Source organism: Corylus avellana, chromosome 11 (genome assembly GCF_965113065.1).
Source record: "Corylus avellana chromosome 11, dhCorAvel1.hap1.2, whole genome shotgun sequence".
In the NCBI taxonomy this organism is placed as follows: domain Eukaryota; kingdom Viridiplantae; phylum Streptophyta; class Magnoliopsida; order Fagales; family Betulaceae; genus Corylus; species Corylus avellana.
This window is the reverse complement of record NC_142500.1, coordinates 5,677,626-5,740,732: the sequence shown is the minus strand read 5'-3', so window position 1 is coordinate 5,740,732 and position 63,107 is coordinate 5,677,626. Positions and strand designations below refer to the sequence as shown.

The 63,107-nt window shown below is 35.5% G+C and overlaps 3 protein-coding genes and 1 pseudogene across 4 annotated transcripts; 2 read left to right on the top strand and 2 right to left on the bottom strand.

Moving 5' to 3' along the window:
• The first annotated feature begins 7,391 nt into the window (after positions 1-7,391).
• On the top strand, positions 7,392-15,979 carry LOC132165140 (uncharacterized; annotated as a pseudogene).
• A 5,147-nt stretch (positions 15,980-21,126) lies between these two features.
• On the bottom strand, positions 21,127-28,934 carry LOC132165994 (uncharacterized). 2 transcript variants are annotated; one of them, XM_059576730.2, is made up of 10 exons: positions 28,704-28,934; positions 28,418-28,485; positions 28,172-28,233; positions 27,916-28,065; positions 27,167-27,343; positions 25,791-26,003; positions 23,507-25,227; positions 22,995-23,060; positions 22,834-22,903; positions 21,127-22,022 (listed from the first exon to the last, which is right to left on the bottom strand). In XM_059576730.2, exons 1-10 carry the CDS (start codon positions 28,907-28,909, stop codon positions 21,327-21,329), a joined length of 3,429 nt encoding a protein of 1,142 aa, XP_059432713.2. In that variant the 5' UTR covers positions 28,910-28,934; the 3' UTR covers positions 21,127-21,326. The 2 variants fall into 2 exon arrangements, with proteins under 2 accessions (XP_059432713.2, XP_059432712.2); XM_059576729.2 differs by having other exon boundaries at positions 21,128-22,022; positions 22,834-22,909.
• Positions 28,935-42,958: 14,024 nt separating this feature from the next.
• DIN10 (Raffinose synthase family protein) lies at positions 42,959-46,377 on the top strand. Its single transcript, XM_059576675.2, has 6 exons — positions 42,959-43,127; positions 43,218-43,271; positions 43,376-44,763; positions 44,863-45,072; positions 45,172-45,306; positions 45,503-46,377. Exons 1-6 carry the CDS (start codon positions 42,990-42,992, stop codon positions 46,191-46,193), a joined length of 2,616 nt encoding a protein of 871 aa, XP_059432658.2. The 5' UTR covers positions 42,959-42,989; the 3' UTR covers positions 46,194-46,377.
• A 1,452-nt stretch (positions 46,378-47,829) lies between these two features.
• On the bottom strand, positions 47,830-53,997 carry DAYSLEEPER (BED zinc finger and hAT dimerization domain-containing protein DAYSLEEPER). The gene is made up of 2 exons (XM_059576120.2): positions 53,715-53,997; positions 47,830-50,711 (listed from the first exon to the last, which is right to left on the bottom strand). The coding sequence occupies exon 2, from the start codon at positions 50,694-50,696 to the stop codon at positions 48,141-48,143; it is 2,556 nt and encodes an 851-aa protein (XP_059432103.2). The 5' UTR covers positions 50,697-50,711; positions 53,715-53,997; the 3' UTR covers positions 47,830-48,140.
• Positions 53,998-63,107: the final 9,110 nt, after the last annotated feature.

The following is a 63,107-nucleotide window of genomic DNA, read 5'->3' as shown; positions in this document are numbered from 1 at the left end:
AAACCAGCTTCAACACCGTGTGCCTCAAGTGGAAAACTCTCACGGTTCACTGAGGATCCCCTGTCTGATCCAACTGAATTTCATCATATAGTGGGTGTTTTGCAGTATTGTACACTCACACGGCCTGATATCTCTTACAGTGTCAACCAATTATGCCAATTCCTCCATTCTCCAACAAGTGTTCACCTTATAGCAGCTAAGCGTGTTCTACGTTACCTTAAAGGTACTCTTGATTTTGGATTACACTATACTCAAGGGTCCTTGCAAATCAATGGTTATTGTGATTCAGATTGGGCTTGGTAGTCCTGATGATAGACGATCTACTATAGGCTATGGAATTTATCTTGGACCGTATCTCATCTCTTGGGCAGCTAAGAAACAGCCTGTAGTGGCCAAATCTAGCACCGAGGCTGAATATAGGTCAATGGCTCTCACTGTTTCATAAATGTATTGGCTTCGTATGTTATTCAAGGAATTACAAATTCCACTTCCACTTTCACCAAGTTTATGGGTTGATAATCTGGAAGCTCTTTCTTTATCCTCTAACCCCATATATTATGCACGTATGAAACACATAGAGGTGGACTACCATTTTATTCGAGAAAAGGTTTTTAACAAAGATATCTTGGCGCGCTACATTTCCGTACATCAACAGCCTTCAGACATCTTCACAAAAAGCTTGACCAGGGCCCGGTTTCTTTTACTTTGTAACAAGTTAATGGTTTTCTCTCTCCCCATCAACTTGAGGGGACATGTTAACAGTATAGCCACATCATCAAATAAGAATCCTTGCAGTGTTAGAATTGTTGAAGACAAAGAAGTCTGATCACATTATCTTGTAAATATTATCTCTTAGATTAGTTATTCTTTGTAATTCAAATATAGCTTATCTCATTCAAATGTATAGTTTGTTAGGATATAATCTAATTCAAATGTATAGCTTATCTCCTGTAAAGTCTATTTATATTCATCTCAATGAAACAACACTGGTATCATTTAAACCAGTATTCAAATCAATATTCAAACTTCTTCCACTTCACTTTTACATGTTTTCTATTTGAAACAAAAAAGGTAAATCAAACCCTTTGTTACTCTCCAACTACTTTTCCAGAAGAATTTGAGAGAGAAAATAGAACTAGAATTGGAATGAACTTCTTTGTAGAGTATTATTTAGACTTGAGCAATTAAAACAAAGATCAATTAGAGTTTGATCACACTCCTTTCTACAGAACACACTAAGCTAAGATTACAGCTAGTTCTAGGCTTACAATTGAGAACAAAAGTCTGAATACATCTTATTGCAGGCCTTGGGCCTTTTATACTAAACAAAGCTACTAAAATGAGCACACCTGTAGAGTATCCCTTATGGACAGTTATAACAAGCTTAACTGAAAAAGGCCCACGTGCATTGACGCAATTAACAACAACCCAACCGGCCCATTTAACGGAATCCAACCTGTTACACTAATGGACGCTAGCTGTATAACTGTTTCATAACAGTCTTTGCCCACGTGTTCTCTAGCTTCCCCTTGTCTTGCGCATGTATCCTCTACTACTTACAAGTACAAAGCACTTATTCCATCTTCTCAAACCCTCCCACTTTCCCTTCCTTTCTAATTCTAGAATACTTCATAAAAGAACAGTAACAAATACCTCCTCTCTTCAAAACACCTTGCCCATAAGGTGTGGGTAAGATGATTTCAACTTATGAAAAACTACTCAAGTAGCTTCTTCAGGGTTCTGGCTTTGCCAACGAACCATCAGCTCAACCATAGGTCGGTTATGAACCTTCCTTGACCGACGATCAAAAATCTTCTTAGGCTCAGGTTGAATGATACCTTGAGTATTCATTAGAGGTAATTGGGTGACTGGAACCGCAACTCTTCCCAACTAGAGCTTCAACTGGGAAACATGAAAGACAGAATGAATTAAAGATCCAATTGGCAACTCCAATTTATAAGCTACTTAACCCACCTTTGACAAAACCTAAAAAGGCCCATAGAAACGAGGAGAGAGTTTCAAATTCCTACGCCAAGTTACAGAAACCTGTTGATAAGTTTGTAATCGTAAGTATACCCAATCTCCTTCCTTAAATTCTCTTTCAGTGTGCTTCAAATCAGAATGTATTTTCATCATGTTCCGACTCTTTTATATATTCTCCTTCAAAAGCTGCAACACTTGATCTCGGTGCTGGAGCTGATTATCGACAGATGCCACCATAGTAGTCCCTGGCATGTAGGTAAGCAGCTAGGGTGGTAAGTATCCAAACATGGCCTCAAATGGTGTCACTCTTGCAGTGATGAACAGAAGTATTGTAGCAATATTGAGCCAATGGCAGCCAACTCACCCACTCATTTGGTTTATCACAAACCATGTGTGATATCTTATATATTTTATGGATTAAAATAAAATTAAAAAGCATTTTGTTTATATATATATATATATATTTGAGGACTCTTTTAGTTAGGAGAATATTAGAGGGGTTGTTAGCCTATTAATTAGTTGGGAGCTTTAAGATTTATTGCTTAATAATAATAATTGAAAAAAAAAAAAAAAAAAAAAAAAAACATGTCAACACTTGAATTCTTTTTGGACACCTATTAACCAAGGTGTCTCACCCTTCTTGAAGAAGCCATGGGTTTCATGCATGACCCCACGTAAAGATGCATGTGTCCAATGGCATGCCTCCTTCCCTAGGTGTATTACACTTGTCAATGAGCTAACTCTCCTTTCTCCATTATATATATGCCCAAAACTCTTTCTTTCTCTCACGACCACCAGTAGCAAGTTAAAGCCTATTTCAGCTTTCTTTCTTCCTTTTCTTGCAAACCCCCACAGTAAGTCCCCTTCTCATTATTTTGCTATTTTATTTTCTTGAAAGAAATTAGGAAAAAATTAGTATTTGCTTTTATGAATATTTTAGGATTCTTGCTAATATTGAAATGTTAGTTGTAGATTATATATATATTTTTGTTTAGACAGATTTTTGTGATTAAATATTATACATCCATGATAATGATAATAGCAATAATAAAATTTTATTTTATCTCATGAATAAATGTTTAGCACCACACACATGTATATATATACATATATAGTCATGATGTTTTATATAGGGAAAAATATAAAAAAGCCCCCCAAACTACCAGCCGTTTTCGATTTAGCCCCCTAATGTTCCAAAAGTGATAAAGTAGCCCCCTAAACTACCAAACTATTGCATTTTGGCCACTCCGTTAGTCAAAACCGTCAGTTTGGACGGAAACTGCAAAACGACGTCGTTTGTTACAGGTAAGTTACTACAATGCCCTTTTGGGAAAAATATAAAAAAGCCCCCCAAACTACCAGCCGTTTTCATTTTAGCCCCCTAATATTCAGAAAGTGATAAAGTAGCCCCCAAACTACCAAACAATTGCAATTTGGCCACTCCGTTATTCATTACCGTCAAATATGATGAAAAATTTAAAACTACATCGTTTTGGCAATGGTAAGTTACCAAAATGCCATTTTTGGAAAAAAAATATCATATTAAAACAAGCAAGCAAAACGGCGCCATTTTGCTTGAAATTAGGGTTTCCTTACACTTACCAAAATGATGCCACTTTGGTAAGTGTTAGGAATTAAAAGAAAAAACCCTAGACCCCACGCAGGTGACCCACGAAAAAATCCCCAACCCCAGTTTATCTTTCTCCCCAAAACCGCCGGCCACCACGTCGTCTATCTCCGACAGCCTGTAAATCTTACCCATAACTCAATCTTTTTATTGTATTTCATGGTATAGCTGTCGGATCGGTGTTGTTTATCTACGAACGTGATTTTTTTGTTTGATTTCTACAATGGGTAAGAATTTTTCGGTGGCGCTTCGTAGCTAGTGGATGGTGTGGCCGGCGGTGATGGATGGTGGTGGCAGGGGCAGTCGTTTTGAGAGAAAGAGAGAGAGGGGCGTTGCGTTTTTTTCACTTGAGGGAGAAGGTTGCCGGAGATAGAACGATGTGGTGGTCGGCGGTTTGGGGGAGAGAGATAAACTGGGGTTGGGGGTTTTTTCTGCGTGGTGTCTAAGGTTTTTTCTTTTTATTCCTAACACTTATCAAAACGGCGCCGTTTTGGTAAGTGTAAGGAAACCCTAATTTCAAGCAAAACGGCGCCATTTAGCGTGCTTGTTTTAATATGATTTTTTTTTTCTAAAAGGGTATTTTAGTAACTTACCATTGTCAAAACGACGTAGTTTTGAATTTTCCATCATATTTGACAGTAATGACTAACGGAGTAGCCAAATTGCAACTGTTTGGTAGTTAGGGGGCTACTTTATCACTTTCTGAACATTAGGAGGCTAAAATGAAAACGACTGGTAGTTTGGGGGGCTTTTTTATATTTTTCTCAAAAGGGCATTGTAGTAACTTACCCGTAACAAACGACGTCGTTTTGCAGTTTCCGTCCAAACTGACGGTTTTGACTAACGGAGTGGCCAAAATGCAATAATTTGGTAGTTTGGGGGACTACTTTATCACTTTTGGAACATTAGGGGGCTAAATCGAAAACGGCTGTTAGTTTGTGGGGCTTTTTTATATTTTTCCCTTTTATATATATATATGTACACGTATGCAGCATATTGGGAGGAAATATTGGATATCATATATATATATATAGACGTGCACAGCAGATTGGGAGAGAAATTGATATATCATGGGAATTATGTGTATATATATATACATGTGCATTTATACATGGGGAACCGTGCACCCCCCCCCCCCCCCCCCAACCCACCCCACCCCTATATATATGTGTGTGTGTGTGTGGGAGGGGGGGGGGTGTGCACGGTGTATATATATATATATATATATATATATATATATTTATTGAAAACTTTGACTAAAAATTTAAAAACACTTCTAAATTCATCTTTACAATTTATTTAGGTGAAAGGACGACTCGATCCAATCCGGCGTCAAATCCAAGTAAGGGGACACAATACCAAAAACCTCAACAAATTTTATTATAACTCTTTGAAATAAATGTTGGGGATTTTATAAAGGATTCACTTACATGATTTTCAATTACACTTCCTTTCATTTTTAATGACAAGTTTTATTTATTCATATGTCATCGTTTAGAAATTTTACATAATACAGTTACCATATTCCATGATTATGCATGACTGTAATTATGAATGAAAATAGCTCTCGAAGTTCATGACATAGCATACAGTTACAGATGAGCTTATAGATCATATGAAATGTTGTATGTGCATTCATGGTTTTAAAATGTTTAACCCGAGACACGATTATAGTGACGATCGGTACCGCATAGGGTAGCATGGCAAGCACACCGAAGGACGGTTTCGAGAAAGTGTGTGCTACCAGCCAGGTGGCCTTCACCTAGGGAAGTTCCCAACCTGGTAGCTCTCCCCTGTGACAACAGGCTGAGCATATAGGTCCTTCGGGACAAGCCAACGTGCGCTACTCATGGTAAAAATTGTGGCGTCAGGTCAAAAGGGTAAAACAGCAATTTTGAAAGAAAGAAAAAGGAAGTGCTTGTACATCTCATAAGTCACTTAATATTCTTGTATTAATTGTCATTTAATTTATTTATTGTGCATAACATCTGCATTGCATGTTTTGTAGCATTTTGGTGTTGTGGCTACTTACTGAGTTGTCGAACTCACCTCTTTTTCCCTTTAAAATTTTCAGATGCCGCTGTACATTATAATTCTGAGGATGGGTATTCCCGTAGGCGTCCTTGCTATTGAGGACCCTATTGTATGGCCCTATGCTTGGGATACCTGGACCTACTGCTTTGCGGAGCCGTAGGGGTGTTAGAGCTGGAGAGTCCAATGGGTTGCCAGATCAAGCCATTGTTGTGCAGACTTTTGTTTTTGTAGACTGCACAATTTTCTTTTGTTATGTTTATATATAGGAGAACACTTGACACATGGGGAGGCTATAACCCCTCTAGTAGTCACTTTTGATTATACCTCCTGGCATGGCTTGAAATGTTTGTTTTAGGATTCCCAGCTCATGTAAACGATATTTTGTAATGTTCATAGTAAAACACTAATTCTACATAACTTTTGACTGCCTATCTTTACTTGCTACTTAGTATTAATGCAATGATCTCTGATAATTATTCCTTATTTGTTGTGATTTTCTTTTAAGTTCGCGTTTTCCCTATTCACCTTAATCGGGGGCGTGACACCATGCATCTCAAATGATTCTCCAGATATTTATTCACTACTTCAGTCTGTCCACCAGACTGAGGATGGTAAGCCGTACTAAATGCTAGGAACACTCCCTGCATCTTGATAATTTCAGTCCAAAATTTGCTAGTGAAAGTGGAATCCCTGTCAGAAACAATAGATTGAGGGATGCCATGGAACTTAAACAGCTGACTCATAAAGAGATGAGCTAGTTTTTCTGCTGTGTAGGGATGTTTCAGAGACAAGAAATGGGCATACTTTGTTAACTTGTCCACCACCACCCCAATCATAGTGTGCCCTTGTGATAAAGGCAATCCCTCTATAAAATCCATAGAGATACTAAGCCAAGGTCTTTCAAGGATAGGTAAAGGCTGCAACAAGCCTACAGGAGAAAGATTTTCTACCTTCACCCTTTGACAAATGTCACATTCCCTTATGTACTTCTTAACATCAGTTTTCATCCTTGGACAAAAAAAATCCTTCCTAGCTCTATGCATAGTTTTATCATAGTCTGCATGACTTGCAACATGACTATCATGAACAAAGTGTAAAACTTTGTCTTTAAGAGTCTCCCCAATATACAACATCTTCTTATAAAGTAGAATTCCCTGCTTAAGAGAGAATTTTGTGTTGTTTAGCAACCCTTCTTGAACCAACTGAACTAGGGCTTGCATAATAGGATCAGTTAGATAACTCCCTCTCACTTCTGATAACCATTCTAGAGTTGGATAAGAAATGACTGATAAGGTCACAATTGGCTCATCTTCCTCATTCCATCTAGAAAAAGCATCAATAACTTTATTGTCTTGACCTTTTTTGTACTCCACTATAAAGTCATAACCTAGCAACTTAAAAACCCACCTCTGTTGCATAGAAGTCCCAATTTTCTGTTCCAACATAAACTTCAAATTTTGGTGATCAGTTTTGATTGTTAAGGGATGACCTAAAACATATGGTCGCCACTTCTTCATTGCTGCCACCAATTCTTTCTTATAAGTAGACATCAATAAAAATCTGCCTTTGAGAACTTGGCTGACACATAAGTATTAGTGAGGAAAGAAAATCCACTCAATTGTATTTAGACATTAAGGAAATTTCCTTCACTAACAACTTCTTCCCCATTAGCTACCTTCACTCTAATCCTTTGTTCTTTCTGAATTAACAAGTGGGTCTTTTTGCAGATTGAAGAATCTACAAAGTTATGCGTACTACCACTATCAATGAGGATCACAATCCTTTGAACCCCTATCCACCCCACTATGCCAATAGTCTTAGGATGATGGCTAGTAGTGATAGCATGCAGGGAAATTTCAGGTAAGTTCTCATCATAACAAAATTCCATGAAATCATCCCCATACTCTTCCACCTAAGTATTCTCTTCCACCAACTCAACAGAATCAATCAGAAGCAGTTTTGGGTTTTGACACTTATGGCCATATTGCCATTTAGAGTCACAGTTATAACATAACCCCTTCTTTCTTATTTTCCTCCATCTGTGAGTGGGATAATTTTTGAATAGGAATGGAAGGATGTTGAACTCCTGCAGGTCGTTGTTGAGTGCTAGAGCCACCCCCCCACCCAAAAAAAAAAAAAAAAAAAAATTATGTGAACTTGAATTAGAAAAATTGAAGTTTGAACTCCTAAACCTTCTAGCAGTCAGTACATCCTCTTCTTGCATTTTAGCCAGACCATAAGCTACTAGCAATGACTGTGGGTTAAACATTCTTACAAGTAGTCGAATATTGTCCTTCAACACACTCAAAAAACAGCTAAGCTTATTATGGTCATCAATCCCTCTAACTCTATTAGAGAGTGCTTCAAACTTCTCCTTATACTCTTCTACACTAGTATGTTGCTTCAACCTAGTTAGAGATTCCATAGGTCATCATAAGATGAAGGACCAAACCTTTCCATCAAGGACCAAACATTCCAATTAGGCAAAAAACCAGACATATCCATCTCTTGGTACCATAATAATGCTTTCCCTTCCATGTGAATAGATGTAAGCACTAATCATTGATTATATGGTGTTCTATGATAATATAAAAACTTATTTGCCTTATATATCCACCCTAAGGGATCGCAACCATCAAATTTAGGGAAATCAATTTTCACTGGCCTTGTTATGATGGCCAGTTGATCTTCTGCTTGTGCTCACCTCTAGCAAATCTAACATCTTGATAATACCTCCTTCCTTGATGGTGTGCAGGCTGCTGATACCTCTGCAGATTGGACTCTGGTGGATGCCTCTGATCATGCCTCTCTTCTGGCATGAAGGAATCATAGTTTCCATTTGTCTACGGCATTCTCTACTCACTGGTGTTAAACTGAGGAAACTTAGGAACTTGTTGAGGGAAAGGTGGTCTCACCTGCCCACCTTCAGGTGCACTGCTACTAGGAATGTCTACTTCTTCAATGTGCACTCCCTTGTTCTTACCAACATTAGTTTGTAGCTCCAGACTTTCGAATTCTCTGTGCTGTTCCTTGTCTCCAAGATTGAAGGTTCACCTTGCTTGTTCTCTAGAGAATCCTTTATGTTGTCCACCATTTGAGTAAGGTATGTGTTGTGTCAAATACCCACCTAAATTAATAGGCAACTACTTGGTACGTTTTACTCGCAAGTGCACAAAATCAAACGATAATATAGTGCGGCAAATACGAGATCATTTCCACGAGGATTAGTAAATTATGCTTAGAATGTAATTTCCTATTTAATTAACGGAATTAAAACAATCGTCACAAATTGAATTAATAAAATAAAAGATTATCTAAAAATACTAAGACTAAAAAGGATTAGGGTTTTGATATCTACCGCTAACCATGTTCAAATAAGATTAACAATATGCCAATATTCATATTATCTCTAAATATCCAATGTTTGTCAACCTAAGGGTATGGTATCTACTTCTTAAGGTATTGATTTCCTTAAACAACGAACTAGGCATGGTATTTACTATAGTTCTTTTATTTCGTAAAGGATTTAGCATGGTATCTACTAAGTCGTTCTTCAAGAAAGCATAGATCTATGGAAATCGACAACCACACAGAGCCTAGGGCATGGTATCAACTCAAGGTTCCCCATGTTGATTAACTCAAGAACCTGTGATGGGGTTCTTTTGTCACTTTATTAAGCCCAAGACTCGATCATCCAAATTGACTTAAATAACATAAATTCAAACACATGCATATGATAATCAGGCACAGACATATGAATAATTCAAGTAAACAAGAAGTAATCAAATTAAACATCCAAAAGATAATTGTAGCAAAGGCGCCAATACGGTAACCCTAAAGAGACATGATTAGGGCTTCAATCTAGCCCTAATTAAAATACTAAACTACATAACAAAATAAAAGGTAGAAGAGAAGAAAAACCCAAACTCCTCTTGATCTAGCCTTCAATTCTTTTTTAGACCTTGTGTCTTTTTCTCCACACCTTTTCCTAGAGGCTAAGATGTCTATTTATAGGCTTAGGAAAGACATAGAAGCCCTAGAAACCCTTGTAAACTCGTAGGTTTAAGTCCTAGTACAAGTGGGACTTTTAAAACCTATTTTGGGTTGAAAAATGAGTCTTGGCCGTATATTCTGATACTCCAGCACATGAGTGCGCTCGATCGCAGGTCTATTGTGCTCGAGCGCAAGCCTACACTCAATCCTTGCCCGTGTGCGCTCGAGCTTAGTTTGCATGTGCTCAATCTCAACCTCCAAATTTTCCAAAAAATGCTCTTTAAGTCCGACATTTTCCATAAAGCTTCCTTTTCTTTGAAAACCTATAAAAAGACATAAAACACAAAAAGGAAGTAAAACATAACAAAATAACAAGACTAAGAGATTAACATACGTAAATTAAGGTGCTAAAATATGTATATTTTAGCACTCATCACACCCCGAAACTTACATATTGCTAATCCCTTAACAATACGAAACTAAAAATAAAAAAATAAAAAACAAAAAACAAAAACTACTCCATCTCCACTGTCATAGGAAACACGATTGCATCTAGCATATGCAACAAGCCTTTTAAACTACTCGGCATCCAGAGTAGGACGAGTAAAGTCTCGTGAGGGTTTAACAGAAATGCTACCCACAAACATTATACACAGTTCATGTCATCCTCGAAATTTAAAGTCTCACTCAAAATCATGATTTTCATTCATTAGCAATCTTAAAAAGATAAACTTCATCTTCACAATGAATTGGAATTTCAAAAGTGTAACTACTTACAAAAGGCAGGTAAGGCATCACAAGCTCAAAACAGTGTAAAGTGAACTAGCACATAAATATGAAGCTTCCAATTATTTCCAATGTGCAATGTCTCAATATCTCAAAGTTTATTGTGATTCTCATCGGAATGAATAGCTAAGGAATAATTTTATTCTCTTTCTTTTTTGGTCAGGCTTTGCAATGCTTAGTTCCTTTAAGCTTTCTAATTGACCCATGTAACGAGTGTTAAGCAAATGAATCCCAAACCATATGGTTTTAGGGCATTAGGTGTAAAGACACTCCTAAAGACTTACTAACTCGAGTCAAAAAGGTTACGAAACCAAACTAGCCAAACTTTAACCAATTCAAAATTTTCTCCTTTTAACATGAACACTCATTGCTTAATGAGGTAAAAGGTCCAGTTACTCAGTGAAAAGCTTAAAATGATCAAAATTTATTTATTTTTTTTTTTTAATATGCCAAAGTATCCATCCAACAATTCACCCAGCTTCACCCAAAACATAGAAACATACACATCAAGCTCATATTTCATACCTCACAATTGATGAGCTAATGTGCTTGTGTGAAATCAAATCAAATAGGTAGAGTCCTCAATTGCCCAAAGTAAGTAACCAGATTTAGAATTCTATCATCAGATCATGTATTCAAAATTTTAAATTCACCAATAAAAATCAAGTCACAATTCTCATATCAACAAAAAAAAATTTAAGACAAACATGAACATGCGCTTCTTCTTCAAAAACAAAAACAAGTGGCCGAACTACCCCATGAGCCTTTGAGGTGGCGAGCCAATCCCAATCCGGCCAGATGAGGGTGGCCAGCCACCCTCAAACAGCCAAAGGAGCCACCCCCAAATATATATATATATATATAAATTATTTTTTTATTTTTAATTTTGTATATGGACACGTGTCAATTTCTTAATGGTGTTGACGTGGCTTTCCGTCAAATTTTGAACGAAAGTTTGACTGAGGTATCATCTCCGTCTTTATGTAAACCAGAATTACCTCCTGTGATACAAATTAAACCCTAGGGAGGTCAAAAAATAAAGTTGTTAAACCACAAGGGCAAAAAGGTATTTAACCAAAAAAAAAAAGGAATAATAGATACCCAAATGGGTAGAGTACTAGATTCCAAGCATGTGAGAAATGCCACCACTATGCGTTCTTTACATAGGCTTTGCCCTAATGGCCTAATCAAAGTTAACTTTGCATTAACATCTGTTCATGTCTTGTAATGACAACAATTTTATTTGATAACATTTTTTTCTCCCTTTTGTTTTCTCATTTCAAAACAAGATAATTAACGAATAACTCAAAATACTCTAAATTACTTTTACCAATATATAACATTAAAACACATCTAAAAAAGAAAAAAAGCATCATCTAAAAAGCATTAACTTATTTCAAGTATCAACTAAAAAAATATCTTCTTACAATGTATATATATATTATTTTTGTACTAAATAAAAAATTATTTGAAGTATCTAAGTTGCTTACACTAGATTGTTTTCATTTAAGCAAGAATTCCATCCCATAAGAGTTCGCTAAATTAGACATGATTTTTAAAATTACCAATAGTTCAAAATTTAATAATAATAAATTTTAAATTCTAATGTGATTTTAAAAGTCACATCAACTTTAAAATAATAAAAAGAGAATAAAATAATGGTCCAAATCATTACTCCTAGTTGAAATGAGTTATTGTAGCGAAAGCAACAATAATAAAAGTGTCAAAAATACATCATGTCATTTAACTGATAAACAATTAAGTTATTTTAAACAAACTTGTGCCTACATTAAACAAAGTACATGACACACTAATGTACATGCTGTCATTTCGATTACTACAAAAAAATCAAGCAACTCAATGCTTGGGAGATCTGAAAGCCCTAGACCTCTTTCTTTGGTTTCTCCGACTTATTCCTCCCCATGATTTAAATTTCCACACAATAATTTGCGGAAGAAATAACACTTTTGTGTTTGTCGCTAGGGATGTTTACCATGCCTAGATTTTAGTTTTTTTTTTTTTCTTACTATCGTCTTATCCAGGGTAGTGATTTGAAACTCCCTTTTACTCAATTCTTCCTTCAATCTTCTCATCTCTTTCAAATGATCACAACAGTGATTTGAATCTGCCATCTCCCTTTCGCTTAGTTCTTGCTTTAGTCTTCCAATCTCTTCCAAGTTGTCACAACACTGATTTCAGGTATCCTCTACAATTTTCTCATTGGTCTTTAAATTTTTGGATGCACCTGAGCTTGGAGAGCTCTCTTCTTGGATGATATTTGGCTAAGGGAATCATCATGTGCCATTTTACGAAAAAATAGACTAGCAATTAAGCATGTGGTGAGCATTAAATTTGACAAGTTTTTGTGGCCTTTCCATCGAGTCCTAACATAGTAGAGAATAACAAGATTTTAGTTGTATTTGTAAGAAATTTCATTTAAGGTATGTCCCTTATGTCACATATATTTATTGTGATTATAAAATATATATAATTACAGTATTTAGTGAATTATTCCAATTTGATATTATTCTGTGAAATCAAATATTATGAATTAAATTGTTGATTTAATAAATGTGAAAACAAATATTTGATTTCATTATTTATTTTATTTTGTGGAATCAAATAATCTGTATTGATTATTTATTTGATTTTTATCCCTTGATGGGAGAAATAATTAAGGTAACAGCTCTAATTGAGTGTCACTGACCTACCTATAAATAAGACATGTGTATTCCATCAATTTGCACTCACTGATAGGCATAAGTTAGAAGAACCACTCAATATTTTTAGTTTTCTAAATTTTGTTGTTGTAAAGTTGTTGCTGGGAAGTTGTTCTTAAGTTTGCTTGAGTAAAGCAATAGCCAAAGGTAATTTTATTATTCCACAACTAATTTATATTAATTAGCATGTAGTTTTATAAAGAATTCTTACATGTGGTATCAGAGCCTTCTCTAGGTCATATTTGTTCAACATTAAGTTATTTATTATTATTTTTTTTTAATAGTTATTGTGAACGTTATATATATTAGGGTAAAGTCTACGTAACCCCCTCAAACTACCACTCCAATGACAATCTACCCCCCAAACTATCAATTGTAATAATTTGCCTCCCAAATTACCAAAACAATGATAATGTACTCCCAATTTTAACAAAAAGACGGCAAAAGCATCCCCAGCGTTGGCTTGGACGACGCCACGGCTTTCTGCTAGACAACGTCATCTGGGGCCTATGTGCGGCGGTCTTGCATGACTGCAGCATGAAGGTGGTGGCCCATCATAGCCGCCTACGTGAGGGACAGCAGTGGCAGCCCGTGTGAGCTGGACGGGATGGCGTCCCTCGCTCATCACCAAGCGGTTGGTTGGCTGTCTGGGCAGCGACTCTACGTGGCCGGCGCATGAGGAAGAGGAGCGGCCTCAGCGTAAGGGGAAGGGGCGGCAGCTAGGGTTTGGTAGTTTCGGGTTGGGGAGTTAAGGATCTAGGTAGGGTTTTTAAACCCATAAGGAACCGGGTCAGTATTTGGGCTACTGGGTATGATTTTTATTTTTAAACCCAAGCCTAATCCAGTATATAAAAAAAATAATAATAATAATAATAAAAAAAATTATTATTAACGAATTTGGGCTGACCCGATCCAGTAACCCAATTTTGGGGCCCGTATCTGTAGTGAAGAAGCTAGCCCATTCCAGTAGCCCAACTTGGTTTAAGTAGCCCATCTGGATTCAAAAAAAAAAAAAAAAAAAAAAAAAAAAAAAAAAAAAAAAACTCTTGGGTCTTGTGGGTTTAGTACTTGGGTTTCCAAGTATAAAGGGCCTAAGGCACCATCTATGACCATTAGGCCAAGTATTGTTATATGATTTTATATTACAATTTTACCATTTAAAGTGTTAAAATTATTGGTTCTTTCATGCATGAACTTAAGGATACATTTATTCTTTTAATTGTTTAAATATAAATTGCTTGATGTCTGGACTTGAGAATAATTGACTAAGCCACATATGTTGGTGAATGTTTATGGTACTATCCAAAAATTGCAATCGGAAAGCTCTGGCAAAGAAAGTCTTGGGATTTAAGGGTACCATTGTGCCCCCCTCACTTTCCTGGGACACTTATCCAGTTGTACTTTGAAAAAATACTGTTTACCCACTGATATGTTGGTTTTGTGTTTTAGTCTTGGGAACTTTATTTTGGCATCTATACAGTTATTGGATGTTAATGAAGCCGTGATTACCATAATAATTTTGGAAGAGCCACAGCATCCCAATTTTATAATGATAATTGGATCAAGATTATATATATGAACTTCATAAAGAAAATTAACATCATTTTGTAATTAATTCATAAATTTAATTGCTAATCCCCACAGGGACGTTTTTATTTTTATGACTTAATCAGAATAAGATAGTAAATTTAACTTTAAAAATAAAATTTCTCTTAGGCCCACAGATACGGAGAATTTTATTTATTAATGTTAAATTTATTATTCCTATTAATAAAGAGTAAATTTCATGTGTGATGCAAGCTTTGCCCATAGGTTGGTTGAAATTTACTGTTAAATTAACATCGGTTAATCTAAATAAAGTTATTTCATAGCATTAAAGTATTTTCTTTGGTTATTCCAGCTATTCCTTCTACTTTAATTGATGGAACTTTTCATGTTCCAATGCTTAATGGTAATAATTTTTCTAACTGGAAAGAAAATTTACTTTTTACATTGGGGTGTTTGGAGCTTGTCTTGGCGGTCCTTGTGGACGAACCACCTGCCCTCACGGAGAAAAGTACGCCACAAGAGATTGCTAAACATGAACGGTGGGAGCAATCTAATCGCTTAAGTCTAATGTTCATGAAATCTCATGCCTCTAAGGGCATTAGGGGTTTCATCCCTGAATGCACTAAGGCTAAGGCATTCATTAAGGCCGTTGAGGAACAATTTGTGAGTTCCAACAAGGCCTTAGCCAGCACCCTAATGAAGAAGCTCTCAAGCAAGTCCTTTGACAATTCCAAAAGTATGCGAGAGCACATTATGGAAATGAGGGACAGGGCAGCTCAACTCAAGTCCCTAGAGGTTGATATATCTAAGTCATTCTTGGTTCATTTCATATTGAAATCTCTTCCCTCTAAGTATGTTCCTTTTAAAATATCCTATAACACACATAAGGATAAATGGTTAGTAAATAAACTTCTGACCATGTGTGTTCAAGAGGAGGAGAGGTTAAAACATGAGAAGCCAGAAGGTGTTCACATGGCTACTCATGCTAAGGGAAAGACCAAGAGAGGCATGCATGCCCAACAATTCATGAAGGAGAACAAGGTGCCAATCAAGCAACATGGCAAAAAGGATATTTGTTTCTTCGGCAAGAAAAGAGGGCATATGAAGAAAAATTGCCAAAACTATATAAAGTGACTCGAAAGAAAAGGTAATCTCATATCTCTAGTGTGTCATGAATTTTTTTTGTTGAGGCTTCTAATAATACATGATGGATTGATTCTGGTTCTACAATCCATATTGTCAACTCAATGCAGGGTTTTCCCAAAACAAGGAAACAAGCAAGCAATGATCAACGTGTCTATTCAGAAAATAAATTGTTTTCATAAGTAGAAGCTATTGGGACTTTTAGAATAATTTTGAAATCTAGATATGTTTTAGATCTTGAAAATGTATTTTTTATTCCAGAATTTTCTAGAAATTTAATTTAGGGTAAAGTCTACATACGCCCCTTAAACTACCACCCAATTGACAATGTCCTCCCAAACTTTCAATTGCGACAATGTACCCTCCAAACTACCAAAACATTGTCAATATTCCCCCCAAAGCTAGCAAAAAGATCAAAATGCTCCTATATATTTACCAATATGACAAAAATACCCCTAAAATTCAAAAAAAAAAAAATTTAAACGAAAATTTTTTAATTTTTTTAAAAAAATTATTTTAATTTTTAAACGATTTTTTTTTTTAAACCGAAATTTTTATTTTAAAAAAAAAAATCAATTTTTATTTTTTTAGATTTTTATTTTTTAAATATGTTTTAAAAAAACGAAAATTTTATTTTTTTAAAACAAAAATATTTTAATTTTTTTTTAAACGGAAATTTTTATTTAAAAATTATAAAAGAAAACATTCTTTAAAAAAAAAAAAAAAACGAAAAATTTTCAATTTCTATTAAAAAAAAAAATCGAAATTTTTTAATTTTTTTTTTCTAATAAAAAGATATATATTTTTTTTTTATTTTAGGTTTTTCAAGAAATTTTAGTTTTTTTAAAAAAAAATTTGCTAAGGGTAGTTTCGTCAATGAGGGGGACATTGACAATATTTTGGTAGTTTGGGGGGGACATTGTCAATTAGGTGGTAGTTTGAGGGGGGTATGTGGACTTTCCCCTTTAATTTATGTTTCCAAATTGGATGATGTTGGTTTTGGATTTTGGTTTATCAATTCAACTTTCAATATTTTTAAAGGTGAACAGTTTATTGATGGTGGAATAAAAATTGATGGTTTATTCAAAATTGATCTAGATCCCAACTTTGAAAAAAACTATTTATCATTACATGCTGATGTTGGCATAAAGATGAGCCTTATGGATCAAAACTCCATTTTGTTATGGCACAGGAGATTAGGACATATCTCCATAGAGAGAATCAAAAGGTTAGTAAATGATGGAGTTTTAAAAACTCTTGACTTTACAAACCTTGGTACTTGTGTGGATTGCATAAAGGGAAAGCAAACCACCAAGACCACCAAAGGTGCCAAAAGGAGTTCTAAGATTCTTGAGATCATACACACTGATATCTGTGGACCTTTTCCTACTCCCTGCCTAAATGGTCAAAGATATTTCATATCTTTCATTGATGACCATACAAGGTTTATGTATCTTTATCTTCTAAATGATAAGGCTGAGGCATTAAATGCTTTCAAGACCTAGAAGGTAGAAGTAGAGAAACAAAAGGAAAAGAAAATCAAGATCATAAGATCTGATAAAGGCGGAGAGTACTATGGTAGGTACACAGAAAAGGGACAAATGATAGGTCCATTAGCGAAATTCCTTGAAAGGAAGGTATTGTGGCTCAATACACAATGTCTGGCACACCACAGCAAAATGGTGTAGCAGAAAAAAGGAATTGCACACTTATGGACATGGTTAGGAGCATGCTTAGTAATTCTCATCTCTCTTTATTTTTATGGAGTGAAGCCTTAAAAACTGTTGTATATGTTTTAAACAGGGTTCCATCCAAGGCTGTCCCTAAGACACCTTTTGAATTATGGAATGGATGGAAACCAAGTTTAAACCATTTACACATATGGGGTTGTCCTGCTGAAGTAAGGATTTACAATCCAAATCTAAAGAAATTAAACCCAAGGACAACCAGCGGATTTTTTATGAGCTATGTAGTTAACTCCAAGGGATTTAGCTTTTACTGTCCTTCGTATAGTCCTAGAATTGTTAAGTCTATAAATGCAAAATTTTGTAGAGGATGCTAAACCTAGTGGGAGTGCCCATCCTCAAATGGTTGAATTAGAAGAAGCACGAGAGTTGACTGAAGCTCCTTCACATGAAGGAGGTTTGATTATGCTTAGGGAAAATCAAAATGATTGCCTTGAACCACAATCAATTTCAGTACAGCCAACTCAAGAGGAACCGGTTTAGAATGAGCCTACTCAACCTCCTCCAAATGCGGAGAAAGTAGGATTAAGAAGATCGTCTAGAATAAGCAGACCAGCAATCCCTAGTGATTATGTTGTATACTTCCAAGAGTCTGATTTTAACGTTGGGCCTAAAGATGATTCAAAATCATTTCACAAGCCATGAGTGGAGATAACTCCACATTTTGGTTCAATGCCATGAAGGAAGAGATGGAATCCATAGCTAAAATTCAAGTCTGGGATCTCGTTGACTTACCAAAAGGACCTGTAGCCGTAGGCTGCAAATGGGTTTACAAAACCAAAACGGATACTTCTAGTAATGTTGAACGATATAAAGCTAGACTTGTGGCCAAAGGCTTTACTCAAAAGGAAGGCATTGATTATCATGAAACCTTCTTTCCAATATCAAAGAAGGATTCATTTAGGATAATCATGGCATTAGTAACTCATTTTGATCTAGAGCTACATCAAATGAATGTGAAAATAGCCTTTCTAAATGGGGATCTTAAAGAAGAGGTATACATGAAATAACCTGAAGAATTTGATAATAACAATCAAAAGGCTTGCAAATTAAGGAAATCTATTTATGGGCTAAAACAAGCCTCCCGTCAATGGTATATCAAATTTCACAAAATTATTACCTCATATGGTTTTATTGAGAACTTTGTTGATCAATGCATATACCTTAAGGTCAGTGGGAGTAAGGTTATTTTCTTAGTCCTATATGTAGATGATATTTTACTTGCAAGTAATGATTTAGGTTTGCTACACGAAACCAAACAGTTCCTCTCTCAAAACTTTGAAATGAAAGATTTGGGATAAGCCTCTTATGTCATTGGCATAGAGATTCACAGAGATAGATATCAAAGAATATTAAAATTGTCTCAGAAGGCCTACATTGAAAAAGTTTTAGACATATTCAGACTGAAGAATTGTTCAACTTTTGTCGCACCTATCATTAAAGGGGATAAATTCAGTAAAGATTCGTGTCCCCATAATGCATTGAAGCAAGAGCTGACGAAAAGTATCTCATATGCATCTGCAGTTGGCAGCCTATTGTATGCACAGGTCTGCACTAGACCTGACATTGTAATGGCAATTGGAATGCTGGGTCGAGATCAAAGCAACCCAAGATTGGAACATTGGAAAGCTGCAAAGAAAGTCATGCAGTATTTGCAAGGTACCAAGGACTAATGTTTGACATACCGACACACTGACCATTTGGAGATGGTTGGATATTTAGATTCAGATTTTGCTGGATGTGTAGATAGCAGGAAGTCTACTTCAGGATATATCTTTCTTCTTGCTAGAGGGGATATATCTTGGAGAAGCAACAAGCAGAATATAGGGATGACAGGCAGGTAGTACAGTAAAAAATTGTCAATGTCCTCCTAACGAGGAAAATACCTTAATAAATTAAAGGAAAAATTACACTTTACCTCTTCAAAGTTTAGGATCATTTTTAATTTGACCTCTAATATTTTAATTTTTGTAATTCACCCTCCTAAACTTGTCAAACTTTTGCAATTCGACCATTCCATCAGTCAAAGCCGCTTTAACTGACGGAACAGTGATCACATGCAACACACGTGATCACTTATGGCCTTTTCGTACCCAAAATACCCCCATGCCTTCAACCTTCAGACACGCACATACGCACGCCCTATCACACACGGCCTATTCATATGGGAATACCTGCAAATCGCCGGAGACTTCAACATCGCTAATGGTGGTGAGGGAAGAAAGGTACCGGTCGGCTCCCAAAGAAGCCTCAGGGAAAATAGTGTACTGCAAGACCTTGTTAGTGAGGAGCAAGTCGGAGAGCTCTCTTCGTATCTGCTTGCCAACCTTGTACATGATTTTTGGATTTTCTCATCGTTTATTTGTTCATTTCCCCTCTTGATTGCTTCAACTCCTATCCAATTTTGGGTACAGACATGCTGTAAATATTTAGACACTCAAATTACAAATATTGTCTTCTTCTTGTTGAGCCCAGTCTAAGGTCTGGGCTGTAAAGCTGGCTATGGGTATGAATGGGATACAGAGAATTGGATATGGGTTTTTCGTGTTGGCAGTGAAGGGTGGAGGCAGAGTTAGTAAGCATGATGAGTCTGCCATTGACAAGGACAAGGCTGGTGTACGTGGTTGCAGAAGCCATTTCTAGAGAGAGAGAAAATGTCCAACCGTGCGTGGTTGGAAGGGATGGGGGCATTTTAGGGATAAAAGGCCATAAGTGATCACGTGTGTTGCACGTGATCACCGTTCCGTCAGTCAAAGCGGTTTGACTAACGGAATGGCCGAATTGCAAAAGTTTGGCAAGTTTGGAGAGGTAGATTCCAAAAATTGAAACATTGAAGGTCGAATTGAAAATGACCCCAAACTTTGAGGGGTAAAGTGTAATTTTCCCTAAATTTAAAAAAAAAAAAAAAAAAAAAAAAAAAAAAAAATTGTTTTTTAATTTTAAAAAAAAAAATCGTTCTCTTTAAATTTTTTTTTTTTGTTTTTTTTTTTTCAAATTTATAGGGGTATTTTTGTCTTTTTGCTGGCCTTGGGGGCATTGACAATTTTTTGGTAGCTTTAGTGAGATTGTCCTAATTGAAAGTTTGAAATGACATTATCAATTAGATGGTAGCTTGAGGGAGATATGATGTGAACTTTTCCCATATTTTATTCGCATACATATATATATCTAATTGACTTAATCAATATTAATTAATTTACCCACAATAAAAAGATTTGGAAACGACATAGGTAGACTTAAACTAGTTTAATCGATATTCTTTATATCTTTTCTTGCAGCTCGAAGGTTTCATATTGCTCTTCTAAACAATAGTAATTTTGAAGAGTAATTTTGTTTAGTAAACTGTCATACAACTATGAAAATCAACATTTAGATCAACAAGGGCTTGTAAAAATAAAAATCAATAGTTGATATTCAGTACCACATCATCATAATTGCATGGCAGTAGTATAAAAATCTACTAAATATCATTTCTCAATTTTCAAAGCACGGAACAAAAGCTCTCTACAACTAAAAATAGTTTACACATTATACAATGCTTATAAAATATATAAAATACTTCTATATATTTTATATAGATCAAAATATACATGATATTACCATATATTTCATACATTGAAATAGTCCCTTTGGGGACAGGTGACAAAAAATTGATACACTAGAACTTACAACAAGATCAAAACAACAAAGGCTGGCAGAGAACTCCCTTAGAGCATGACTGGTCAACTTGGGAGCATCATCCAACGATTAAGCAGCTTTTTGTAACATCTCCAAGAAGGACACTGGATTCTGGATTTCCTGGCTCTCTTGTGAATCCTCATTCCCCTGCGAAAAATCAACACTAGTATATGTCCGGATCCCCGGGCCGTGCCCACAACAGTCTCTGTCCCTTCCTTGCTGCGCTCGTCTCACTTCCTTTTGATGTTCAGTTAGTTCCAACCTTTTCCTTTTTAACCTTGAAGGCAGCTTCTCAACATGCTGAAGTTGATTCACTGTATCCTCTACAAACTCTACTCTTTTGGAGCTCTTATTATGCTTTGCAGTGCTCACCATGAATCTCTGTGAAGCAGTGTCGACTCCTAGTCTAGAATGACATCTTTCAAGAAATGGTAGGCTTCTCCTGTGGAGGTTTATTCTTCCATTTCTAGAGAGCTTGTCCAACACATGTAGCAAGCTTTGAGGGTAATCCAACTTGCCTTGTTCGCCATAAGTGGAATTCCAGAAGGTGATGGTAGGCTCTGAAATGGAGGTATTTGGGTGATCAAGAGTTTCTTTGAGAAGAGGTGCCTGGAGTTCGAGGAATGCAGAATCAAAGATTATTGGTGGCTGACTGCTTCGTAGACGATTAAGGATTTCACCCCACAAGAGTTGAAGTTGATATTTGGTGCTTTCATCCACTTTCTCTATATGTGACAGCCATTGAAGCAGTGGAAAAGAAATTATCTGCAAGTAAGAACAAGAAAAGATTAATGCTAGTCAAACAGGATTAATCTTTTCAAGTAGAACCTCTACATGAAAGTAAGGAAGAAAACTTCAAGATTCTGATCACCAATTCAATTGGAGATGTTCTAAACACGTTTTCTTTAAGACTCTCTCTCTCTCTCTCAAGAAAAGCTTTAGTGTAAAGAGGGAACAAGACATCAAAAGCATATTCTCTTTCAACTTATTCAGGGGAAAAAAAAAGGAGCTTGATACATGCTTACTTTATGAACTGTTCATATGTTTCTTCAATGAGCTAGTAGAGCAGATAAATTTCTCTTCTAGTAACAGAAAATATTTTCCTGATCAATAGAAGTTTGCAATCGAAGTGGTTGAAAATGACTAATGCTTTAATCAACCTTAAGTCATTTTCCAGAAACACAACTCTTTTGCACTATCTCCATCATTGCCTTCCTCCCTCCTCACCCCACCACCACTACCTCCACTCCCCTCACTCTGCACCACAACCACCACCTCTCCCGCCTCACTCCTCTGCATCCATGCCGCCACCTGTGACCTCCGATCTAGCAGACCGGACTTCTAATTCACTGTCCCACTCCTTGCTCCAGATTTGCTACTTGATTTTTGGCCCTTGAGGGCTGTGGTATTATTGGCCTTTGAGGGTTTTTACATTGATTTTTTTTTATACAAATAGAGAATCAATTTCACATCTCAACCAAACAGCTTAAAACAAATCTTTTTTTTTTTTTTTTCCTGAAACGATTTTCTATTAAAAACATTTTCCTTTAATTAAAGGAACAAGGTAGGTGCGTACCTCAATGAACAAGAGGATATCTTGCTTAATGGGAAGACAACTGACAAAGCGTGCCAATGCAGAAAATACCCTGGGACTTCATGGCAAAGTGCGACAGTCATAATGAGACCACATATGTAATGACCCAAGCACAAAGAGAAAGAAACCAGCTGTTGAGTTACCTCAATGTCGCAACAAGACCAGTTGGGGGATCTATTGCTATATTTGTCCATAGCAACTTCAAATATCTGTATGATGACACTTGAAACATGAGCAATGGTATATGGAAGAGATTAAGCACCCCTCAAAAAAACACAAAACTATCACTTTTTGTTTTCATCAAATTTCAATTTCGAAAAAGCCCATTTTTTCTGTAAAAATTGATGATGCCCTCATTTTTGTTAACAACTTGAAATAAGTCATGAACATTTATAAAATTGAAACTCAGTCCTATTCCTTGGATAATGAGGGTTTCATTTTAGATTAACAATTTACATGATGTCCAAAACTCAGTCCTATAAAATTGAATTGAATCAATTCATTTGTACATGATGTCCAAAACTCCATCTATGAAATGATGGGATCCCCAGGTCCAAAATTGGCACGCAGCCAATCTGCAATAAAATTATGCCTTGACATCCTATCAGGGCTCCATGAGAGCTTTGTGGATCTAAGAAACAATCTTTGCACATACCTGGCAGCAAATCTCAATCTACTGTTCATACCACTGGATATTTTATAGTCACCACTATAGTTGCATCTACTTTCATCCGAACCTACTTCTGAAGTACAGATCTCTTCCAGGAGACATATCACAATATCACCAGATAAAGAAAGGAGATCAAGGACCAGATCCTTGTAAATTAAATCACCATCATTGGCAGACTCAAGCATGCTAGCAGATTCATCAAGGCAGCCATTTAACATTGAACACAAATCCTCACGGAAACTGTTCATAGCAGAACCCTTATTCTGTGAAGCTTTAAGAGAACCATAAAGTGACATCCACACTTCAATAATATGTTCAAGCTCAAACTTTCCTAGTGGTGAAACATGAGGCTTTTCCGAGGAGAAACTAATCAGTGAGGTTGAATTTTTCTGGGGGCAAGAGCATACAGAAAATGGGTAGGCTAAGAAATAGCATAACGCAAGGTAAACAGTGCTGTCAGACTCCGTTCTTAATATTAAAAGTTCCTTGACATCATCCATGCAGTCTTTCAGACCTTTGGCTATTGCCATCCATATATTTAAGCAGTTGGAACTGACACACTTATACAATAAATTGATAGTGGCAAGGAGATTTTCCACGGGATCATATGTAGAGAATAAAAATTTGAAATATTTATGCATTCCCTGTAAAATGAACTGTGTGTTGGATGTCTTCATAGTTAACTGCAACACCACAGAAAAGTAGACCGCAACTAAATAAACCACTGGTGAAACCATGTTCATATAAGCAATAGAGCAGATATCCAGAACTTTTGCATGTCTAATGATATTAACTGATTGCAGGTTGTCAATGTACTTTTGGTCTAATGGAACCTTGTAAAGAGGGCATCCCAATATAGCAGGTTCTAACTCCTGACTGACAGCCTCTATAAACCGAAGGGAAGAATGATGCAAGTCATTACTATCACTTCCTTCTGAACTTACATCTTCGCATATCTTCTTTATGAATCTTAATACTGCACCCAAACATAACATAATGTCATTATAGTTAGTGGATGGCTTTCTCAACTCCAATTGAACCCCTTTTAAAACAGATGTAAATAGCGCCAAAGCAGCATCACATGATAATCTTCTATGTTCATATGTGACAGTTGCGATTGATGCTTGATTGACAAGAATACAAATCATCTTTAAATGGAAGTCCAACTGACAAATATCCCAAGGCAACCATTTAACAGAGTACTGCTTCGATGAGAATTGGCCAGGTGTATAAGGTCCAAGAATGGAGGTTCTAGCTGATAAATGATGGCTTGCAAGGTTATCTGCATCATATTCCACATCTCTACATTTTGCTAAAATAAAATCATCAAGTAGATCTAGGCACAGTTTCCATAATCTCATGCTCTTACTACCAGGACCAATGAGAAAAACAGCTTCAAAGATAGGCTCTAACACCAGTTTTATCACTGATGGATCATTGACAGAGGTATCAAGTTTATGCAGCAGACAACACCACGTGTTCAAGCAGGATGAGTGAACAGATATATCACATTTACTCAACATGATGCCTATAAGAGGAGTCATTACAAGCTTTATGCTTTTTGAGAATCCGTTTGCCTGGATTTCACCACTGTTCTCTCCAGACGTTTGCACCTGTTGTACACCATTCTCCTCCTTAGCTGCATCTATCTCACAAGATACTACTGGAGGATGAATAAGAGCATCAATAAGACCTTCCCAAGCAACCTGCAAAATCAAGGTACATAACCATATTATAATGGACTGATGAAATATTTTAATCCCAGAAAAATAATGTTATATGGAATAATAACATTCGAAGTGTTATAACAGAATACTTCTGAAATATTCTTAATCCAAAAATTACCACAGGCGATAAAATAAACACATAATTAGGGAGTTCTTTAGCGTTTTTTCTTTCTTTCTTTCTTTCTTTGTATTGCCATGGGAACTTGGGGCTAACCTAGCCATATGAGCCTATGAGTTAGGACCAAGCCCACTCAGTAGTTGATAACCATATATCCTTTTCTGAGTTAAACAAGGACCCTTGTAATTTCTTGATTTAGGATTTCTGCAAATTCTTGATGACCCATGATAAATTCATATCTTTCAAAAGGGGACCACTTCATGGCAGCATTGAATTAAAGATATGGATGAAAGCACTTTCTACTTTAGGATCCTATTTCATTGGTAATAAATCCAGTAAATAATGAACCATTCTTCGAGATAATATCATGATTGACTGGAAACCAAGACCTGGTTTCCAAAAAGGCTAACTCGATCAGAAGTACCTGTGAAGCAATCTGAACTTGTGGGTTGAGATCTGAAAATGTATGTTCAGGAATTTTCAGCATTTCATTTATTAAAGATCTGTTCTTTGTTGCATGAGATCCTAGTAAGCGAATAAACCATCCCCATGCATGAATAGTTTGAACCTTCATACCCTGGTTTAGCAGCTCCTTCATCTTAGTGAGCAATATTTGCTTCATATCTTTGACAAGTACCTGTTTAAGAAAGAATGAAGTGCATGTAGAGATTTTATATTACAGAACAAGACATATTCAATGTTGGAATCATTTTAGGTGAACTTCATGCTGACACGTGCATAGTTGAAAACAGCATCAAAGCAAGACTGGAGGAACTTTCTCATGGTTCTACCCTACACACTCAAGCCTGGTAATGTGAGGTAGGCATGAATATGTCTTGTTGAAACTTTTGCATCTTTATCTTTATCATTAACTAAAGTTGAAACATAATACTATTAATTATATGATACTATAAAACTCTAATATGGCCCTCGTTCATTATAAAAGCAACAAAGTCCTAGATTTTCATATGGAAAATCTTCTATATGCTGAAGAGATAAAGAAAAAACCGCTGGTACAGTTAACCAATCTTGATTTTGAGCTTCTAGACAACCTTAAATTTGTTATTTTAATTTTTAAAAAAAAAACTATTTATTCAAATAAATTATCAAAGTTGGATTTAGTTAATATTTAAATATATTCATGAGTACAAATGGGCTGTGACCCAACTTCTTGCTCTTGGTCTGATGTTCAAATTCTAGTTTAAGATATAATTTGACATCTACTAGCATTTTGTGCTAAAACGTCACTTTGTTAATGCATTTTGCATTCATATGCAAAAGAAATAAGTTTTGTTTCAATTTCTTAAAACTTGTCAAAATCATCCATCTGAAACTTTGAATGCATCGTCAATTTAGTTTGTATCACAATATCAAAGTTCCCATGAATTTCACTTTTGAACCATACATACAGTCATGGTAAAGAAGAAAACGCTTGCTGACTTAGCTTGCAAAATTTCCTGGAACAAACAAAAGTTACATCCAAATTCTAACAAGCACCAATGACGATATGTAATGGGCAAAACTAATTTGGTCATGATTCTTAAGATTCTGAAATTTTAGCAGAAGCTAGAAAAATGTTTTATTTGAAATACTGAATCATGGTTTGACCTTTTCCTTTGTCTTTGCCAACTCTTTTAACACGAATGTGGCGAAAATTAAGATGGAGGTAACAGATTTATGTAGCTACATCATGTCAGCATGTACAAGCTTTTCATGATTCAGATTTACGTCTCTGTAACATTACTGCACCTCAACAGATAAACTTGAAATATAAGGAGAACAACATAAGCATGTTAGTACCTTTGAGAGAACTAGTGGAGGAGGTAATATTGTAGACTTAATCTTCAACAGACACCTTTCTGACATATCCCTCTCCCTCTTGTCAAAGCTGAGAAGTCTTCTATATATTGGAGGAGCCCATATATGCGAGGAGTCTCTCATCTTCTCACTTAATTGAGCTGATAACTTCATCACTGCCTATTATAATAGAATGAAAAGGTTAGCAGGAGAAACAAGTGAATGCACACATATATTGATTCATGGTTAATATGAGATGCGAGGTTTAGCAATCATATATAAATGGACAAATATGGTTACTCAACAATGTTGAGTTTAACACTGGGATCATATATTTAAGATGAAAATGTAACATTTCTTGTATAACTGAATGCTTCATTCAAGTTTGATACCCACACTTGAGCAAATGCAAACCATTTCACAATCCTTCACTTTTTTCCAGGACAAGTTATGGACATTAAACACTTTGAAGGAAAAAAAAATGATATCAAAACCTGCGAGTCACTGAATAAGTCAATGAGTATGCAGAGTTCCACTTAAGAAGTATCACTAGAATTAGTTGAGGACCATGATATGCCCACTCACTTTCTTCTGCCATTGGTAGAACAAAGTCTAATTAAGTGATTTTCTAGATGTCATTAAATAATTTGTATGAGGAAACAACATAAGATAAAATCCTCTAGCATATTCAAGAAAGTTATAAAGAAAACAAAAATAGAAACATGATGAAAGCTCGGAAAAATTAATTATACCTGGATAGCCTCAAAAGTTATCGATAAAGAACCAATAGGATTGTCAAGGGCATGAACAACCGCCTGCAACAGTGAATTGTAGTGGAAATCTAGAAGTGGTGCATTGAACTGTTGGATAGATATGCACCACACTCCTAAATTACAAACTGACTGCAATTAAAATGTGAAAAAAAAAAAAATCAAAATCAAAATCCGCAAATGAAAAGAGTATAGCAACTCTTGGAAAACTATCATTATTCAAGAATCTAGTATTTACCTTCATTTTCGTTGTTGTAATGAGTTTAACTATCGACTCTAGGACCAAACCAGCATCATCCACTACAAAACCAATAAAGAGAAAACGTCGATTACGAACTCCATTTGACATTAATAGAGAAGTAAACAATTACTGGTCAACCAGGATTGCAGTTTCAGCCCGACTACTTCTAAAATCCACATATTTTTAAGAGTCGTGAAACAACCAATATCTGATAGCTGACAGATTATACATAGAAAGCCATACCTGCAATTGCAGTAACAAGGGACGGATGATAGATCATGAAACCCAAACACTTCAAAGCCTGTGCAGCACTGCAAGCAATTCAAAACCAATTACTCAAAACCAATTATATATATATATATATATATATATATATTCAATTACCCTCCATTTTGTGAATTTCTACTTGAAACTTACACTTCATATATATATATATATATATATATATATATATATATATATATATATATATATATATATATATATATTCAATTACCCTCCATTTTGTGAATTTCTACTTGAAACTTACACTTCTTCGTCTTCGTCTGAGATATCAGCGACGAGTAAAGATAAAAGAGTCTGAGAACTTCCAACAAGGGCTTGAATCGAATCAGGACAGTCGCTGGACTGTTCTTGGAAGTGTAAGAGGGTTGAGAAAGCGAAGCATTTGTTGGCTCTTGCGCCCGAGGAAATGAGGGCTTTGATTTCCTCCAGCTGATCGGAGGAATTGGTCATTGTTGCACAGAAGGGGGAGACAAAGGAGAAGGGACTCCTCGGATAAAACCCTAATTGGGGGAATTAATTGAATTGGAGTTCCAATATTCGCGCCAAAAGCTGGTAGTGCCTACTGAGTTGAGGGAGTGAATTGTAAATCCGTACCGCCGTCCCTAATGGGCTGGGTTTGCGATTTCATAAGCCCAATGTTGGTAAAAATACCATTTTTTTCTATGAAGAGTAGCAAATTAAGCCCCAACCCCGTATGGGTCTTTAACTGGTTTCTTCCACAAAGCTTGGCTAAAAAATTGACTGCTGCAGATTGTGGAGTTTTATTAGAGAAAATATCAGCTCACATAAACTCTTGGTTTTCTAAGAAGTTATCCTTTGCTGTTTGGTTGCAGTTGGTATCTTCTGTATTATATAGTACTGTCCAAGTATACTGGTCCACCATTTTTATTCTACCCAAGAACATCATCAGGCTGTTGGAACAAAATTTCAATTGATTTTTGTGGTAGAGGACTGATGCTGTTCACTCTAGAGCAGATGTAGCTTGGGACCTCATATGTGTTTCTAAAAATGAGGTTCTTTATGAAGAATTTGGGCATAAAATTGTCTATGATGCTGGAAGTCAGGTTGATGCCAAGCTACCAAGTGTTGTAAGAAATAAAGTTTGGTGTTGGTAGCCAACAAGATCTGAGGATCTTGTAAAGATTCAAAGTAAGTTCCCTATGGTGTGTGTTGGAGACTTTGATCAACCTGCTTGGAGCATTTCTAAAAATGTTGTATATAACTGTGAAGAGACAGAAAGATTATTTGTTTTGAGATTGCAGGTCAATGTTGATTAAGAATGTTATCATATTATCAAATTATCAAGGACTTAAAAAAGATTATTTGTCATCATAATGGGTTGTTCAGTAGCTAGCAAGTAGGTTTTTGAATGCAAGACTTAAGGAATCAGATGGCTCTACTATCTCTTTCTATCCTCTTGAAGTAGGGTCATATTCGTCTTTTCCCATCCTACCATGTATTGGGCCTTTGGCCCAACTATCTTCCTCTCCCTTTTAACCTCTGTGATCACTCCATGGGGCCATTAGGACACTATCCTTTTACTTTGGGCTTAAGGCCCAAATCTGTGTTATTAGGCTTCAAGTCCAATTCATTACTTACTCTCTCAGACGCCATGTACTGTTGTAAAGGACAAAATTGTCCATCTTTATGGGGCTGAACAGTGAACCCCACTCCTAAGTAAAAGATTGATGTATTAAACTAACAAAAAATTGCCAATGTTCTCTTAACGACTAAAATACCATTAATAAAAAAAGTTAAAACATTTTTTTTAAAAAAAAATTAGGATGTAAAAAAAAAATTTCTTTTTGAAGGAAGTATGTAGACTATTTTCTAATATATATTATAGAATTTAGAACGTAATGAATACTACCACGTGTCTGATCAAAATTCGGTGGTCACACCAAAATCATTATCCTCAAAGTGAAGGGTCAGTCGGTAGGTGATAAACGGTTAATTTGTCCACCCCTATGAGGAGGTTATTTTAGTCTTTTTGTTTTTTTAGAAAAAAAAAAAAAAAACAATTAATTTTGGTTTTTAAAAACCAAGGGGTCTTTTGTTATAATTTTAAGATTTTTTATTTTTATTTTCTAAAGGGTATTTTTGTTTTGTGTTTTTTTTTTTTTTTGAAACAATCAAATCTCATTCATTGATAAACGAACATAAAGCTCAAACAATACAGAGCAAAGCTCTGAAACAACCATAGCCGAAATTACGAGGTTACAAGCGTCAAAGATGACATATTACATTCTATGCTCATACAAAATCCACTAACCTATGACTAATTTTCAAATTAAACAGCAGATCTGCGCCAAACTGACTTAAACCAATGCATAGGTAGCTCTTATTTCTCGGCATTAAGGGCAGAGAACCCCAAGCCAAAACTCATGTTCCTCGACCCGAAAGCTAGGATAACATTCACATCCACAACCCAAAAGTCTGGACCAAATCAACTACCCCAAAAGGCATCAAGCGAGCAGATCGAGAGAGAGGACCGAGCATTATTACAAACAAAAACAAAACCAGGGAAACAAAACAAAACAAGACAAGACATAAAGAATAAAAAAGGAAAGCCAAACAAAATTATAGGGAAATGACCAACAGAAAAAAGCACACTGAGGGGATGACAGCAGTCGGAAAGAAGAGCCGATCGCGCACTCGCCGGAAACCGAAAACGAAACGGGGCATTGGAAGCTCATCGAGGTGGGGGGCGCGAGAAAAAAGCCCAGCAGAAGATGGTGGGCAGCGAAGCAGGCACGGAGGAGATCGGCGGCACACTCAAACGGAGGGAAAAATTTGAGTAAAACCCCATGAGTATCACGCACAAAGAGTACCTAAATAAGCAAAAACAACAGAAACAAACAAACACAAAGAGGGCGATGAGATGAGAAGGGAGGAGGGAGACGGAAGAGAGAGAGGGGAGGAGGGCCGGAGGAGGAGAACAAACGATGGCGCTCTCTGCTATAGATGAAACCCTAGCAGAGAGGGGATATGACTGACAGTTGAGTGAGAGTATATATCCAAATAGTATTTTTGTTATAATTAAAAGAGACATTGACATGTGTTTTTAATAGTTTAGAAAGAAAATTAACACATTAGATATTTTAGTATAATTGTCCGGTAATTTAGGTGCTTATATGAAAAGGAAGGGACACGCGTGCAGTTAATCTCGGTCCAACAAAAATACTTCTCATCTGACAATGACATGTGTTTTTAATAGTTTAGAAAGAAAATTGACACATATTAGATATTTTAAGTATAATTGTACGGTAATTTAGGTGCTTTATAAGAAAAGTAAGGGACACGCGCGCGGTTAATCTCGTTCCAACAAAAATACTTCTCATCACGCCGTGTTGTCAGCCGCACGATGCCTAGAAAAGCGATTACGTGTCCCATCAGATGGATAAGATTGTGGATTGTGATGAAGGGTGTGGATGACTCTGAATTGTGATATACAATTATAGAGAATTAATATCTTTTGGGGACCCCCGCTTTGGAGACATTCCCATTTTCTGATTTTAAGTCAAGGTTGACAGCTAGGACAAACGATTGGTGAAATGAATTTGACATTTTATTATGTGTGGAATCTAGAACAACACAGTGGTTTTCACATCACATTCAAGAAAAATCTGGGCAATTACTTCTAAAATGAATGTGGCATTTTCTACTGCCATATTTCAATCCTTAAGCAAAATGGGGAGATGAGATTCCAAACTATTAATGGGTTCATTGTTCATTCATCAAATAAATCACTACGTGTACAATAACTGCATCAATCAAAATCTTTCATAAGACGAATATGTATTTAAAGATATTAAAATTCCGATATCTCAGATATTCCAACTACTCAATTGAGACTATTTTCCACCGATCACATAAATATGGAGCATCAATCGATAGAGAAAGCAGTTACATAAAATCATATAAAAGAGATATAGTTCATCAGGTAAAAGGGATTTGATTTATTTAAAAAAATCCTAACTCATTGCTATATTTTCACTCCAAACAAACATGTTAACTTAAGCATTAGAGTGTTTCTCACCGAAGTTGAGATCCTTTGACGCTTTTACTATTTTACAGGTAGCCCATCACCGGTTAAATCATACCAAAACTAAATCAATGGTTGATGTGATTTTTAAAATTATTATTGAATTTATAATGATTTACTATTAAATTTTGATTCATAGGTAAATTTCAAATTCACATTAATTTTGAGGATAAAAGGAAGATAAAATGTCAACACAATTGAAACAATCTAGTTTAGATTCGTCAGTTTGATGTAATATTAATGCCATCGTGCCCATCCGATCCCATATTCTTTAATTGACATCTTGAATTATCTTTAATCACTTAGAGCACCAATTAATTAGTACTTTATAATTTTCTATAGTATTAAAATAAATTTCAGATCAATACAGAAAAATAAAATTTAACTTTTAACTGAATTTTTTTTTTTTTTTTTTTGGGCAACAAGTGTAGATTTTATTATTTACCAATAAGAATAAGGTAAATTTTTAAATTCAGAATATATAATAATGTTTAAAAATATTTTTCTGAAATATACTCCTTTTGTCCGACTTGATTAGCCTTCTTCACAACTCTTTACTTTTTAAGGAGACAAAATATTCAATACTTTGACATGTAATATAAATTCCATTAGCTTGGAATCTTGCCTCATGAAGTGGAAGTCCTAGTTCAAATCTCCTCTTTCTACTTGTGTGGACATGTCAAAAAACAAATATATATATATATATATATATATATATATATATATATATATATATATATTTTTTTTTTTTTTTCAATATGAACTATTATTGTTCTATTTTTTTCTCTTTTCTTTTAAGTAGGGGTTTTATAGAAAGCACAAAGCAGTTTTTTTAAAAAAATAAAAAAAATTATATAGACTAGTGATTTTTTGAAAAATATTTGGGAAAAATCATATACTCCTCTGAAATTACTATTCAATAATGTCTCATTTAAACTTTTAATTGAGACAATGTTCTACCTAAATTACTAAACAATTGACAATATTTCATCCAAGGCTAACAAAAAGACAAAAATGATCCTAATTCTTTTAATCAAACAAAAGCACTTTAATACATTCGGAAAAAAAAAAAAAAAAAAAAACTTTTTTTTGAAAAAAAAAAAAAAAATTTCACACCCTAGTTTTTATTTTTTTATTTTTATTTTTAAAAAATTGTTTTAGTTTTTATTTTATTTTTTATTTTATGTGTATTTTTGTCATCGGGGAACATTGTCAATTTTTTGATAGTTTGGATGTACATTGTCACGTACAATTGAAAGTTTATAAAAGACATAGTTAATTGGGTTGTAGTTTAAAGAAGACACCTAAAAGTAAACGTTCTCCGGCTGGAACCACGCCTAATAAAGTGAAGGTCACTAGTTCGAATCCTTATCCCCCTCTTGTACGGACATGTCAAAAAAAATAAATAAATAAATAAATTAAAGTAGACCTTCTCCAAAATATTTTTACAAAATATTACTTTGATCTTATTTCTTGAACTAATGACACGTGTACCACATAGATGTCATATTGATAATACGTTTTGTATTTTACTTTTCCTTTTAGGAAAAGCCAATTACCAAAGAAAAGAAAAATACAGAGGTTGCGTGGACAAATTTTCATTTTTCTTTTATTTATATGTTCACATAAGAGGTGAAAGATGTTTCAAATTAATGACTCCTATTTCATCCAACTTAATCCCAACAAATTAAGCTACCCATAACCAGAGAAGACAGGTGGGTAATTGCTTGTTAAAAAAGCATGTATTATTAAAAAAAGCAAAGGTATTTTTTACACGCTAAAAAAAACTGTTATTTTAAGAAGCCCATTTGTAGAAAATTTATGTACAATGGAGGGTGAATTGGGTATTCGGCTGCGAATGGAAAAGCCAAATTAGGCTGGCGTGAAGGACATAATCATAGGAAAAGAACAAGTTTAGGGTTCCTATCTAGGCTTTTTGTCTTACGCTAGCGTCCGAGAATATGGGCAAAATTCCGTGTCACGATGCCTCACCATGATGTTGAAAACAATTTGCTGGCGTTAATGGTGAGCTTTTAAACGAGGAAAAGGTTGACCACCATACGATCAATTCCAAAATCATTTGATTAGAATATATATATATATATATATATATATATATATATTGATTGATAGGACTCCACGTATGACTTGTCATACACATAAGACGAACTCACATTATTTGGTCACGGAGATGAATAAGGAAAACTAACGTAAAGATCATGGGCAGTAATGGTGTTTGCCATGGGCTATGATGCGCAACGTGGCTTGAGTAATGGAGTTAGTGTTAAGTGTTATCTTCTAAGAGCATTCTCAATGGAAGAGCCAAATGTTACTTTTATCTAGAATAGCTCTTCAAATGTTCAAAAAACCTCCCACATTGGATGAGCCAAAAATATATGTAAAATAGATATTTGATTAGAAGAGCTAAAAAAAAAGTTAAATGTAGCAGCACTTTTTAAGGGAGCCATTTTATTTTTTAGTGTTTCTCTCTCCTACTTTATCTTTTTCCCAAATCTTTTTCCACCTATTTTTTAGAAATATAGCTAATCGGATGTGTAGACACTTAAAAATGGCTTAGCTAAACTAGATAAAAATGAGTTTTGAATAGCCATTTTACATAAAAATATGGCTCTTCCATTGGGAATGCTCTAAGAGGAGTTAGTGGAAAGTTTACTTACTAGGAGAATTTGGTGTAGAGTTCTAATTCTGTTGTCGTTCAACTTTCACCCTAAGTGGAGTATTATCTTGTTCTGACTGGGACCCACTATGATATCAGAATGTATTATCTTATTTATGTGTTTGTATTATGGTAAAACTCTAACTATAAGTTGAGATTTATAATGTGTATTATCTTTATATTATATTAAATATTAATTGTGTTTCTATTATCTGTTTGGGACCTATCAATTGGTATCAGAGCATGGAATGTGTGAAGATGCAGAGCATGGAAGATTCCTTGAACAAGATCAAGAACTTGCTGGCTGGAGTTCTACCAATTCTCTGAGAAGAGCACCAACCCATTGAAGCACCTTAAGACGGATTTCCCACGTTATGAACATTTCACTAGAGGGCAGTTACAAATCGTCAACGTCAATTTCACACATTCCACCTTGAGGACAAGGTTCTCTTCAGGGCCGGCTAGACCATTAGGCGAGTAAGGTGCTCGCCTAGGGCCCCCGGATTAATAAGGCCCAAAAAAAAAAAAATTGCCCAAAAAAATTTTTTAATAATTTTTTTTCTTGTAATTTAAGGCCCATTTTTTTTTTTTCAATAAAAACTTAAGGCCTGTAATCATGATAAGTAAGTAATTTAAAAAATGCATCAATTCAATAAGGCCCCAATATAATAAGCCCATGGTAAAATAAGACCAATTAACCAAGATAAGCAAATATCCTTATACTTAAAAAGAGCCTATCTACCTATGCATTCGAAATTATTTGATATTGAAAGATCATTTTAACCCTACCTAACCACCAACTTTCTTTCATTTCTTTTTCTTTCTCTCTTTTCTTCTTAACTGCCGACAGACTCCCCTCTTATCTTCTTTTTTTTTCTTTCCTTAGTTTCACTCAAAACAGAACGTGATAGAGAGAGATTAAGCGAGAGAGAGAGAGAGAGAGAGAGAGAGACAAAGACAGAGATGTGTATCAATGAGGTAAGAATTCAAAAAAAAAAAATTGATTTTTTTTTTTTTTTTTTTAATGTTTATTTCAGTGCTTGATTTTTCTTGTGGGTTTTGTATAAATTTTTGTCAATTTTTTTGGTAGGTTTTGTTTGAAACAGGTGTATCAAAGAGGTAAGGACTCATAAAAGAAAAAAAAAAATTGATTTTTTATTGTTATGTTTATTTTTGTAAGGATTAATAAAAATGAGAACTCTAAATATAATAATAATATTAAAATAAATATTATTTAATTAATATATAAATATTAAAAAAAATAATGTCTCATTTAAAAGTTTCGCCTAAGGCCCCAAAAAACATTGAGCCGGCCCTGAACTTCTCTTAAGGGGGGCGAATGATAGGACTCCACGTAGGACTCGTCATACACATTAGCCGAACCCACATTATTAGGTGACGAGTCTAGCCAACCCTGAAGAGAACCTTGTCCTCAAGCTTGAATGTGTGAAATTGACGTTGACGATTTGTAACTGCCCTCCAGTGAGATGTTCATAACGTGGGAAACCCATCTTAAGGTGCTTCAATTGGTTGGTGCTCTTCTTGGAGAATTGGTAGAACTCCAGCCAGCAAGTTCTTGATTTTGTTCAAGGAATCTTCCATGCTCTGCATCTTCTCACATTCCATGCTCTGATACCAATTGATAGGTTCCAAACAGATAATAGAAACACAATTAATATTTAATATAATATAAAGATAATACACATTACAAATCTCCACTTATGGCTAGAGTTCTACCACAATGCAAACACATAAACAAAATAATACGTTGTGATACCCTAGTGGGTCCCAATTAGAACAAGATAAACAAGATAATACTCCACTTAGGGTGAGAGTTGAACCACAACAGAATTAGAACTATACACCAAATCCTCCTAGTAAGTAAACTTCTCATTAACTCTTATTATAAGATAACACTAACACTAACCCCATTACGCAAGCCACGCTGCACATCATGGCCCTTGGCAAACACCACTACTGCCCATGATCTTCACGTTGGTCTTCCTTATCCATTTCCCAGGGCCGGCTAGACCACTAGGCGACGGAGTAGCTCGTTCGCCTAGGGCCCTCGGATTAATAAGGCCCAAAAAAAAAAAAAAATTTGCCCAAAAAAATTTTTAAATTTTTTAAAAATAATTTTTTTTTTTTTTTTAATAAAAACTTAAGGTCTCTAATCATAATAAGTAAGTAATTTAAAAAATGCCTCAATTTAATGAAGTCCCAATATAATAAGCCCATGGTAAAATAAGACCAATTAACCAAGAAAAGCAAATATCCTTATACTTAAAAAAGCCTATCATTCGAAATTATTTGATATTAAAAGATCATTTTAACCCTACTTAACCACCCACTTTCTTTCATTTCTTTTTCTTTCTCTCTTTTCTTCTCCACTGCGGATAGCCTCCCCTCTTATCTTCTTTTTTCTTTTTTCCTTAATTTTCACTCAAAACAAAACGTGATGGAGAGAGATGAAGAGAGAGAGAAATAGACTAGGCGAGAGAGAGAAATATGTGTATCAATGAGGTAAGGATTCATAAAAAAAAAAAAAAAAAAAAAAAATTGATTTTTTTTTTTTGTAATGTTTATTTCTGTGCTTGATTTTTCTTGTGAGTATTAAAATAAATATTATTTAATTAATATATAAATATTAAAAAAAAAAAAAAGCCCAATTAAAAAGTTTCGCCTAAGGCTCTAGAAAACATTGAGCCGGCCCTGGTTCTCTTAGGGAGGGGGGGGGGGGGGGCAAATGATAGGACTCCACGTAGGACTCGTCATACACATCAGCCGTGTAACATCCCGATATTTCTCTTCTTTTATCTTGTAAATAAATTGAGTGTTATACTGAAATAATCTTATACAGCGGAAAATCTAAAATTTATCAATACAAAACAATATTCTTAAAAATACTTTTCTTTATACAAAATACCCACAATTATGCCGAACAAGGCATTTATACAAATCGATCTGACTGTATAAACTCTAAACAAACTTCACCAACTTAGAATCTCTGTACATCTCAAATATGAAGCTCTAATCACAACTGCATAATTACCTTGACTTTCCATTCCTGCAAGCACTACAAAAACTGTAAAGTAATGAGTCAATTGATTCACGATAATATCAATCATTGTTGAAGCAATTATATCAAAAGGCCAGACATTTAATAAAACTATAAAGATTTGTATTATTGAATATCAATATCATTCTCAGTAAGTAAGAATACTTACAGTGGATTACATGAATGGATCATCAAAGGTAATTACTTGTTGAAACCCATTCTGCTTTGCACAGTCTCTTTCTTTCAATATCTCTCACTGTCTCCAAAAACTCTCTCTCAATCTTTGATACTCTATCTCCATCTTTCTCTGAATTACCTTCGTCTCACTGCCTCTCCCTCGAACTCTGCTTCTCACCATCTCTCTGCTAGCTCTCTCTCTCTCTCTCTTGTTCTTTCTTTCTTGTAACGCTTTGTCTCGCCCTTTCTCTCTCTGCTTTGTGTAAACATTCTCAGAAAGAAGAAAGATCAAGTAGAAAGCTGAAGAATGAAGAATATGTGGAAGAGAAGGGAGATGAGTGGTGAAATTGTGAAGGGGGAAGCTCTATTTATAGGAAAAAAAAAACAAATACTATTCTACCTTTCATTTACAGTTCTACCATCATTTTACTATTCCACATACCAACATTACTATACCTACCATTAACTATTCTACAGTCCATTTATAATTCTACCATCCTTTTACTATATCAATACTATTATACTTACCATTAACTATTATACCTTCCCTTACTATTCTATATACCAACACTATTCTTCATACCATTTACTATCATATTATTTCATCGATTATCATTCTCTAATTGCCACTCTCCGTAACACCATAAATTTCTCAAGAATTAAAATCATTGGCTAAAATGAATATTAAAATAGCATTATCATCAAAATAATCTATTTAAATAACTTTGAAAATTTTGAGGCGCTACAAGCTAAACCCACATTATTTGGTGACGAGTCTAGCCGGCCTTAAAGAGAACCTTGTCCTCAAGGTGGAATGTGTGAAATTGACGTTGACAATTTGTAATTGCCCTCCAGTGAGATGTTCATAACGTGGGAAATCCATCTTAAGGTGCTTCAATGGGTTGGTGCTCTTCTCGGAGAATTGGTAGAACTCCAACTAGCAAGTTCTTGATCTTGTTCAAGGAATCTTCCATGCTCGGCATCTTCTCACATTCTATACTCTGATACCAATTGATAGGTCCCAAACATATAACAGAAACACAATTAATATTTAATATAATATAAAGATAATACACATTACAAATCTCCACTTATGGTTGGAGTTCTACCACAATACAAACACATAAACAAGATAATACATTCTGATACCCTAGTGGGTCCCAGTCATAACAAGATAATACTCAACTTCTGGGTGGGAGTTGAACCACAACAGAATTAGAACTCTACACCAAATCCTCGTAGTAAGTAAACTTCCCACTAACTCCTATTATAAGATAACACTAACACTAACCCCATTACCCAAGCCACATTGCACATCATGGCCCATGACAAACACCACTATTGCCCATGATCTTCATGTTGGTTTTCCTTATCCATTTCCCAGGGCCGGTTAGACCACTAGGCAAGTGACTTGCCTAGGGTTCTCGGATTAATAAGGCCCCAATTTTTTTTTTTTAATATATATATAATAAAAACTTAAAGCCTTTAATCATGATAAGTAAGTAATTCAAAAAATGCCTCAATTTAATAAGACCCTAATATAATAAGGCCATGGTAAAATAAGATCAATTAACCAAGAAAAATAAATATCCTTATACTTAAAAAGAGCCTATCTACCTATGCATCCAAAATTATTTGATATTGAAATATCATTTAAACCCTACCTAACTACCCACTTTCTTTTTTTCTCTCTTTTCTTCTCCACTGCCGATAGCCTCCCCTCTTATCTTTTTTTTTTTTTTTTTTTTTTTTTTTTTTTTTCACTCAAAACAGAACGTGATGGAGAGAGATTAAAAGAGAGAGAGAGAGTGAGAGGCTAGGCAAGAGAGAGAAACATGTGTATCAATCCTCATTGATGGGTTTTGTTTAGAACATGTGTATATTCATAAAAAATAAAAAAATAAAATTTTTTTTATTGTTGTGTTTATTGTCCCGCTCCTTTTATATAAAATCAATTTGCTGACAATTATAGGACCAATGATTCATTGTAATAATTATTGTATATATTGATTTTTAAAATTGGAAATTATATTAAAAAATATTGGATGCGTTGTAAAGATGCCATCTTAGGACTAGCAATAATGACAGATTCCCCATGTCACCTTAGGTCCACGTCACAATTCAGAGCCATTAAAGAATCAACTCTCAAGTGGTGGAGGCATACTGGCAACAATAAAGAATCTACTCTTAATTTCAATTGAAATCAATGACGCACACAGGGGGACCGGGAGTGGCCCTGGTCCCCCCAAACCACAAGAAAAAAAACAAAAAAAAAATTTTAGGTAGAAGAAATTTTTTTTTTTTTTTTTAATTGGTCTCTCTCCAAATTAAAACTTGAGTCGGTCCCTAATTGAAATCAAAAGAAATGTCCATTATAAATTTAGAGATAAAATTGTAATTTTATTTTATTTTTTAACAATTTTATCCCTAAAAAATAACTAATTCATTTTTCTCCATTTCATTTAAAATTAAAAATATCATTTTCGGAGAACCGAGGAATAGGGATTTCAAAAGAGAATTGGTTTCATCTTTTTGTTTTTAAAGTCTAGGTACCCCGTCATTTAAACTACTAAAAATTATTAACATTTTTTCAAATGAAAAAAAAAAACCGTTTATAAAAAATAAAATTAAAAAATAAAAAATAGGAAAAAAAGAAGGATGCTAAACGGGGTTGGTTGAACCACCCTTTTCAACCATATCTGGAGGTGACTGTATCACGTCATGGCCATGGAGAGTAATTTGGCTACCCCTGAATCACCCTCCAATCAAAAAGTGGCTGAACCACCCATTTTTTAGCTTTTTTTTTTTTTTTTTTTAAATAGTTTAAGTTTTTCAAATTTATACGAGTATTTTTATTTATTAAAGAAATTATAATCATTTTTGTTTTTTCTTGACCTCGGGGGAGAGGGGAGATATTGATAATTTTTTTTTTTTTTTTGAATTAATTGATAATTTTTTATTGTTTGACAAACATTGACGTAATTTATAGTTTGGAAAGTATATTGATAATTGTGTAATAGTTTAAAGGGGATATGTAGAATTTTTCTTTCTTTTTTAATCTTTAAATTTGTTCACAATAATATTTTAGGTCTTTCTTTTTTTCATTTTGACATATAAAAGAATTTCAATTAAGTCTGGCCACCTTCAAGATAAATTCTTAGTTTCGTCCTTAGTAATTTTGCTAAAAAAAAAAAAAAATAGCAACGTAATATTTTTCCCATGTTGAAAAGTTAAACATAGGAAACTTTAGAAAACTTCTCGGAACTTTCACGGATTTCGAAATTACTCCTCCTAAAGTTAAAAAACTCTAAATTAAGGTTAAAGATTCATGCATTTTTTTTTAAAATTTTTTTTTATATAAAGACATATTTATAATATTTTATATGAAAAATTTGTCAAGATTTAACGAAAAATTCTAATGAAATTGAGATAATTAAAATGAAAGAAATTGAAAGTTCGATACTCTTAATTGAAAGTTTTTAAACTTCAAGAAAGAAAATTTCAAAGCGCTTGAAAGTTTATAAAGTTTTGTAAAGCATTTTTTATTTTTTTAAAAAGTTTGTAGATGCAAAGATGATTAGGTTTTGACAAACGCAATACAATATTAATAATGACAATTAAATAGTCTCAATCATTTAATTAAATAACTTAAAATAAAATTGACATATACAATTTTATATACATATCTCAACATCAGCCAAATCTCACACCAACCATGAATTATCACCTTACATGTGCTTAACTCGACATTAGTGACAAAAATATCTCACGTTCAAGGGAATTGAATGAGTAACCTACAAAAAAAAAAAAAAAAAAAAAAAAAAAATTTAAAATTGATTGAGTGTATCTAGTTGCACCTCGTACAGTGCACAAATCCAATATTATGTAATTAGCTTAGGTGGCAACAATCTATTTTATAAGAGAAAAGATGGTCAAACAATACCACCTTGGCTGCCGTCAACGTTTTTCTCGTTACTTATTATTATTTAATTCTTTTTATTTTTACTTATCGTATTATTATCCATTAAAAAAAAAAGAAAAAAAAAGAAGTTGTCTTTACGTGGGGACAATCCGAACAGGAAGCTACGTGTTGCTTACAAACTTTTGAAGCGCGTAAAAAGTCTACAGTTCTTCCGTGGCAAGTTAGGTGAGCCGTGAGTGACCAACAGACATTAAAAATCTGAGTACGTGGACACAGACAAGCACTAATAATTTCTGTGCTAGGACAAAATTCAAACGCTAACTTCACCCAACTCTCTTTGTATACCCTTAAACCCATCCGACACGTGTACCTACACAAATATTATTCTACTTTTTTCCATTTTACACGTTTCGAGGTCCACGGAGAATTGGTGAAACATAATGTGAAATAATAACAGTCGTATTGCCAAATCCGGGTTCCTGGATTGGTACGACGTGGATCCGACGTGGAAGTTATATCCTCCGTTAAGTTTAACTGCCATGTCGTGTCGGGTACATCCATGCCGTTGGATAAGTAGAGAGCAAAGGCAAAAGGTTTTGGAACACGACCAGGAGGCCGAGACTGGGAAGGAATATTAGGGGGAAGAAAACAATGGTGTCAAATTTTTGTTTCAGTGGTGGATCTGTGGCTATAAAGACCACCCCTCTCATTCATTCACCTGCATTGTCTTCCTCGTTCGGTTACTCTCTTAGCTTTTCAAAGGTGCTTCAGCGGCGCTATAGTTCTGGTATTATTCTATTTTTTGATGTTTGGTTCCCGAACAAATGAAGGAATTTTTTATTCTTAAGTGCTGACGAAGTTCGATTTATTGGTGCATGTTTTGGAATTCGCAGTTGGTACTCGAATCGGGCATTCCCGGTATTGGCTTTCAAGGTAGATATAGAAGATGTGAAGTTCAATTAATCAATTAACATTGCGAATTCTCTTGCTGAATTTCATGAAATTTAATGTGAAGAATTAATATTTTGGAATTGCAGAGAAGCGAGCGCAGAGAGGTATATAAGGAAAAGAAACGGGAAGAAGCAGAAGTAGAAGAAGAAGAAGCAATGACGATCAAACCGGCGATTCGGATCGCCGACCGGAAGCTGATCGTGAAGAACCGTACGATCCTGACGGGAATACCGGACAATGTAATCGCTACGTCCGGTTCGACATCCGGTCCGGTGGAGGGTGTGTTTTTGGGAGCGGCTTTCGAGGAGAATAAAAGCAGGCACGTGGTGCCGCTGGGAATCCTAAGAGACGTCCGGTTCGTGGCGTGCTTTAGGTTCAAGTTATGGTGGATGGCCCAGAAGATGGGCGATAAAGGGGAGGATATTCCCCTGGAGACGCAGTTCCTACTGCTCGAGACCAAGGATGGGTCCCATCTCGAATCCAACGATGGAAACGAGGAGAACCAGATCGTGTACACGGTTTTCCTTCCTTTGATTGAAGGCTCTTTCCGGGCTTGTCTACAAGGCAATGCTCAAGACGAGCTCGAGCTCTGCCTAGAGAGCGGTGACGTGGACACGAAAGCGTCGTCGTTTACACACTCGTTGTTCATCAGCGCAGGGACCGATCCTTTCGAGACGATCAGCGATGCGATCAGGGCCGTTAAATTGCATCTGAAGACATTTCGTCAACGACACGAGAAAAAATTGGCTGGGATCGTTGACTACTTCGGCTGGTGCACCTGGGACGCGTTTTACCAGGAGGTGACCCAAGAAGGCGTCGAGGCTGGCCTTGAATCTCTCTCCGCCGGTGGGACCCCTCCAAAGTTTGTGATCATCGACGATGGATGGCAGTCGGTCTGCGGTGACCCACAGGATGAGAAGGAGGGCGAACAGAGCGAGAAGAAACCGGAGCCGTTGCTTAGGCTGACCGGGATCAAAGAAAACTCCAAATTCCAAACGAGAGATGATCCAGCGGTGGGGATTAAGAATATCGTGAACATAGCGAAAGAGAAGTATGGGTTAAAGTATGTGTACGTGTGGCACGCGATTACAGGGTATTGGGGTGGGGTCCGGCCAGGAGAGAAGGAGACGGAGCAATACGAGTCGTCGATGAAGTACCCGAAGGTGTCAAAGGGTGTGGTGGAGAATGATCCGACATGGAAGACCGATGTCATGGCGGTTCAGGGACTGGGCCTGGTGAACCCAGGGAATGTGTACAGGTTTTACAACGAGTTGCACAGTTACTTGGCGTCTGCGGGTGTAGATGGTGTTAAGGTGGACGTGCAGTGCATATTGGAGACCCTCGGTGCGGGTCTGGGTGGTCGGGTGGAGTTGACCCGGCAGTATCATCAGGCCCTCGACGCCTCTGTGGCTCGAAATTTCCCGGACAATGGGTGCATTGCTTGCATGAGCCACAATACTGATGCACTTTACTGGTGAGTTTTCTTTTTCTTTTCATCGTGTTATAATTAATTAATAGTATAGTTGGGGATTTAATCTGGTGCGGTGTGGTGATTGGGATTATGATGGAACAGCTCGAAACAAACGGGTGTGATGAGAGCATCAGATGATTTCTTCCCGCGTGATGCGACATCACACACCATCCACATTGCAGCGGTGGCATACAACAGCCTGTTCTTGGGGGAGTTTATGCAGCCTGATTGGGACATGTTCCACTCTCTCCACCCAGCGGCTGAGTACCACGGATCAGCCAGGGCAATCAGCGGTGGGCCTCTCTACGTTAGGTAACAAATCTCAGCCCTACATTTACTGTCGTGTAACCTAAACGGTACACGTAGCTTGATCACAGATGGGCTAACAATCTGTGTAATGTGTTTGTGCAGTGATGCGCCTGGGAAGCACAATTTCGAGCTCTTAAAGAAGCTGGTGCTGCCTGATGGTTCCATTCTCCGAGCCCGCTTGCCTGGTCGGCCCACTAGAGATTGTTTGTTCACTGACCCAGCTCGCGATGGTGTTAGGTTGGTAAAACCACATTTTTTTCTTTAATGAAAAAAAAAAAAAAAACCCTAGTACTTTAGATCCCAATTTGGCGGCTAAACAATGAATATCTCAATCTCCATTTTAATAAAGATTAATAGAGTTATGTCTAGGTTTTTAGTTGAGCTTAATTAAAATAGAAGCATATTGTTACTTAAAATATGTTGTTGTTTTCAGCTTGTTGAAGATATGGAACATGAACAAGTACACAGGAGTACTGGGTGTGTACAACTGCCAAGGAGCGGCATGGAATAGCATAGAAAGAAAGAACACTTTCCATGAAACTAAATCCGAGGCTATGACAGGATCTGTTAGGGGCCGTGATGTCCATCTCATAACTGAGGCTGCAACCGACCCCGATTGGAATGGTGATTGTGCCGTATACTGTCACCACTCCGGCGAGCTCGTTACCCTTCCTTACAATGCATCCCTGCCTGTGTCGCTCAAGGTCCTCGAGCATGACATTTTCACTGTCACACCCATCAAGGTTTTGGCACCCGGATTCCGTTTCGCTCCCTTGGGACTTATTATGATGTTCAATGGTGGTGGAGCTATTGAAGGGCTGAGATACGAGGTGAAAGGCGGGGCTAAGATGGTAGAACTCGAAAGCGGGAATGAAGGAGAAGGGAATGGTGTGGCTGGAGAAAAGGTGGAGAATAATAGCTCGGAGTTGGTTGGAATAGTTCACATGGAGGTCAAAGGGTGTGGCAAATTTGGTGCTTATTCGTCGGCCAGGCCACGGAGGTGCACGGTGGGTTCGAGCGGGGTTGATTTCGTGTATGATTCGGATTCTGGGTTGGTGACTTTGAGCTTGGATCTGTTGCCTGAGGAGGGTCGGAAGGTTCACATTGTTGAGGTTGAGTTGTAAGTTATTCTTTGTCTTAAGAGTTAGGTAAGAGGTGGAGGGGAAAATGTTGGGGGAATTGGGATTGTGATAAGAGTGATCTACCATTTGTCTGTTGTATTTTAACCTTCTCATTGTTGTATTTTGAAGTTCATGGAAGGTTGGGAGGGAAAGAAATCTGAATAAAGTTTCTTTATGTTGCTTAATCTGGACCGGTTCTTTTGCTATTCTTTTCTTTAATTGTTTCGTTATTTATTGACAAGAAAAAAAAAAATACAAATTTGAAGAAAATAACCTACAGGGATGGAGCCATTGGAAATAATTGAAGTCATAAATTACCACTAGGATGATCACAAATGAGATGAAATATGTGTTAACTTAGCCCAGAGATTACCAAGATAAATCTATACAAAAGTTTTCTAATCCTAATAATTGAGATGATAATGATGGCCTAACATTTTGGTTGCTGTTAATGATGGCCTAACGCAGTAAACGCATATTTTTTGCGTTTTAAATCGTGGTAAAGAAGTGCTTTTTTGAAAACGTAGAATTTTAAAGTCTAATATGCGATTTTAAAGGCCAAACCATAGATTTTTCAAACGCTTAATTATGTTTTTAAATCGCATATTTTTAAATCGTTATTTTTAAACCGCACTTTCTGAATTCGTAAACCGAAACGAACTCATTGAAAGATTTATTCTTACTTTGATGGGTGTTACTCTTTTTTTGTTTAACCTGTAAATGGCCTTTGTGGCTCGGCTTTGAATTTATTTATTTTTATATTGAAACTGAGGCATGAGAAGATGAAGAAACCATGGCAGGATCAAAGAAATGGGTGTTAGCCTAGCAAGGCTCTAATACCATGTAAGAAATCAAAGAGTAATTCAATATCGTATGCTAACCATGTTTTATGTACAATTGAGTTTAAACTGCTAAACTAAAGAGTTACATTTTCATAAGGTATTCTGAAATTCAAATTATAGTTACAAAAATAGATTACAAAGTACAAGCTATCCTAGCCTTTGGTTGTTGCAGAAACCGTGTGATAATCATGAGGAACAATAGAGTTATCTTATGAGATTTGAGTAGTACGTGTGGCTGAAAGTTGAAAACTTCTGCGAGATAATGTTCCAAATGTAGAAGTTGACTTGGATTCAATTGCTGATGTGGAGGATATTGCTTCAGATGACACAATTGCTGATGTAGGCTTTGAGTTGGCACATTCTGCAGCAGGAAAAGATGACCTGGATGATTTTGTCTTAACAAGGTTAGTAAATATGGTGTTTTAAACTAGAGACATGCTATTTCGCTCTCTTCCATCTATTTCCATCAATCTATTTTTCAATTCAACCATTAGATTTATAGGACACGCATATAATGGTTGATTTGAGAAAAAAAAAAAAATGAATATAGATGGATGGGGGAGATGGAGAAATAACATTTCTCTTTAAACAACCATTCAAAAGGAAATATCAGGAGTGGCAAACTATGAATTGTCCGTCCTTTGGGTTTAAACGGGAGGCTCCCCCACTCCCATTAACGGTGGTTATCGAGTGTCTGCCCACAGTTAGCTACCACTTGCAACAGGCATCGATTGACCCCCCAGCAGCCAAAGATGGATGGCTTTGGAAGAAAAATCAATTTTGAAACAATGGCATGCTAAAGGAAAATCGAAATTATTGAAGGTTAAATCAAGTTCGAAAATATGGAACAAAAGCATTCAGCATTTTAACAACTGTACATCCATCCCCTTAAGCTGGACTAGGATCCATCGACCATGTGCAGCCTTTGATACTGAATGTAATAACCGAAGCTAACAAAGAAGCTAAATTCTGATGGTCCAAGCACCCAAACTATCTCTCTTATATAATGCTACAATTTGCTAGACCTACCGGCCAATTTTAAACTAACCAATATAGCAACAACCTACCATCATACAAAGACATAATGTGACAGAATCAAACCTAGAATCTAATATTCCATTCTCACAAGTGCGTTTGAAGCTTCTGCAGACCCATACTGCATCCAATCCTTGGCACATATAAGGGCTTCCACCGTCTCTGGCCGTAGAGAACTCCGGTATTGGTCCATCTCCTTGCTTGTGGCATCAAATACAGAATCAGGAGCGGTAGTAGATACTGGAATAGACACGATATCACGAGCCATCTTGGACAGAGTCGGGTACTTCATCTTGTTTAGCTTCCACCAGCCTAATACATCAAAGTCCTGCACACGAGGCAATAGAGACTCTTCCAAATACTGATCCAGCTCCGACTTCATCTGTTGACTAGCAGTCTCCATGATGTACACATCAAAATCTGTGAGTCCATTGTCAGACACAAGAGTTCCTCCCTGAGAGTCCTCTGTCTTCATGTTTCCACCATTTCCTTCATCCGCATAAGTTGGTGTTAGAGGCAAAGGAAGTGTCAAATATTCATGAAAGAGCTCGTGAATCCCATCATCAACAATCTTTATATATGTGGGAGCATCTTCACCATAGATTTTCGAGAAACTGAACTCAACAAGCTTCATCTTGAAACGGGGATCCATGACTACGGCAATTGCCAAAACCAGGCTGCAATTCTTCCAGTACTTTTCAATTTTTTCTTGCATTGTTTTAGTAAGGTCACTGATAAAGGGATCCTCACTCGTAACTGCACGAGCCAGCTCTGTCTGAATCTTCCACGCTTCGTGAAAGAATGTAATTGCAGTTGGGTTAGTTGTAAAGGTAAGGATGTTCACTGCATCAAAGAGAAGTTTCAAGTATGTACAGAGAATCTCAACCTGCTTCCAGTCTTCCATGGATGGGGCTTCCTTGTAATCGGGATCAGAAGTATCCAAACAAGAAAACACTTCCTTTAGCTCAGAAGCAGCGACTAGCATTTCATATGTTGTGTTCCATTGAGTATGATCATCAAGAGATAGGCTCCTTTCACTGGGGACCTGAAGCTGCTGCTTGAGCTCAAGAAACTTTTCCTCATGGGCTTCTGATGTCTTCACATACTTTACACTATCCCGGATTTTCTTGATTATTTCTTGCCCTGCCCCTAGTACATCCTTTGCCATGCTGCTCAAGGTACGTGCAATGCATTTACCAACTAATAATTGACCATTCAGGATCAGTGGGTTCTTAATGGCGAGAAGAGGCCTAAGATTCTCAAGAGCAGCTTCACTCAGTGGCTGATTAAAAGTGAGAGAAAACAACTTGCTCTCCAAACTCCAATCAGAAAGGCAAGCAGCAACAGCATGACTGAGGGCAGTGTCTGAATCAGGATATGGTTCCATTATAACATTGAGAATCCGCCTGTGCAACTTCCATTCACTATCAATGAAGTGTCCAGTTATAAACACATAACCTACTGTTTGGCTTGAAGTCCACGTATCCAGTGTAAGGCAAACACGTCCAGGTATGCCCTCAATAAACTTCGTAAGGTTTTGCTTTTCCATTAAGTAAGTTGCAACGCAATCTCCTTGGACGGTATTAAAACTCACCATGTTGAAACGGGGCTGAAGATGCTGGACAAAAGCTATAAACCCTGGATGTTCAACCATGTGAAGTGGGTAGTCATGCATGATGATCATCCTAGCAATCTCATTGCGGCAACGATCCTGATCAAACGTAACGTAGGGTGTGCTAGGGCTTCTATAACGTCGTTTTGGTGGATCACTGGCAGTGCCAGTTCCCGCCATCCTTGACCGTGGGGTGTACGGGGTATTCTGCCCCTGGTTACGTAGAAGTGCTGGGCATGTCCCCTTGGCAATGTGTCGTTTCAAGTGGCTGGTACCAGCAACTTTAGAACCAGTACTATATGCAAAACTTTGCTTGCATTGCTTACAGCATGCCCGTCTACATCCAGCACTAACAGTTTCTATGGTGAAGTGCTCCCATACAATGGACTTCTTCTTCCTTCGCTTGTTAGGCTGTGTCTCTGAATTTGGCAGCTCATTGTTCACTTCTGGAGTTGTTGTTATCATCTTGTTTTCATCTGGGGTTGCAATTGTATGCTCATATGAGGTTGCCATCGGGTGCTCATTTGAGATTGCCATCGGGTGCTCATCTGGGATTGCCATTGTGTGGTCAATGGAGATTGCCATCGAGGGGTCATTTGCGATTGCCATCGTGTCGTCATTTGAGATTACCAATGCATGGTCATTTGCGATTTCCATTGTGTGCTCATTTTGGGGTACCATCATTTGCTCATCTTTGGGCGCCATCATTTGCTCATCTGGGGTTGCCTTTGTCTGCTCATCTTGGGTTGCCTTCATGTGCTCATCTGGGGTTGGCATGATTTGGTCATCTGGGGTTGGCATCGTGTGCTCATCCTGGGTTGGCATGATTTGGTCATCTGGGGTTGCCATGGTTTGGTCATCTGGGGCTGCCATGGTTTGGTCATCTGGGGCTGCCATGGTGTGGTCATTTGGGATTCCCTTCATGTGATCATCTGGGTTTCCCGTTGTGTGCTCATCCGTGGTTACCTTCTTGTGCTCATCTGATGAAACCATCTTCTCCTCATCAGCGGTTGCCATGGCTAAATTGAATTCCTGCTTTTCACAGCACAAAGAACAATTAAAAAAATGGTTGGTTACAACTAAGAAGAATTATTTTCGGGCATAAGGACAGTTTTAATGATGAAAAATACATTGCAACTACAGAGGTTTGAAATTAAACAAGCTGGGTTTAAAGGTGTATATTTAAAGCACAAGAGCCAAAAAAATAAACAAATGGATGGATAAATAGATACAGATGATGCCAATATATTAAAGAAAACAAGGAACAAGCTGACATAGAACAGAAGCTCAAAAACATTTAGGAAACCATCATCATGAGTATGTTACCGTACCAAGCACAATTTGCCTGTTCAATGCACCCCCATCTAAGAGAACAGAGAAAGGGGAACAGAATTCACCGTTGAAGATTACTCATTCAAGAGATATAAACTAAAGATATCACACTGCAGAACCAACTTGAGTAAGTTCAGTCTTAGTTATTAGAATGCCTAAATCCTCAATCGGGGACGATAGGTACTAACTATTGCAACCTTGTAATCTTTACAAACACACGGGATTTGATTGCAGAGAGACACTTCTTATTACTTGAACCTCCCTAAGAGTTAAAGGTGTCATCCAGTTACCTTCAACTTCAGATTAGACATACAAACAGTCACAAATGTTCTGTTCCTAAAATTAGCCAAAAGCTAGAATTACCAATCAATCAATGATAATGCAAAACAAAATTTAAGTACAGATATCGTAAAATTTAGAAATCAAACATTTGTAGAAAACAAACAATTGTATAAAGAAACATAAAAAAATTAAATAAATAAATAATGAGATGACAGTGAGGCAATCGTATCATTTTACCAATCAGCACCAGGCTCATAGGAGCTAGAACTAACACAGTTGCCATCCTAATCGTGAAGTATCGCTCCATAAGTCATTTGCACCATGCAGATAACAATTAAAGCTTCCGCATGCAGGAAACCCTCAACCCCAATATCAAAATAACAGTCTAGCTGCAAAGAGAGGTTTTAAAGGGCATTGTAGTCGCAAAATTTGGAATGCTCTACCCCTTTGTCTCATGTAGTGGGTGTGGGTGGGTAGCCCTACATTTGATCATGTTGAACTAAGCCAAAATAGCATTATTTTTTGTTCTGAGATTGATATTTGCGTAGATGGCTGGGCAGATTCCAGTTTCATCCCTTCCTGCAATTTTTGTGCCCTTCAAATTTTGTAGCTTTTGAGGTGGTACTTTTGTCTGTTTCATTTTATTTTTATTTTTATAAGTAATGTTGTATATATCAAAAGCACGGAGGGGCGCAACCCTAATACAGAGGGAGTATACAATAGAACTAATAGTAAGAAAGAGAAAAGATAACAAAGAAATCTGATACACTAATAATTAAAGGCGCTAAATAAGCAGCTGTCTAAGTAAAGAGGGAAAAAAGGAAAAAGGACTTGAGCTCCTCTAAGGTCGTTTGAATTGTACTCAAATTGTACCCACTTTTTTTGTGTACATGAATTGATATATAACGTATTATCCATTGAAAACAAAACAAAAACACGTGAATGTTTATGAAGCTAATAATAACCCAAGGAACAACATAAATAAACCGGTCCATTCAGTTATTTTCTTCTTTCAGCTTCCAAATGAAAATTTCACTGGTGGCACCAAAGCAATTTTATACACAATTAGTTTCTTTAACATTTCCTAAATTTCTTTAATTGTTAAAAGCCAAGTAATGAAGCCAGTGCTTTCTTTACCATTTTGGCTTCTTTTGAAATTCCTGAACAACTAATAGAAACAAACTTTGTCTCAGTGTATCCTTTTCGGAGTTGCTATAGTAAGCCACTTGTACTTTATGTTGAAAAATGTAGCTGTATGTTTTGTTTTCTAAAATAATCAAAATATCATTATTAAGAGCACAAAACGCGATGTATATACAGGAAGCATACAACAAGTAGCTGTATGTTTCCAGCACCTGAGTTTTTAACTCATGCACAAACACCCACACACACATATACACAGAGAAAAGAGGCTACATATGCTCTCCCCCTTCCAGATTCTTTTGGAGACTTCAAAATTTAACTAAGAATTTTAATTTAAGTCCAATATCAGTTGACAGAAGACAAAACTGGCAATCAGATAACCAACCAACAAGTAATAAAAGGGAGCATATTACCTTCAATGTACATCTTACAAAAAAAAAAAAAAAAAAGAAGTTACTTCACTTGCTTAAAAGTACACAGATATAGACTGTCCACCATGTGGGTTTATGTGGATCACTATGCATGCATGGATGGCACACACATCATAACTGCCCACTATCCTACATAATATTATACTTCACCGTCCATAATAAATCATTTTCACATACCATATAGGCTTGCTAAAGGCGGTGGCAAACCAAACTCGTGCCACAAAAACTAGTGCTCTTTCAGTTTAACTAACTACACGAACGCTCTCACACTGCATCAAAGGCGTACTCAACAATGGGCCGGGCTTTGGGCCACCAGGGTCCACTCAAAATCATGGACGAGTCAACCCCACCAGCTTGACTCCCACCACTCCTTACTGTCCACTCGATCATGTCCATCCTAGATCCCCTCCTAAGAGATGGAGCCCACGTGGATCAGGGTTAAATCGGGTAATAAATATCTTACCCTCCAATGGGCTAAAACCAGTACCAATAAAAACCAGATCTAGGGTTTGACCATCTCTTGGGCTTCACAAAATTTCAAATTCCAGCCCGGATCAACGAAAACCGTTAATCACAACCAGTAACCCGATCATCCTCAGCATGAAATGAACTCGTAACATTAACACCAGCTAAAACGCTATAATCGCTACGAAATTCGCAAAAACCATAACTCAGAAAAAAATAAAAAAAATTAAAAAAAAAAAAAGGAAAAGAAAAAACAAACAAACAAACAAACACGGAGAGTGGATCAAAAACACCGAAAGCAGAACAAGAACAGAGAAAGCTGAAGAAACCACAAAACAGAAACAGAGAGAGAAATCGGGTCAGGGCCAAGGCTTTTTTTTACCTTAGCAGAGCAGAAGAAAGCAAGATCCGAGGCGCGCGAACGGGGGGAGGCTCGGGGCCCGAGCTTCGGGTCTCAGCGAGCGCGAGCGATCTAGGGTTATTTTTGCACAGAGAGGGGGTGTGGAGGGGGGAGAGAGAGATTGGGCTTAGGAACGAACCAACCCAGAGAAGCTAATTGGACCGAGCGGTGAGGGAAAGTGGTTGTTGTTGTTGGGACTGGTTTAGGCGATAAGATATCGGGGGTAGGAGATTAAAAATTTTAGGGCAAAGTGTTTGGGCATTGGACTTTTTGAAGGTCCAGTATTATTGTTTGGTGATATATATTATTTATGTATCTATCTATCTATCTATCTATCTATAAGCGGACCACAAGCCCACCCCTCCCTTTATTATTAAGGTAAGGGAGGTTGTCGTACTTTTGTTTGTTTTAGTTTTACTTGGTCTTCTCTTCGGTCTGTACGTGTAGAGCGTGTAGCCCACCGGATATAGTGGACTCTCTCGCTAGCAATACTATTTATCAGGGCAGGGGCCCACATCGACGAGTTGTTGCTTTTTTTTTTTTTCTTTTTTTTTTTTGCTTTTAGTTGTAGCCCAATGCCCTCGTCACCCAAACCAATCCCTTTTCTTTCGATGCTCCTTGTGAGGTTCAGATTCGTTCTGATCCAACAGACGCGATCCAACGGACGCGAGCTCGGATGCCCTTCCTTTTGACTTTTGACCTATGTGCCATTTGTGGTAATTTCGTCTTTTGCCAGACTTCTAAGATCTAATGGACTTTATTTATTCAAATTTTCAAATTTTCAAATTTCAAATATTTTTGTTTTTGTTTTTTCAATACCACTATAAGCTTTCCTCTTAAACTCATGTTTCTTATTAAAATAGAAAGAAAAAAAAAAGTATACAAGATTGGTAAAAAGAAAAAATAAAAGAAAAAAAGGGAATCAGATGTTGTTTTTAGGAACATAGTGACAACTTAAATTTGAGAGGTTATTTTTCACATTGAGACAGATTCATAGGGAGGAGTTTGGAAAAATTAAAAATGTTAAAATAATATAACTAACAAAATAGATAATCAATTTTTCATAGCTGCAATTATATTATTTAATTTTCCAAGCAGGACAAACTTGAATGTTATTTAATCAAGAGTAACACCATTTGGGAGTGTTTAGGTGACTGGTTAAAAACTGTTCTATATTTGTTATCCGCCTATTCATATGATTAACATGCGGATTTTAAAACCCTAATTCAAGATAGGTAGATATCATATTCGATTCAGAATATATGCAGGCGAATAACAGAATATGGATAGGCGGAGGCAGACCCATATATATATATATATATATATATATATATATATATAAAATTGTTTTATTAAGCTAAAACAACGTGGTTTTAGGGAAATGAGTAGATCAAATCGGTGGGTTTTTATTAATAAATTGAAACGCATGTGTAAAACGTAAAGGCTTATAGGTGTTTTACTTCTTCTTTTTTTTTTTTTTTTTAATTTGCGTGTATTGCCCAAAGTTTATAAATAGATACATTTTTTCATATTAGAATTCAATTTTATAAAATATTTATATTGCTCAATATTCACAATTCAATTTGTAGTTTCATATTATTATTTACAAGTGTATTTAGTTCAAAAATTAGATTAAAAGCCCATCTAAAAAAGCTCATAAAAAGTTTTTTTTTTTTTTTAATTTTATTTTTAAAAAGTCATAAAAGTTAATTTCATAGTTTTTTTTTTTAAAAATTTTTTTTTAAAAAAAAACCCCAAAAATAGCCCAAAAGAAGTCCATAAAAGAACCAAAATGCAAAGCAGATATCATAGGCGATTATTTTGGGCAAATTTCGCAAAGTGTGGATACTAAAATTCGCTCTTCACAAAGTGCGAATATGGAATAAGGGTATTATCCACCCATATATTGTGATTTACACACTAAAAACTGTCATACAATTAAATGACGTGACAACAAAAGTTTGCCCTTGAATACAACTTAGTGTTTTTTTTTAATATATATATATATATATATATATAGAGAGAGAGAGAGAGAGAGAGAGAGAGAGAAAAGAAGAAGAAGAAGAAGAAGAAACTTCGTTCAACCCCTTTGAACTTCCATTAGTTTTGCAATTATCTCATAAAGTTCAAAAAATCTCAATTTAGTGTATCAAACTTTAAAAAGTTTGTAATGTAACATTTTTATTAGGATTTTCTTTTAAATCCTAAGGGGGGCCTTGGAAATTTCCAAAATACCATTTTTTTTTATATATAAAAATTTATTTAATTAAGATAAATTGATAATTTTATAAATTTTGTAGGGTTATAAAGCTCATTTTACCTATTTGTCATCTGATTTAACTATAAATCCTAATGGGAGATGTGACATTGAATTTATTTTTTAAATTTTGATATACTAAACTAAGAGTTTTTGAACTTTGGGAGAGGGGGAGATTGCAAATCATGAAAGTTCAAGGAGATTAAGTTGTTCCCCCCCACCCCCCCCCCCCCCAAAACATTTTACAAGCCATGGCCCAATTACTAATTTTGGTTGTCACATCATTCAATTATATATCAGCTATACAAAAGTCTACTAAATAGCATCATTGTTAAATCAATAAGGCAAACTATAAAATACATGATTATTTTAGTGAAAGGAGTCAATTTAGTTTAATTGCAAAGTCAAGCCACCAAATTTCTAAGAGTGACATAAGATTAGACAAAATCAAATTCAAACCGCGGAAAAAACTACTCTCATCAGCATTTGCCACCGCGGTATTAAGTCTTTTAATTAGAGATTCTCAACAATGTCTCATTGTCAAATCGATTTATGACTGGAATGACAATGAAATACACTCAAATGAAGTGTTGCATGCAAATTGGAGTTCACTTCTTCATGTGAATATTAGAGTATTGTTTAGGCCAAATTTTGTTGCCCAATGGATGCCTCACGAGGCCATTTCGATCAAGAGGTCAAGGTCTTTAATCTTGTCGGTAGCATGAGTGGTAAGGTGAGAGACAGGGGCAGCATCGCATGAGCTAAAGTTTAAAGAAGGAGACAAGACTTTAAGCTTGAGCTTCCAATCAGTTTTGTTCTTAATATTAATTAATCATGATCATGGCTTTATTAGGGCATTCTTAATGCTTTTCGACATTGACATATATTAATTACTATTTAAACAATGACAACATAAATAACTACCCCATATTAGCTCCAATAATGCATTTATGCACACAAAGTGCAAAGCTCATGAGCTTGTTAAATAACAAATCATGACACACCATGAAGAATGGTATTGTTGTTATAGATAAGGATAAATTATAACTTGGCCATTAAACCACCACTTCATTCTCAATATTTATACTAATATTCAAAACACGAAAAATAAACCTCAATTTAAAGTTTTAGTTGCAAAAATTGAAATTCAGAATCTAATAATCGGTGTTAGCCTATTAGCTCTGATATCATGCTAAGATTTCATAATGCGGAAATATAAAGCGGAATAATAAATAAAGAGACACAAGATTAATGTAGTTTGACATATAGCCTACATCCACACACTAAATCCCTATAGGCTACATCTTGCTTTTTATTGAGTAATTTGATAGTACATAAGAGGCCTCAATATATAGAAGCCAAAGAGAGAGAGAGAGACTCTCACACATAAGCAATATGAGACAAGCCTACATATTCTCTAACAGTAAGCACTACGCACAAATAATTCATTCGAAGAGGTTCCTCTCCAAGTCCTCACATCCTTCTGCCAATATCTGCCTCATTCTCTTGGACAATCTCTTTTATCATAGGAATAGTCCACCATCTGGTATCTTGATCTATAAGCTCCTCCACCTTTTCATCTTTAACTAACAACTTCCTTGGTAATTGATGCAAGTCAGTTTTATCCATTTTGGTCAAATTCGCACCTGACAAGTTTTATTAAAAATGTCATATCTCGAGTTTCGGATATCTAATTTAAGCAAGCTTGATGGATTTGGAAAGCTAATTCAAAGATCTACAAAGTCATATTGAGATTTGACTAATTCTGATATTTACTAGGTCAAAACGGGCTGCAAAGGAAAGGACGGAAATCAAGGCAAGAATCTAAGAAGGAAGACTTAATTGCTCTATTAGGGACTTTAATGAATATTTTATTCCAGCAAATCAAATAATCTAGCAATCAAATATATTTTATTTTATTATTTATGTTATTTAAATTATGATTTTATTTAATTGTAATAATTAACTTTATTATTCTAGAAATGTTTATAATAGGCTTAGGTTTACTTTTACTCCAAGTTTGCTTATTGTTATAAATATAGCAGACATAATATTTAAGAGACAGAGTTTATGTATTTTGATTAATCTATCAATATGAAACACTCAATGAATGATTTTCTATCCCTTTTGCCTTAATTTCATGATAGATTCTTGGTTTAAGAAGAATTGTGATTCTATTGTTGTTTTCTATTGCGAGCCCACTATGCCACCCTGCATCAGTATTTGACCATAATAAGTAGTCGGAGTAGGCAACCATCTATCACTCCATATTTTGATATCCCTACCATCTCCAATCCTCCATATAAGCCTATATTTAAGCGTATCACACACTGAAAAGATGTGTCGCCAAGCAAAGGAAGGTCTTTTACCCAATTTTTGCATACATGATAATTCCCTTTGGATATTATTTAGCCTTAACAATGCTTGCCGCTAAATTGTTTGAGCTTTGTAACATTCTCTACCACTATTTTTACAAGCAAAGATTTGTCAAAACGCACTGGCTATGTTTGGCAAAGGAGTGGGCCGGACCGGACCCAAAAAACCAAAATATTCTTCTCAAAATCAACCACAATATTCTTAATTTTTATATCACATCAATAACTTTTTTATTACTATTCAAATAAAAAAATCACTAGAAAACAATTTTTTTTTTCACTTTTTTATACAAAACATTATTACTTTTTTTTTCTCACATCAATCAAATATGCTACAGTTTCGGCCAATTTCCTTTTCAAGCCCTTTGCCAAGCACACCCAGTGTCTTTGAACCCATTCCTACTTGTGTTTTAGGTAATGAATTTTGGCTTCAATAAAACTACCGCATCATTGAATTTATGTCTTTACATAATTATTTCGGTTAGAGAAAGATGCTTATACTAATTGTAGGAATTGCTTGAACCATAGCTTAGAGTAAGATCTCCTTCTCTACTTGTAAGAGGAACTTCCTTTTCCAGTTATGCAACCTTTTCCAAAATCAATCATTTATATTCCTGAAGGCTCGAGTTCTTGATTTGCCCACTAGCGTTGTGAGCCCCAAATACATTTCATATCTTTGTGTAGCCTAGATACCATATATATTAAGAATTTGATCTATGTCCTACATACTTATATTTCTGTTGAAGAATATTGACGTTTTATCCATATTCAACTTTTGTCATGAGGCCTTCTCATAAATTTTCAGTAACTTTTTTAACCTCCGCCATTCCCAAGAAGTATTGGCATTGCAAAAAAGTAAATTATCATCAACAAAAAAAAATATAGTATACATATAGACAATTTTTTTTTGGAGGTTCGAACATAGATTGTAGGATGGTTGCTTAATCAATCTCCTACATTATGGTTGCTAGCTTATGCAAGTAATTACCATTTCTTAAAGATAATCTTTTCTTCATTTACCCATAATAATAATAATATAAACCCATTTATCCATTTTTACCCATAATCTCTTTGAATCCAAATAAAGTAGAATTGATTTAAGCCTTTAGTATCCCTTTACCTTATAATAGGTGGTATTTTATTAAATGGCCACTACAAAAAAACTATCAATTTCTGACGTAGCTACAGTAAACGAATTTGTGCCACCTTACTAATTATATGCCACGTTAATAAATATTTTTCTGAGGTGGAAAAGTTGGCAGGTCAGTAATTAGTGACCTGACAATATCCACATATCAATAAATTCTGACCTGTTAGACATTGCCACGTCAATAAATTTTTTAGGATTTTAAAACTTTAAAAATTATATGTTTTACTAATGTGTTAAATTTTTACACGTCAATAAATATTGACGTGTAAAATTACCACGTCAGAAATTTTTGATGTGGCAATTTTACACGTCAAAAATTACTAACGTGTTTAATTGCCACGTAAATAATGTCTAACGTGGTAGTTTAACACGTCAATAATTATCGACGTGTGAAATTACCACGTCTGAAATTTGCTGACATGACAATTTCACATGTCAATAAAAATTTTCATTATGCCAAAATTTCCTGACCTGACAATTTCACTGGTCAGGATTTCTTGACGTGTGAAATTGCCATGTCAGGAAATTATTGACCTGCCAGTTTAACACGTCAATATTTTATGACGTGTAAAATTTCATATGTCAATAAATAATGAGAGGTGTTCCCAAGAGATAGCTCAATCGGCTTGGACCACGCTTAATGAATCGGAGGTCACTAGTTCGAATCCTCCTCCCCACTCTTGTGCGGACATGTCAAAAAAAAAAAAAAAAATAATGAGAGGTGAATAATTTTATTTAATAATTAATTAAATTTTATACAAACAATATAGTAATTCATAATTTATGAATTTAAGTTAAATTTTGTGCAAACCAATTAATTAATTAATTAGGTATATATAAATAACAATTGGAATTGGCATGCAGTATATCTATATATATATATATATATATATATAATGTGCACCGGATTATCGATCCTTGGGTTTTTTTTTTTTTTTTTTTTTTCTAATTAATTATTGTTCTCATTAGAATTAAATATATTGCATGTACATGCTATAAGCTATATAATTAATAAAGTTAAGTTAATTATATAATGATCATGATGCATGCATGCAATATGCTTCCCTCCATTAATTAATTCTATTTCAAATAACTAATTATATAATTATTAAGTATACATATATATAGACCTAGCTAGCTAGAGATCCTTTCGAAAATAACTATGGACTTGAAGAAATAATCATAAAAATATATGACATATTTAATCGATCACTTTGTTTTGCAAATTAATTTAGTATATTCATCACTGATCACCACTATATGGGAATTGTTAAAAGAAGGTTGGAAAATTGATTTTTAATTTATCAATTCTTTCCTTTTCAATTATTTTAATTTTACTTTGAATGTCATTCTCCTACATTAAAGCAGTCTAATTGCTAGCTACGCGCAGCTTGCACGATGAAAGAGGCATGCACTTATCTCATCAGTCAACGTCCTAAACATCTATTGGCGATGCCATGCCATCTTATGAATTTTATAATATAAATACATTAGAGAGAAAATCATACAATTTTATGAACCTTAAGTACTACATGCTAGGCAATTTCCTAACTATATTGTCACAGTTTTATTTAAAAGACAGTTCAAATATTAATAAAATTTGGTTTATCATACTAAATTATTCAAAGTTATATCATGTGTTAGAACCCCACAAGCTAGTTAAGTATCCACAATTAATTAAATCAAAAGAATTAGATTTCTTAATTTTCTCTAAGCCTATTCTTTTCTTAATATATTACTTTTCTTAGTGTATATATATATATATATATATATATATATATATATATATGCGTACACGTACATATTACATTATAAAATATCAAAAAATTAAATTTAGTTATAACAAAATTTTAATTTATTTATTTTAATGTAATGTGTTGTATTTAATTATTTATATATTTATAAAGTAAATATTTAAATATATTAAATTTTTTTTAAAAAATTTATTGACGTCAGAATAGGACTGACGTGCCACATTTGGCACGTCAGGATCCCCCTCGAGCCAACCCCTGCGCACGTCCCATCTCCCCCCTGTAGCGCGCCACGCCTCATTAATATTTGAGGCACATGACTTGATTTTTTTTTTTTTTTTTTTTTTCTATTCTTTCCCCCCTCTTTTCGAAGACTACCCCGCTAGCTCCTTCATCTTTTCTTTTTCTCCTTTTTTTCTCCGGCTTTTTTTTCTCCTTTCTTCCGCCATAGCTGAAGCTCGGTCAAGCGTACTTTTTTTTTTTTTTTTTTTTCTCTTCTCCATCCGCCGACCCGTATACTCTCTCTCAAGCTCACTAGCTTTCTCTCTCACAAAATCTCCTCCGCACATAAACCCGCCGGCCATACGTCCTTCTCTCTGCCATCTCCGGCCGTCATCCTCTCTCCCTCCGCTTCTAGCTCCTACAAGAGCTCCTCATATATATTAACTAATTTTTTTGTGTTAATTATTTAAATTTTTGCTTTGTTTGAGATAATTAATAATTGTTGGTTTGTTAATTGATTAGGTGATTCCTGCTATGTGTTAGGATTGTTATTTGGTATGTGGTATATATGAACAACCATGTGGTTTTGATTGTTATATTTTTACAACTAGTAATTAACTTAGATTTATTTATTTTATTTGTTTAGTGATATATAATAATAAATGCATTTAAATTTGGACTTGTATATTGTTTAGGTTTTGCCCTATTAAATTTTATAAATGCTATACGACCAAAAGTTTTGACAAAAGGAAAAAAAAAAAAAAAAAAAAAAAGACTACGTACCCTAGCTAGATTTATTTTATTTAACTAGGGTCCCCATTATCTAACAAATGTATATGAATATTTGGGAAATAAAATAAAATGTGAATGTGAAAAAAGAATGTAAACGGTTAGACAAAATCAAATAATGTGTATGTGATAAAAAAAAAATAATAATAATAAAATAAAATAAAAAAAAAACAATTTTTTTTTTAAAAAAAGCGTGAAGTAAACCCTAAACCCTACTAAAAAAGATACGAAAACAACTAGCCTAGATAGATGATAATTATTGATGATCCCCATTTGGAATAGTTGTTATTTTGTTTAAGTTTAGGAAATTTTCATGAGTAAGAAATAAATAAATTATCAACAACCTTAGCTAGTAATTAAGTTTGCATTTAAATTCCATTAATATGTATGTGTTTATTGATTACTTTTAAGTCGCGTATATTTGTCTCTAATGTCCGTAGACAACAATGGCCAATAGTTGGATGACAAAACCTAGGGGTACAAAGGAATACATAGACGGTTGTAGATTGTTCGTAGACTTCGCAATTGGGAACTTCTCAGTACTTGATGGTAAGATTTATTGCCCATGTAAGGTGTGTCGCCTTAACCGGCGCTATTCACCAGGCATTGTTCTCGCCCACTTGACAGGGGGGAAAGGCATACTTCCTACATATAAGGACTGGATGTTTCATGGTGAGAAGCTTGTACGGGGTCATGTTGAACCGTCTCCTTCGAATCGTCTGGCCACAGATGTAGCAAGTGGAAGCAGCGATGAGGATGAAAATATGCACGCTATGTTACGTGATGTGTTCGGCATGCACGATGTCAGCGAAGACAACTGTGAGCCTCAGG

Bases quoted from the DNA above. Each gene is read 5' to 3' on its own strand.
- DAYSLEEPER (XM_059576120.2), bottom strand. From the start codon at position 50,696: ATGGCAACCGCTGATGAGGAGAAGATGGTTTCATCAGATGAGCACAAG.
- LOC132165994 (XM_059576729.2), bottom strand. From the start codon at position 28,909: ATGACCAATTCCTCCGATCAGCTGGAGGAAATCAAAGCCCTCATTTCC. The intron at 28,486-28,703 runs GTAAGTTTCAAG...AATTGCTTGCAG, and splicing joins TCAGACGAAGACGAAGAAGT to TGCTGCACAGGCTTTGAAGT. The intron at 25,228-25,790 runs GTACTTCTGATC...TTGATTTTGCAG, and splicing joins AAGTTCAGATTGCTTCACAG to GTTGCTTGGGAAGGTCTTAT.
- DIN10 (XM_059576675.2), top strand. From the start codon at position 42,990: ATGGTGTCAAATTTTTGTTTCAGTGGTGGATCTGTGGCTATAAAGACC. The intron at 44,764-44,862 runs GTGAGTTTTCTT...ATGATGGAACAG, and splicing joins AATACTGATGCACTTTACTG to CTCGAAACAAACGGGTGTGA. The intron at 45,307-45,502 runs GTTGGTAAAACC...TGTTGTTTTCAG, and splicing joins CCAGCTCGCGATGGTGTTAG to CTTGTTGAAGATATGGAACA.